The sequence below is a fragment of the Mirounga leonina genome, unplaced genomic scaffold (genome assembly GCF_011800145.1).
Source record: "Mirounga leonina isolate KUSES-001 unplaced genomic scaffold, KU_Mleo_1.0 Mir_129, whole genome shotgun sequence".
Taxonomy (NCBI): Eukaryota; Metazoa; Chordata; class Mammalia; order Carnivora; family Phocidae; genus Mirounga; species Mirounga leonina.
Genome location: NW_023270323.1, coordinates 22,939,415 through 23,011,503, shown reverse-complemented (window position 1 = coordinate 23,011,503; position 72,089 = coordinate 22,939,415). Strand labels below are relative to the sequence as shown.

The 72,089-nt window shown below is 40.6% G+C and overlaps 2 protein-coding genes across 2 annotated transcripts in view; both read left to right on the top strand.

The window, feature by feature from the left end:
- AFM (afamin) overlaps window positions 1–12,625 on the top strand; it is a 21,782-nt gene extending 9,157 nt beyond the window's left edge. Inside the window, exons 8-15 of the mRNA XM_035004395.1 lie at window positions 469–683; window positions 4,603–4,735; window positions 7,109–7,206; window positions 8,236–8,368; window positions 9,050–9,273; window positions 10,092–10,224; window positions 11,599–11,660; window positions 12,283–12,625. Coding sequence (XP_034860286.1) covers window positions 469–683; window positions 4,603–4,735; window positions 7,109–7,206; window positions 8,236–8,368; window positions 9,050–9,273; window positions 10,092–10,224; window positions 11,599–11,634 — 972 coding nt within the window. The 3' untranslated portion in view covers window positions 11,635–11,660; window positions 12,283–12,625. The remainder of the gene's footprint in view (window positions 1–468; window positions 684–4,602; window positions 4,736–7,108; window positions 7,207–8,235; window positions 8,369–9,049; window positions 9,274–10,091; window positions 10,225–11,598; window positions 11,661–12,282) is intronic.
- Window positions 12,626–27,089: 14,464 nt separating this feature from the next.
- Window positions 27,090–70,355, top strand: LOC118010853 (alpha-fetoprotein-like). The gene is made up of 15 exons (XM_035005567.1): window positions 27,090–27,174; window positions 28,317–28,368; window positions 28,508–28,649; window positions 30,205–30,416; window positions 35,460–35,592; window positions 38,842–38,939; window positions 39,974–40,103; window positions 45,057–45,271; window positions 46,914–47,046; window positions 48,673–48,770; window positions 51,391–51,529; window positions 54,024–54,250; window positions 62,703–62,835; window positions 69,505–69,541; window positions 70,324–70,355. The coding sequence occupies exons 1-15, from the start codon at window positions 27,090–27,092 to the stop codon at window positions 70,353–70,355; spliced, it is 1,866 nt and encodes a 621-aa protein (XP_034861458.1).
- The last annotated feature ends 1,734 nt before the right edge of the window (window positions 70,356–72,089 follow it).

Below are 72,089 nucleotides of genomic sequence, written 5' to 3'. Positions count from 1 at the left end.
ATGAGGCTTTTTTAGTGACTTTTAATCAGTTTTACTTTCTAAAATTCACAGCAAAACTGTATGTTAATTAACTTGATTTTTAGAATATGAAGATATATACATTTTATTTCAAGCAGTGGACAACAGATATCCCCAAGAATTATTTTGTCCTTAATCGGTCTCCAATTAAAAGCAATATCACTTACTATTTCTTTATTGTTTGGTTATGGAAATGTGGGTTTTATAATAATTTCAAAATTTTCATAATTTTAGCATTTGAAATCAGAAATAAAACTTGCCTTCATGTGAAAACTTCATGTGTATTACATTAAGACAAAACTTAAATATTGTGATCAAATTATCTGATGAAGCAATTCCAGATGTGAGGAACATGGTTGGTTGTGTATACACAACCATTTCATTATGAAGGAAAACCCAGCCCTGAAGAAATGATGAAAATAAAGTAATTTTCATTCTTCTGTCCTACAGAGCAAGGTTATGAGCCATATTTGTTCCAAACAAGATTCCATCTCCAGCAAAATCAAAGAGTGCTGTGAAAAGAAAATGCCAGAGCGTGGCGAGTGCATCATTTCCTCGAATAAAGATGACAGACCAAAGGACTTAGCTCTAAGAGAAGTGAAATTTACTGAGAGAGAAAATGTGTGTGAAGAACGAGATGCTAATCAAACGATCTTCATGGCTGAGTAACATAAGTCTATACTGAAATTTATAAGGCAAACAGAAACTTATGATTTGACCTATTTTGGCTAATTTGGGTAGAAAGAATGGGAACCATTTAAATCATTGGGAATCACATAATTTAAAAAAATCATGGCTACCGATCATGGTGTTTTCACCTGATTTTAAGAAGATGCAACCATGTGACTCTGGGGATGGCTAACAGTTATTGAGTACTTGATACGTGCCAGACGGTGGACCCAATACTTGGTGTAGATGATCTGCTTTAATTCTGACAACAGTCGTGAACCAGCACGATTCCCCCCACTGTTTCAGATCAGTAAATGGAGGTACAGAGCAGCTAAATCACTTGTTGAAGGTTCACAGCTAAAAGCTGGCCGAGTGAGGATTGGACTGGAGGAGGTCTGGCCTAGGAAGTTGTGGGCTGGATTGCCATGCACTGCCACCCCACAGCTGTTCAAGGGAATCTAGTGGACTTGGAGCCAAAGGGACTAGATTGGAGTCCCGGCTGGGTCACTAGAACAAGTTAACCTCTCTGTGTTTCACATCATCATACATAAAATTCATATAAGAATATCCATTCATTCCAAGTTTATTGGTAATGAAACACAATCCAGGCACTATGAGAGGTTAAACAGAGCTCTTACCCGCAATAAGCTTTCATCAGCAGGGAATGCCACGGGGCAAGAAACAGACTTATTGATAAATGAATGCAAAGCAGAGCTTTTACCCACAGTAAACTTTCATCAACAGGGAGTGCCACGGGGCAAGAGACAGACTTGTCAATAAATGAATGCACAGCATGTTCTTTTATTTCCGATAGCACTATGGAATCCATAATGTAGAGACAGAGGAGGAAGTGGCCAACTGTACTTGGGAAACTTGGAAAGGCTTGACAGGGAAGAGGTAGTTAAAGACATTTTGGTAATCTAGACAGAAGAGGTAGATCACGGATGGAAGTATAAAACCCCCTGGTGTGTTTGTGGCTTTGTGTAGGGTATTCTCAGTGAGAGACGGTAGTGAGAAGTATATGCGGTCAGATCACGCAGACATGCTAAGTAACAAGATGCCACTGAAGGGCTTTCACTGAAGAATAAGGAAGGACAAAATCACTTTTGTTTTTTAGAAACTTCATCTGGAATGAATCCCAGTTTGGGGCTTAGGTGGTTGGGTAAGTAGCTTTCAGATTCAATGAGACGGGAAGTATGGGTTGAAGGTTTTGTGGGAAAGAGAATATGTTTGGATCTGACCACACTGCCTTTGAGGTACACATGAAGTAACAATTGGGAAGGTCATGAGATAGTTTTTTTTTTTTTATTTGAGTATAGTTGACACACAATGTTACATTAGTTTCAGGTGCAAAACATAATGATTTGACAAGTTTATACATTATACTAGGCTCATCACCAAGTGTAGCTGCCATTTGATCCCATATGTCACTACTACAATACCATTCACTATATTCCCTATGCTGTGCCCTTTATTCTTGTGACTTATTCATTCCAGAACTGGAAGCCTGTATTTCCCACTCCCCTTCACCCATTTTGCCCATCCCCCAACTCCAGCAGCCATCAGTTTGTTCTGTGTATTTATAGGTCTAATTCTGCTTTTTGCTTATTCATTTGTTTGTAGTCTTTTTTTTTTTAGATTCCACTTATGAGTGGAATCGTATGGTATTTGTCTTTCTCAGTGTGACTTATTTCATTTGGCCTAATACGCTCTAGGTCCATCCATGTGGTCTCAAGTATCATGAGACAATTTTGTATGTGAACCCGGAGCTCTGGAAGACAGAGAAATTAGTGAAAACTTACCAAATGTTAAGTGCTTCTCATCTACTAACCAATTTAGTTTTCAAAACAACCCTCTAAGGTTAGGAGATGGAAGCACAGAAGTTAAGTAACTTGTTCCCAAGTCACACAGATGATATGTGGTGGAGCCAGGATTCAAATGAGAGCTGTCAGGCACCAGACTCTTGCTCTTAGAACCAAACCACTGTGTTTTATTGCTTCTTATGAGTTGTGGGTATTAACTCAAATTAAACTGAACAAAATGTTAGAGGTAGTGTGTTTCACTTCTACCTGACACATGTGCTCGTCAAATGGAAGCAATTTTTATCATCATCATCATGTTACAACATAGCGTTTGAGGAGAAACCACAGAGCAACACTGAGCATGCTGAGTCAGAAACGGAGTTTTAAGGTTCGGTCTTTCCAGGTGTGAACATTTGACACAAGATCTCAATAGATCTTCCAGGCTAGGGTAGGCTTCTAGGAATTTTTGTTTACAGCTTTTTGGTGGGGTGTGTTTTTTTTTTTTTTAGGTGTGATTTTATTCCTGTAGAAAGGTCCATGGCTTATCAGATATTAAGAGCCCTTGATTCTCTGAAGGGTAAATGCAGTTGCATTAGGGTCTGGGAATATATCCCACAAATAGGATTGAGAAGGCAGGTGGAGAAGCAGGAGAGACAATGTCAAAAAAACCCCCCCAAGAATCAAAGACTTCGAACCAAAAAGGGATGCAGAGTTCCCTGGAATTGAGAAACTTTTGTGAGGTGTTGCTCCCATCAAACATAGAAGGCCACTTTAACTTATTTTGAATGGATAGATAAGGTTTTTTTTTTTAAAGATTTTATTATTTATTTGAGAGAGAAAATGAGATAGAGAGCATGAGAGGGGGGAGGGTCAGAGGGAGAAGCAGGCTCCCCGCTGAGCAGGGAGCCCGATGTGGGACTCGATCCCGGGACTCCAGGATCATGACCTGAGCTGAAGGCAGTCGCTTAACCAACTGAGCCACACAGGTGCCCCGATAAGATTTTTTTTTTAAAGATTTTAGTTATTTATTTGAGAGAGAGAGAGAGAGCATGAGAGGAGGGAGGGGCAGAGGCAGAGGAAGAAACAGTCTCCCAGCTGAGAAGGGAGCCCCACGTGGGGCTCGATCCCACGACTGGGATCATGGCCTGAGCCGAAGGCAGACGCTCAACTGACTGAGCCATCCAGGTGCCCCAATAAGATTTTATTATGAAAACGATTGTAAAGAGCACAGCTGGGTGCTAAGAGGAGATACTACTCTCCTGCAAAGAGAGTCAACTTGGTTTAGAAAAGAATGAATTAGGCATCCTACCAGACCAGGGTTCTCATGTTACACTTCCATTAATATAGCAAGGCGCTTCCCTGGTCTGAGACTTCCTTTCTTCAGCTGTAGAGTAGTACTGATCTTGAGGACTAAGTGAAGTTAAAGGAGAAAAGTGTTTCCAGAGGCTAGGAACCATTTCTTTATCTCTTATGCCCAGAGCTTGATCCAGTGCTAGCACCTACTAAGGGCTTAATAAGTGTTAGCCTCTTCCCTCTCACTTCCCCATTTCTCCCCATATCACTCCGCCTGTACCCTTGGAGCCTCTCACCGAGGCCGTAGAAACCACTGCCAATGACTTAGAGCTCCAGGGGTGGGGACTCCTATATTTGACAAGTGATGGGATGACGTCATGGCTTCCCAGTCTCTCACCAAGATGGCCCTGGAGCGGGGAGCAAGCCATATTTCCACCATCTCCAGTTGGAGGTTTGAATGCCGTTTCCAACAGAATTAGACTCACTATGTATTTTCTAAAGTATTGGTGGCATGATATACTATTTCTGATGTTTTACGCATCAAATCATCCTAATAATTAACTCGGAATTACTAATCATTCTATCCTCTCAAGTAAAAGCACTGTTGGTTTAAAACATACTACGGAAGAAAACCTTTGTAAATTGATGTCCTGTAGTCAAAATATCCTCTGAAATCACTCCCTGAGCAAAACTGGAGGAGGAAGTTAGCATCTGAAAGCAGAGTCAGTGTTACAAGATCTGACTAGCTTAAGAGATAGCAGGATTTGATATTTTGTTCTTTCTCTAAGGTCTAATGTATGAAACATTTTACACATCACAGGTTTCTGTATGAACACTCAAGGAGACATCCGGAACTGTCTATACCGGAGCTTTTAAGAATTGCTGGAGTGTATGGAGATCTTCTGAAAGAGTGTTGCCACGCAGAAAACCCTCCAGACTGTTACCGCCATGCAGTAGGTTCCAGCGTTCCTGGCTCACAGAACTGGCCCAAACAAAGCCTAACAACAAACCTTTCATAGCTGACATCAAAGTTTTACTCTAGTCTAGGGAGTAGGAAATGTGATTGACCCATCTGAGTGTACTTAAATTCGGTGCGGGCTAATCATTGGGAAGACTGATACTATGTTAGGTTTCTGTACAATGTTTTTTTTTTTTTAAAGATTTTATTTATTTATTTGAGACAGAGAGAATGAGAGACAGAGAGCATGAGAGGGAGGAGGGTCAGAGGGAGAAGCAGACCCCCGCGGAGCAGGGAGCCCGATGCGGGACTCGATCCCAGGACTCCAGGATCATGACCTGAGCCGAAGGCAGTCGCTTAACCAACTGAGCCACCCAGGCGCCCTCTGTACAATGTTTTGAACTACTAATTCTGTGTGTTGATGCAAAAAAAAAATCTTCCCATTCAATATTTTACATTTAGATCTTTATTTATGTATTCTGCATTTTATTGAGCCGTATGGGATTTTTTATGATTGTAAAAGTAATAACTGATTATCAAAGATAATTAGGAAAGTACCAAAAGTTATAAAGATAAAAATGAAAGGTTGATACTATCACTGAGAAATAGCTATAATTAACATTTTCTTTCATCTTTTCTATTCATATATGCATATATGAGTGTTTAAAAATAAGATTGGAATAATACTTTCTTAAGAAATTTTTTGATATATATTTTAAAAGATTTTATTTATTTATTTGAGAGAGAGAGAGAGAGAGAGAGACAGAGAGCAGAGGGAGAGGGAGAGAAAGAATCCTCAAGCAGACTCCCCACTGAGCTGGGAGCTTGACGTGGGACTTGATCCCAGGACCCTGCGATCATGACTTGAGCTGAAATTCAGAGCCAGCTGCTTAACTGACTGAGCCACCCAGGGCACCCCTGGGTCTATTTTTTAGTTACTATCATAGAAAACTTTTTATGTCATTAAACAGACTTCAAAACACTTTATTTTAAATGATGAGATCTCATCATCATGATTTATTTAACTGTTCTACTATGTGTTGGACATTGTGAACATTTAGTTAGGTTTTAAATTTTATAAGCAACCCTGAAGTGAGTATCTCATTTCATTCATCTCTATTAGTATTTATGACTATTTTCCTAAGATATATTATCTGAAGAGAAATTATTAGGTCAAAGTATATAGACTTAAAAAAAAAGCACAACACTTGATACAAAATGCCCAAGTTACTTTCTAGAAAGTTTTATCAGCACACAGTCCTACAACAGTGCTTGAAAATACTCGCTTCACCCCTGCCTTTGCCATCATTGTGCATGGAAATTAACTACTAGATTTATATGTAAAAAATAGCGACTGTGTTTTAAGCATTTATTTGATTTTTAGGTGAAGTTAGGCTTTTCCCATGTGATTTTAGCTATTGTAATTATAAATTTCTTGTGAATAAGTTGTTTATGCCCATTATCCATTTTCCTCTTGAAATTAGAGTGTTTTAGTGTCAATTCATAAGCATTCCTTATGTAGTAGGGAAATTAATTATTTGGCATTTCTGATTTGTTTCTCATTCATTTGATATGTGGTGCTTTGGCTTTATCTAAAAAATTGCTTCCACTTACCATAAAAAGCCAGTTGATACCCATTCATATTTGATCAATGAAGTCAGAGGATTTGACTTTCAGTCTAATTCTGCCACACTCTGTTCCTGACCCTTAAATGAATCATAGTGCTAGAAAATTCTTTCTTCATATGGAGGCACAGTATGCCCCACACATCCATTCACTGGTGTGTAGTTTTATCTCTGATGACCACTCAGTAGATAGCTATCCAATTTTATGCTGAGGAGATAGAGTTTGTCAAATATTTGAAGACACTTGTTGGATGTTTTAAGTTCCAATTCTAAATGATGAAAAATAAGACATAAAGTAAAAATAAATGTGATTAAAAAGGTACTGTAGCAATACTGACTAGCGGGGTCATTCTAGCAAGGCATTTGACTTCATAAGACTGATTTCCTTTATGTAAAAATGAAAGACTACTCTGGCCTCATGAAAGTGATAAGCAAATATGATCATTGTCAACATAAGATTTGAATTATTCTTTGTAAGCTGGAAAGCTCTAAAAAATGTACAGGATGATAATGAAAAATTTGGACTTTCAAATTTTAGTAAAAGCCATCTCTATATTTATAGCTGAAAAGATTTAAATTCTTACACACTCATATAAAGAAAACTACTCTCAACTTAGTGAGAAATATATGGTAATGATAATTTCAAAATACTATACAAACAAAAGCTACTTGACAAGTTGACATGAAGCTTATGATTAAATTTTAGATAAAATGTTCATAAATATGATTGTTCTTATTTTTAGGAATACAAATTCAATGAAACAACTGAGAAAAGCCTCAAGATAGTACAACGAGAGTGTGAACATTTCCAGAATTTGGGGAAAGATGACTTGAAATACTAGTAAGTTGCTTGCACAAGTTGGTTAACACTTGTGACCGGGATAAGTAAGATAAAGAGTGCCACATAGTGTCAAAAATTCAGCTCAGTCTTTCAGTTATGGCAAATCCATAAACTGGGAAAGAATAAAAACACAAAAGTCAAGAATGTGCATTAAGCTGTCGTATTAAGCTTTTACCAGGAATGAGGCTAGAAATGAAAGAAATACAGGATTCCAGAAAATTGATCCTCTAATGCTTTAGTTTTCACTTGGACTTGCTTTTGTCAATCCCGAAGCCAGACTCTCTGGATTCTGCCTTTGAGAAGGCAGGGGATAGAGCAAACTTCAGGTTGTTGCAATTTCTCAAGGAAAAGATAGTTTGCCCAGATTTTGAACCACTCTACCGAGTTTATAGAAATAATTTTGGATTTAATACTTTAATATTTATTTTTTTTGCTCTTGCAAACATTCATGAATAATACACAGTTTATTCTGGATTTTCTTGATTAATTACCAGGGTAATATAGTGTGTGTTTAAACCAAACATCTTTAAATCAAAACACAGTTTAAAAAATATGATTTCACTGTTTCTACAACCTGGCTATTGGCTGAGAACTCAAACTCAGCCCATTAAAGATACTAGTTCTCTTCATCTCAGATTATCCTTTTCCAACATGTATCTATTAATTAAATTCTCCCTTTAAAATATTTATTAACTGCAAGGGATTTCAAGCAGGATTTTACATACTAGCCAAAGTATTTGCTGCTGGGGAGTTCCTATACCCCCAGGTAAGACAGGCTGAGCAAATCTGAGAATTTCTGAGATTACCATGAAATTAGGAGGAGGCCAAAAATGCAGAATCTAGGAGGCAGGGTGTGGGAAAAATAGGGAGTGAAGAGACAGTTCTCTACCATTTTATGAGAAAGGCGAGGTTCACGTTGTCCTTACCTTGGTTGTCCTTAGCCTGGAAGAGTTAGGGTTTCAAGCAGTTAGACAAGGGAAAATGGGTATCTGTTTTTGTTTAGAACCAAACAGACAAATGTTCTTTCAGCTACCTTATCAAACTCACAAAGATAGCCCCCCAGCTCTCCACTGAAGAACTGACGTTTCTTGGCAAGGAAATGGTGACAGCTTTGGCCACCTGTTGCACACTGAGTGAAGAGTTTGCCTGCGTTGATAATTTGGTGAGCATGGCCCACGTACCTAACTAGTCCTAAAAAAAAAAAAAAAAAAAAAAAGACATCTGCTGTACTCATTGATCTACAGCAATAAGGCAGTTATATGCCTTTCTTCATTGTTTTCAACATTGTTAAGGAATGTCAAAGTTTCTGGGGGGGCTCACTGCATCACAATCCTAAGAAGCAAAAGAGAATGTCTTAAATATTTTCTTGATGTTTTCCAAATCATCTTTCTTACTTTTTTTTTTTTTTTTGAGAGCGAGAGAGAGCTGGAGGAGGAGCAAAAGGAGAGGGAGAAGCAGACTGAGCATGGAACCTGATGCAGGGCTTTATCTTATGACCCTGAGGTCATGACCTGAGCTGAAGTCAAGAGTGGGACGCTCAACCGACTGAGCCACCCAGGCTCCCCTCTTATTTCTTATTACTAATTTGTTATTTGTAAATTGTGAGGGCAAATGGCAGGAATAAGGATATTGTTTCAGAATGATATAAGAAACTTTGTAATTTCAAGGAAAGTTACAAATTCAATCTTGCCCCACCAGGTCAGTAAGAGAATTGATACTTCCTGCCCAATCACAACTTGGATGTATCTTTTTAGGACTGGAACAATCTGTTTCTCTAACCATATTTCAAAAACTCTATTCAAGTTTTAAAGTCATATCTGAATTCCAACTTTCATTGGGACAGATGGATTTAGTTCTTGGAGAGTTGTGTGGAATAAATGAAAATCGGGACATCAACCCAGATGTGGACCACTGTTGTAAAACCAACTTTGCCTTCAGAAGGCCCTGCTTTGAGGGCTTGGAAGCTGACAAAACATACGTGCCTCCATCTACACCTCCAGATTTATTTACCTTTCACACAGACTTATGTCAGGCTCATAATGAGGAGCTCCAAAAAAAGAAAGACAGGTATAAACATTCTCTTCCATTCATCTTTTTCTTCAGCCTGAAGGCACATAATTAATGAGAAGGTGTATCGTGATGCATATGTGATTTTGGTGTTCTAATCCTGTTACTTCCATCAAATTGTCCAGTCTCTCCAATCCAGAAAAACACCAGGGCCTATTTATTGCTGTTGCTTATAAGTCAAAACCTAGCCAGTCTTTTCTTTTGCTAGGCGTGGATACACTGTGATTTGGAAAGGTGACTTAGGGCAGCTAGCAAAAAGGCTCACAGGCAGGTTCATAATGAACTGGACTTTCCTGAGGGAATGTCCTAGATATTTGCCCTGAGAATCTTGCTTAATGTTTGAAAAAATAAGAGGCCTAAAAGGGACAAGAATTTTACTTTTGTCTTCTCAGGCAATGTTATAAATGCTAAAGAATAAGACTTTTGGGGGGCACTTAGGTAGTGTCTATGTCAAGTGGAGTGGAAACAGCATTCAGCTACTAAGAAAAAGGAAACAGAGGTTGTTTTGAAAATGAATTTTCTAGAAAGACCAAAAGAAATCTACAATAATCTACAGTACTACACAGGGGAAGACCTAATATATGTTCACATTTTTTTATATCATTTTTGTTTTTAACTACATAACTCTCTGTGAAATCCATCCCACAAGTTGAACAGGAAAGCTTCGGGAGACCCCTTCAAAGTGGAATATTTTAACTTTGTATACTTTCCCCAACCAAGTGCCCCCCAAGACATGTGATATTGTGACAAGCGTTTTGGAGAAGAGGAGCTTAAGGAAGAAGTTTTAATTAATTCTATTTGGCATCTCTGGGTCACAGGTTTCTTGTCAATCTGGTGAAGCAAAGGCCTGAACTTACAGACAAGGTGCTGAAGTCATTGCTTACAGACTTCACGGATGTGGTGGTGAAGTGTTGCAAAGCTGAGGGGCCTGAAGCCTGCTTTAATGAAGAGGTAGTTCTATTTCTTTTCCGCTGAAAATTCAGCTGGTATTCCTGGTCACACAAAATATAACAGAACTCCCAGTAGGACCCTGCTTCCTCCCCGTAATGTCTCTGAGGCCTCTGAGAGCCCCATGAGCTGGATGTCACCAGCAGATGTCTCTGTGGAAGGACCTAGGCACTGTCTCCTTAGTAACAACACGGTGTAAGAAAAAGATGTCAGGAGAACCCGGGTTCTAATTCCAGTCTTCTTGGTCATATAACTTAAACTGAACTGTACTACACCATCTGTAAATGAGGATGGCGATACTTATCCTTGAATTATACTTTTGGTCCATACTCTCCTGGTTTAATCCCTCATTAGTTTAATAAAACAAATAGCCAAACTGATTTGCAAAGGAAATCATAATCAGCTCCAAAGGGAGGGGAGCAGGAAGGGTATTAGTCTGTGAAGTCTCTCAGGGGGTGGCTGTCTCACCTTCATGGCCTTATAGCAGCATGTGTGTGTGAAGTGAGGAGTTGGCCGGGGGAGGGCCGTGCGTGTAGTGAGGGGGAAGAGAGGACACGTGCTCCCTGAGTGTTCTCACTCCACAGTGACTGGATTCTCTTGCCAGCTTGTGGTGGTCCAGGTACGTGTGAACGCCAGCCTCAATGGATGGCTGCTTGGAAGTGCTCTTCACTGATTTCCAGCTTCCTTTCTTACCATTTCTTTCCCAGCAACTCTCACTCCACCCCAGACTCACACTTAGCACACACACACAAACTTGTGCCTCTCATATCCTTCCTGCCTGGTCACAGACATGCACACTCACACACAGCCTTCATTCTGGTTGACAGCCTTCTATTTTTTCCAAGGGAGTGCTTAGTCTGTGGGAATTTTGTGTGTGTGTGTGTGGTTCAAATTATTAGCTTTTACAACATATATTTAAAGTAATTCGAGGGGCGCCAGGGTGGCTCAGTCGTTAAGTGTCTGCCTTCGGCTCAGGTCATGATCCCAGGATCCTGGGATCAAGCCCTGCATCAGGCTCCCTGCTCAGCGGGAAGCCTGCTTCTCCCTCTCCCACTCCCCCTACTTGTGTTCCCTCTCTCGCTGTGCCTGTCAAATAAATAAACGCAATATTTTAAAAAATAAAGTAATTTGAGGTTATTAACCCATATCTAGCATTTCTCTGAGTGAGTGTGTACATCGAGGCCATGGAAAGGGAAGGATGAAGTCACTGGCAGTTCATAAAAGGCACTTGAAGAAAGGATGTTCAAGGTCTTCCTGTACAAGATGGGACTGCTGTAATTTTTCTTCCCAAAATTCAAGGCAACATGAGTCTCCAAATTTAAAAAATCATGTCTTAAATTTTTCTATGTGTTTTTCTTTCTTTTTTCCCCCTCTCAGGGCCCCAAAGTGACAGCCAAAAGCCAGGCAGCTTGAGAAATATAAAGTAAAACCCACCAAAGGTAATCCCTGCTATCTGAGCCAAATGCCAAATGTATGTGTAGCTTGTGTGGTCACCTGGCCTTTTCCCTTCTGCTGCTTCAGTGTCTGTTTCTGGTTCATTTCACGTGCCTTGTACCCCACAGGTCCATCTTGGTCCTCTCACGTCTCTCTGGGTCTCTACCACTCTGTGTGGCGTGTTTGTGGTAGCACTTCTCTGCTGTTCAAGCAGCTTTCTGGGGAGCTGAAAGGTACCCAGTCCTCTGCCTCTTTGCTACCGCCTTCAGCTGTCTGGACCAGAATGGAGAGGCAGTGGAAATCTGTGAATACTGATGGGGAGATGGGCAGACAGGCCTGTCCTGAGAGTCTTGCCATAGCAGCATGTTCATAAATGAAAAGCTATATGTTTGTGATTTCACAAAGCTGCATAAAGGATGCTCTCTCCTCTGCAGTTTAGGTAAGACACACAAACTTTAGGAACAAAATGATGTTCAGCATCTGGACTGCCACAGGGAGTAGGTTTGGATCTACAAGAAGCACCACATCCTTACCACTCACAGTTTTCTATATATGTGTCTTCCCATCACCCAAGTTATACGATTTCACAATCTTGTGTTGCATAAGATACTATTTTTTTCTTCCCAGGTTGTGGGGAAAAGAGAGGAACACCAGCTTACCTGCTTCCTATCTGGCCTGCGGTGGATTTTATTTTCTGAGAAGAACGCAGTGAAAAGATTCTCCTGTAAGCTTTACCTGAAACCGTGTTATTGTAGAGAACAATAAACAAGATCATAAAGTTATTTCTCGAGGACTGATGTCATGTGTCAACTTGATAACAAAATCGATCCATCAGGATGCATTCATTCCATCAGCATCGTCAGCTCCTTGGAAAATGTACCCCACTCCAGGGAGCGGTTTTTTAATGGTTTATTAAAAAGATTTATTTTGCTTCCAATTCTGAAGCAGCAATGGCGTGGGCAGAATCCTCACAGATGCTTGTTCTTGCTGCTACTGGAAAGGACATGGGGAGCTGAGGCCAGGCAGCCCTCCTGCTACTACAGGTCCTAGCATTACCTGCTGCCACTCAATGTGTTCAATGTACGAAACATCGTCTGAAGGACTTTCGTGCATTATCTCATGGAACCCTAACAGCTCTAAAAGTAGATACCTTATCTTAAAAAGATTTGTTTATTTCTTAGAGAGAGAGAGAGAGAGAATGAGCACAAGTGGGAGGGGAAGAGGGAGAGGAAGAAAGGGAATCCTCAAGCAGACTCCTCGCTGAGCACAGAGCCCAACGTGGGGCTTGACCCCCTGACCCTGAGATTACAGCCCGAGTCAAAACCAAAAGTCGGTTGCTTAGCTGACTGCACCACCCGGGCACCCTTGAAGTAGATATCATTTTAATTCCCATTTTGCAAACAGGGAACTTGAGTCTTGGGGTGATAAAGTCATCTGTTCAATGTCATACAACTGGTAATTGGCAGAACCAAGGTTTGCATTTGAGTCCTCTAATCCCAGAACAGTATTCTTGACTTCTGTACACCCTACTTCCTAGGTGTGGCCATATTGGATGACTTATAAAATCCGTCATTCATAGAGTGGGAGGAGCACCTGAGGCATCAGAGACAATGGCTCCTTTCTCTTACTATTCCAAGCTGTAATTGCTGTTAATGTCGGAGATGTAAGTGCTTGTCAGTGATGGCTAAGGAGAGGGAGTTGGGGGAAGGGGGGGACCTGGGAAGCCAGGAAATGAAGGTTGGTCATGGGCTCATGGCCTGATTATCCTGTTTTCTAAACTTTTAAAGTTCTTAGTGTTTCAATGTCTGAAATGGAAGATGATGGCCATTTAGGAGATGATACACGAGAATAGTCACAGAGTTCTGTTGGCATAGCATTTATGATGTAGTTTTTGGGATTTTTATTTATTTCATCAACAAATATTTATTATTAGGCTTCTACTGTGTGTCAGACATTGTGCATCCAAACATGAGCCGATTGGAGATGGTTCCCCATGGCAGGGGAGGAGGAGAGTAAACAAGCATATGATGTCATAGGGTTAGAAAAAGTTCTGCTGCTATGGGAGCACATTGAACAGGCACTCAATCTAAGCTGAAGATGTAGGGGGAATCGTGGGGGGGGGCATCAAATTCTTGCTGCCATTAACTTGCTGTATGGCCTCAGACAAATTCCCTACAATCCAAGACCTCCATTTCTTTGTATAACATGAGAGAATAATCTCCACATCACAAAGGCTTTAGAGGAATGTGTTAAATTACTATATAAAGTACCCAATACCATGGCCAACAGATAATAGATATTGATTTCGTGAAGTTATTTTGTCCTTTTGCCATTTTCCAAACACTTCCATTTATTAATGAGGAGAACAGGAAGAAAGTTTCCACTTATATAATGGGTAATTAGTTTAGCAAACAGAAGTGAATCAGAGCCCAGTTAGCTAATTCAGTTTGGTACCTAATAGTGGATTCTGCTATGTGTCCAATACTGTGCTAGACACAGCAGATATGAAACCAGAGACCCAGGAACCTGCTGGGTTAAAATTAAAGCAGTCCCATATTGTACAGGGAGACAATGAACACCTTTTAATTTTTTAAGATTTTATTTATTTACTTGAAAAGAGCAAGAGAGAGCGTGCGCGCACGCGAGAGAGCACAGAGGGTGAGGCAGAAGCAGACTCCCTGCTGAACAGGGAGCCTAATGCGGGATTCGATCCCAGGACCCTGAGATCATGGCCTGAGCTGTAGGCAGTTGCTTAACTGACTGAACCACCCAGGCACCCAACACCCTTCAAGTGCCTTTTATGAACTGTCAGTGACTTCATCCCTCCCTTTTCATGGCCTCAATGTACACACTCACTCAGGTAAATGCTAGACATTGATGAATAGCCTCTAATCACAAGACTCTATAATCACAGAGGAAATTGCCATACAACTCTCTACTGATGTGCCATACTAATAAAAAACAGGTAACCAGTGTGATGTGAGGAAAGGAGGGGGAGGAATGGTTTATTAAAAAGATTTATTTTGCCTAGGGAAGAGAGGATTTGGAATGAGGGCACATCACACATACTCTGTATTGCTCAGACAGAACTCAAACTAATGACTAGAACATACCAGAATTTAGTAGATGAAGAATTTTCTAGTACCAGCGATGATTCTAAGTGGGGTAGGCCTCATGGTACAATAATGTGTGCCAAGACTACACATGCATGACCAATCCCCACCCGGGTTTTCTGTGGGATCTAGGGATCCAGTCCTGGTCTTTCTAAGGTTCCTTCAAACTCTGTTTCTATGACTCAGATAGGAATTAGATGTGTGGTGAAATAATATTTATTAAAAATCATCACTGTGTCTTGTACATCTTCCATTTTTTATCTTAAAGGTCAGTGTAAACATCTCACTCTCACAGGGAACAAATTCTGTGCTGTCTTTTGAGTCTTATCAGAAAACTCATCCCCTTGCCTTTGTTTAAATAATCCTCACTACTTGTTTTTCCTCTGGTCTGAAATTCCACCTTTAGTCATTGATAAAGGACTTAACATCCTTTTATGTTTTCAAGAATCTCTTACTCTGGGATGAGAGTTCAAGTAGCATGTAAATTTTGTCCTTTTTTTTTTTTTTTAATAAAAACGAGGAATTAGTTTAGCACACGTGCAATGGCTGCTTTTTTTTTTTTTTTTTTTTTTTTTTTTAAGTGTCAGCTCCAATCAATTAATAGTGGCTCTCTTGTGGCATTGAGTGGGGAATGATTGTAAGGCTGAGTCAAGGTCCAGAGAGAAAGAGGGCAGTGATCACTTAGTCATGCCTGCAGTGGGTGACAGTCTGGCAGCTCTCATCCAAAGGACGGGCCATCCCTAAAATAATAGGTCCGGTTCTAATTGTTCTGGGAGGCTCAGAGTAAGATCTCAGGGACACAGCTCTAAGAATGCACAAGAGAAGAGGTGCTGAGCATTAGCACTGTTTAGAGGATCCTGAAAATGATGATGAAAAGCTGCCAAAGATAATTTTTCCTTTGTTGATCCTAGTTTTCCATCACACCTCATCCATATTCTTTATCATTAGCCAATGTGTCCCAAACCTAAATAAGAACAGAATTGTCATTATTTTTCAGGAAGATATATCTTTCTCACTAGTAATATAAATATAAATATATATATATAAATATATATATATATTTTTTCCCTAGGAAACCAGAAATAAGAATATATGCATAGCACAATCAAGTGATGGACTGCCAGCCTTAAATATTACCTGGTCCAAATCCTCCGTATAGAAATAAGGAAACTCTGGATGCGAATTGTTAAAGTAGTAACCAGTGATCTCCCATTCCCAAAACTTTTGGGACTTTACAATTTTCTTAGACTTTTTATTTAATCAGTAAGTACCTCTTTCCTCCCCTAGACCCCCACACTGGGTGTTAGGTAAAGGTGACAATAGCTCAAGAATGTTGACACCTCCGTTTTCAGCACTAGCTCTTGGGTGGTATGGGCTCCAAAGTCAGACAAACCTGAATTTCTACCTGTGAGTCCATGAACAAATTCCATGATCCTGAGTCTGTAGTTGTTATTGAGCATTTTTTAATTAAGTTTTTTATTTTAATTCCAGTATAGGGAACATACAGTATTGTATTAGTTTCAGGTATACAATACAGTGATTCAACAATTCCATACATCACCCAGGGCTCATCATGAAAGTGTACTCTTAATCCCCTTCACTTATTTCACCCATCTCCCACCCACCTCACCTCTGGTAACTATCAGTTTGTTCTCTGGAACCTGTTTCTTGGTTTGTCTCTCCTCTTTTTTTCCCCTTCGTTTGTTTTGTTTCTTAAATCCCTCATGAGTGAAATCATACAGTATTTGTATTTCTCTGACTGACTTACTTTGCTTAGCATTATACTCTCTAGCTCCATCCATATAGCAAAATTTCATTCTTTTTTTATGGCTGAATAATATTCTATTGTATATATACACCATTTTTCTTTATCCATTCATCAGTTGATGGACACTCAGGCATAATTTGGCTATTGTAAATAATGCTGCAATAAACAGAGGGATGCATTTATCCCCCTGAATTAGTGTTTCTGTATTTTTTGGATAAACACCCAGTTGTGTGATTACTGGATCACAGTGTAGTTCTATTTTTAATTTTTTGAGGAACCTCCATACCATTGTCTACAGTGGTTGTACCAGTTTGCATTCCCACCAACAGTGTATGAGTTTGTTTTTCTCCACATTCTTGCCATTACATGTTGTTTCTTGTGTTTTTGACTTTAACCATTCTGACATGTGTGAGATGAGATCTCATTATAGTTTTGATTTTCATTTCCCTGACGATAAGTGATATTGTGCATCATTACATGTGTCTGTTGGCCAGATGTCTTCTTTAGAGAAATGTCTGTTTATGTCTTCTGCCCATTTTTTAATTGGACTATTTGTTTTTTGGGTTGTTGAGTTGTATCAGTTCTTTATATATTTTGGATACTAACCCTTTCTCAGATATGTCATTTGCAAATGTCTTCTCCCATTCAGTATGTTTCCTTTCAGTTTTGTTGATTGTTTCCTTCACTGTGCAGAAGCTTTTTATTTTGATGTAGTCCCAGTAGTTTATTTTTGCTTTTATTTCCCTTGCCTCAGGAGACACATCTAGAAAAATGTTGCTATGGCCAATGTCAGAGAACTTACTGCCTGTGCTCTTTTCTAGGATTTTTATGGTTTCAGATCTCACTTTTGGGTCTTTAATCCATTTTGAGTTTATTTTTGTGTATAGTGTAAGAGAGTGGTCTAGTTTCATTCTTTTGCATGTAGCTGTCCAGTTTTCCCAACACCATTTGTTGAAGAGACTCCTTTTCCCATTGCATATGCTTTCCTCCTTTGTAGAAGATCAACTGACCACATAATTGTGGGTTTATTTCTGGGTTTTCTATTATGTTTCATTGATCTATGTGTCTATTTTTGTGCCAGTTCCATACTGTCTTGATTACTACAGCTTTGTAGTATAGCTTGAAATCAGGACTTGTGATACCTCCAGGTTTGTTTTTCTTTTTCAAGATTGGTTTGACTATTCGGGGTCTTTTATGGTTTCATACGAATTTTAGGCTTGTTTAGGCTGTTTAATAGGGATTGAATTAAATATATAGATTGCTTTAGGTAGTATAGACATTTTAACAATATTTGCTCTTCTAATCCATGAGCATGGAACATCTTTCCACTTCTTTGTGTCATCTTCCATTTGTTTCATCAATGTTTTATAGTTTTCAGAGTACAGGTCTTTTACCTCGTTGATTAAGTTTACTCTAGGTATTTTATTATTTTTGGTGCAGTTGTAAATAAGATTGTTTTCTTAATTTATCTTTCTTCTGTTTCATTATTAATGTACAGAAATTCAATAGAATTCTATACATTGATTTTGCATCCTGTGACTTTATGGAATTCATTTGTCAGTTCTATAGTTTTTTGGTATAGTCTTTAGGGTTTTCTATATATAGTAGCATGTCATCTGCAAATAGTGAAAATTTAACTTCTTTCTTACCAATTTGGGACCAGGTCCTCTCCTGCCAAGTTTCCTCCAGTCTGGTGGGAACAGCGGAATGGGGCCAGCCCTAGGCAACCAGGGTGGGAGACTGCTGAAAATTACGCAGGGCGCGCCTTCTCTGTTATGATCCCTCCTACCGTCACCACCCCTCCGTTGCCCCCAAACCGGTGGCAACAATGGGCCAGTGTGGTTGGGTTTCCTGGTGAGGGAACCAAATGTTATGGCACCTGGACTGGATCGCCCGACAGAAGAAACAAGCGGCACTCAGAGATCTTGGAGGATAGGAAGTTTATTTAACACCTGTGGGCTCAGAGAAGAGTGATCTCCAAAGGTCTGAGCCCTGAGCACAAACAAAGGAGGCAATTTATACACTTCTCCTTCTGCACACTGGCACTTTTGGCGCGTTGGTGTGTGCGCGAAGTGGGGCAGGGAGAAGAACCCAGATTGGTGCACGCGGGAAGCAGAGCAGAGAGAAGAACCTGGAAGAGCCCTAGGGCAAGGACTGGGACTCTCTCTTGCTGGCTTGGTTGGCCATCTTAGGACACAGATTTTCCTTATCAATACCAAAACCAGAGAAAGACACCACAAAAAAAGAGAACTATAGGCCAATATCTCTGATGAACATAGATACCAAAATCATCAACAAAATACTAGCAAACCAAATCAAACAATACATTTAAAAAATCATACACCAAATCAAGTGGGATTTATTCCCAGGACACCAGAGTGGTTCAATATTTGCAAATCAATCAACATGATACATCACATTAACAAGAGAAAGGATAAAAAACCATATGATCATTTCAATAGATGCAGAAAAAGCATTTGACAAAGTAGAGGATCCATTCATGATAAAATCCCTCAACAAAGTAGGTTTATAGGGAACATACCTCATTATAATAAAGGCCTTATATGAAAAACCCACAGTGAACACAATATTCAATGGGGAAAAACTGAGAGCTTTTCCCCTAAGGTCAGGGACAAGACAAGGATGTCCACTCTCACCACTTTTATTCAACACAGTACTGGAAGTCCTAGCCACAGCCATCAGATAACAAAAAGAAATCTGATGTCGGATTCCAGTAAGGCCTGGGGCCCCAGGACCCAGACAGGCCCACCCCCATTGGGGTGGAAGGGGAGCCTGATCACCTCCCAGAGACCTCTTAGAGGTCTCACAGGTAGGGATTCCCAGGGAGGGAACATAATAACTTCTGGAGTGTGAATGTGTGCGTGGATGTGCAGTCCGACCTGGCTTGCTCAAGCTGACTGATTCTGTGACTCCACGGGCGGGCACCCTTAAGGTCCCCAGAAGCCTACAGAGTCTGAGTGGGCCCGTCTGTGATTCCATGGTGAACGGCATACGGTATATGGCAGCATCAGAATAGTTTCCGATTGTAAGTCACAACGCTGAGACCGCTACGGCTAAGCCTCACCTAAGCTCCTTCGGGACATGGTCAGATGGGTATCTGATTGGTCCCCTCATATCAGGAGGCACCCCCCCTCCCCGATCTGTCTCTGTGCCACCGCACACAGGGACATCACCATGGGGTCAGGGCAGAGTAAACCTACAGTTCTAGAGACCATGATCAAAAATTTCAAGAAGGGGTTTTTGGGAGACTATCGAGTCAGGATGAACCCTGGCAAATTGAGAACCCTATGTGAATTGGAATGGCCCACCTTTGATGTCGGGTGGCCTTCAGAAGGGACATTGGATGGATCGAGTATGGCGAGTTGTTAACAGGAGAACCAGGACACCCTGACCAGTTTCCATACATTGACTTCTGGCTAGGAATTGCTCAGACCCTTCCCCCAGGGTGCGATTCGCTTGCAATAGGCAGGGACAGGCCAGGGTCTTAATCACCTCATCCAAGTGACCTAAAGAAAATCAACAAAAGCCTCAGTCTCCACAAATTCTAGCCGGAGATCCTGAGGACAAACCGAACTTGCCCCCACCATACATACCCTCAAGATCATCTATACCAGGCCCTTTAGCTCCAGACCCTCCCCCGTCCTAGGTCTCACTGGCACTCCCAGGCTCAAAGGATCCACTTTCTCCAGGACCAGCAGCCAGGCTGCACCCCAGGCCAGGGGCAAGTGCCCTCCAAATGCTGGTAGGAGATACGCGGGAACCCGAGGGGGACAATGAAGATGGGTCGGTCCAACCCGGCCGTTTCCATAATATATTATCAACCCTTCTCCACCACTGAACTCCTCAACCGTAAACATCCTACTCTGAGAAACCACAGGCCATGGTAGACAGGATATACACTCCATTTGACCCCGAGGCACAGGAAAGCCAACAGATGGTAAACACCTCCTTCATGGCTCAGGGTGCTCCAGACATCAGAAAAAAACTTCAGAAACTAGAGGGCTTTGACAGGGTGAACATCATCCAACTAATAGAGATGGCCAATAAGGTCTACATGAACAGGGAGGTTGCAGCCGAACAGGAAGCTGACAAAAAGATGAAAAAGCAAGTCAGCCTCCTTGCCGCTGCCCTGAAAGAAAAGGACAACACAAAGGGGAGACCCCAACCACCAAAAGGGGGGAAGCCCAGAGCCCCTTGGCAAGGGATCAATGTGCCTACTGTAAAGAGAAAGGGCATTGGAAAAACAAATGTCCAGCCGCTACAAGGAAGAACCCCAAGAGGAGGACCTCATAGGCCTTGCGGGAATGGACTCAGACTGAGGCGGACTGGGCTCTTTCCTCCTTGGCCCCCATGAGCCCACGGTCAGAATGAAGGTGGGGGTCAACCAGTGACTTTTATGGTTGAGCACTCTGTTGTCATCTCCCCAGTGGCCCCTTTCAGCAAAAGGACTGCGACCATCCTTAGGGCCACTGGGACGCGAGCGATACAACAGCCCTTTTGCCAGGCTCACCAGTGTGAACTCGGGGGCCACAAGGTCTGACATGAATTCCTTTATCTGTCTGATTGCCCCATCCCTCTCGGGAGCTGGGCCGAGACGTACTCTCCAAACTTAGGGCTCAGATAACCTTTGAGCCCACTGGACACACTAGCCTCCAACTGAACCCAAGGCAAGAGGAGATGGGGTCTCTGAAAAGGTCTGGCCAAATTGCCTAAGCCCAGTCATGTGTGAAATGCTTCAGAACACTTGATGGAGACAAAGTGGAACAATCAAAATTGAGATCATGAGACAGGCCTGAGGGTCTGGAATTTGTGGAGGTCATAGGACCTGGGGGTCAAGTCGGCCTTCTCCAACAAGGCAAGATCTCCTGCTGTTTAGGTTCTTAAGCTTTACAGAGCACCTTTCCCTGTCGTCTCTGGGTGGTGGGAGGTTGGGGCGAGCATCCCCCAGGGATGGGACAGGTCTCAGGTAGGGAGAGGCAGGGGACACTGGCTCTTCTGGAGAGGACTGGGGCAAGGAAGTCAAGGAAGGAACCCTACTAAAATGAAAACAGAGAAGAGGTCAGATCAAAAACCAAGCTACTACACTGTACAAAGGCAGATTCCGGTTGTCTGTCTGGGGTAGGGTTGTCATTGGCGATTTAAACAAGATACCCCAGGCGATACAGATCCTGCTGGTCCACTGGCTGCACTCTGAACAGCAAGGCTTAGACATTGTTTCCAAACCTCCTTTATAAGAGTCACCTGGGAGGACCTTGTTAAAAAGGCAACTATTTGGGGGATGGGGTAGCCAGGTGATGGGTATTACAGAGGGCACATGTTGTGATGAGCACTGGGTGTAATACTATCTGGCCTATGCAAACCCACTGAATCAAAATGGGTGGGATGAGGGTAATATCCCAGAAGCTGTGTGTTTAAAAAGCAACCCCCAGGGGCACCTAAATGGCTCAGGAAAAAAAAAAGTGTGAATGACCTCCTCCTCACCAGTGGCACCTAAGAAGACTGCACCAAAGGCACCAAGGCCCTCCTACAGCTCCTGTCAGACTCGGGATATCAGGCCTCATGGAAGAAGGCAGAAATCTGCCAGCAACAGGTCCGATACCTTGGTTTTCTCCTCATCCAAGGGAAAAGAGAACTAGGGCCATAGAGGAAAAGGATCATCATCTCCGTGCCACAGCCCCAGACAAAAAGGGGCCTACGAGAATTCCTGGGGGCTGCAGGATTCTGCAGCATCTGGATCCCTGGGTTCTCGGCAATAGCAAGACCCCTTTATGATCTCTTAGGGGGACCAGATCGAGAACACCCTGCCTGAACTGAAAAGGGAAAAATAGCTCTCAGGGTACTCACCCAGACTGTTGGACCCTGGCAACGGCCAGTTGCTTACCTGTCAAAGAAGCTAGATCCCGTAGCAGCGGGATGGCCACCATGCCTCAGGGCGCTGGCAGCCACAGTCCTACTCGTCAAGGAGGCGGACAAACTTACCCTGGGGCAAGAACTTAACTTCAAGGTCCCTCATGCATTTGTGTCCCTCATGAATGCACAGGGACACTGCTTCCTTTCCAACTCTTGGCTAGCACAATACCCAGGGCTCTTCTGTGAAAACCCGCGGGTCACCCTCGAAACAGTAAGGACATTAAATCCAGCAACCTTTCTCCCCACGGAAGAGGGGGAACAAGACATGACCGCTCCGAGGTGACTGATGAAGTCTACATGAGCTGTCCAGATCTGCGGGATCAAGCCATAAAGAATCCAGAGCTCATGCTTTTCAGTGATGGCAGCAGTTACCTACAAGAGGGTGTCTGGAAAGCGGGTTATGCCATAACCACAACCACTGAAGTCCTAGAAGCTAAGGCATTACCACCTGGATGGTCAGCTCTAAGGGCTGAATTATATACCTTAGTCCGAGCCCTCACCCTCAGTGAAGGCAAGTGAGTCAACATCTATACTGATTCTCTGTATGCCTTTGCTACTGTACATACACATGGAGCCATCTACAAGGAAAGGGACCTCCTAACCACAGCAGGAAAAGCTATCAAGAACAAGGAGGAGATACTGAGACTCCTCGAAGCCATCTGGCTTCCAGAGGAAGTAGCAATCCTGCACTGTAAGGGACACCAGAAAGGAGACGATCCCATAGCACGGGGAAATCGTCTGGCAGATAAGGCAGCCAAGACCACAGCCAGTGAGGACATGGACAGAGCCCCTTCCCTCCCCATGGCCCTAACACCACTGGAAGAAGTCTCTCCGCCCAGTTACACTAAAAAGGAAAAGGAATGCGCCATGGCTGAGTGGGCCACCCTTACTGAAAAGGGATGGTGGATGATGCTAGATGGGCTCATCTTTGTTCCAACAGCAACTGGAGGGCATCTAGTCAAGGAACACCATCGACTCACTCATCTGGGAAAAACCGCATTAGAGGCCCTTCTCAAGAAGCACTACTACAGCTGCCAACACTATGCCGAGCAACGAGTGAACGATGTGTAACATGCTAAAAATAATGCTTGGTCTGCACCACAGCCCCCTCCAGGTGTCCAGAGGATGGGAGCAACCCCCTTTGAAGATCTAGAGGTAGACTTCACAGATGTGCAGCTGAGCAGGGGGTTCAGATATCTCCTAGTAATAGTATGCACATACTCTGGGTGGGTCAAAGCCTTCCAGACCAGGACGGAGCAAAGCCGGGAAGTAGCTAAAGTCCCCTTGCGGGAGATCATGCCCCGGTTTGGCATGCCATTAACAACCCGTAATGACAATGGACCCGCATTTGTGGCAGACATTGTACAGGTCTTGACCAAATCTCTCAACATCACCTGGAGACTCCACACCGCTTACCGGCCCCAAAGTTCAGGGAAAGTAGAGTGAATGAATCTCATCCTCAAGGGAACCTTAGGAAAGTTTTGTGAGGAGACTAACCTCCCATGGCCTAATCTGCTACCCCTAGCTCTCCTGCGTGCTTGCTGCACGCCCAGGTCATCAGGTTTCTCCCCATTTGAATTAATATATGGATGACCTCCCCTGTGCTTGGGAAGCCTTCCAGGAAATGTACATCAGGTTGGAGATAAAGGGATAAAGGAGCAGCTTCAGGCCCTGGGGGCCACCCTAAATAAATGACAAAAATACACCTTTGAGAGGGCCCCAATCTCCTTAGGGTCTCAGGTATACTTCCAGACAGGGGACTCAGTTTGGGTCAAAGACTGGAAGAAAGAAGAAAGCTTATCATTCGGACGAGGAGCTGTGCCAGTGGAGGGTCCGGCCAGACTTCACGAACCCACTCTGGCTTCACCTTCGATGTGACCCCACCGACTGATGGACACCTGCTCACCATGGTCCCTGGCTCTCATCGGCGTGATTTCCCTCATCTTGGGAGTTGGACTCTACACTGTTGCCCCTCCTGACTGGACTTTCCCCCAAAGGCTTCTACCTAAGGTCATAGATCCTACTTTTACTGGCCCTCTGCTGTCTACTCCTGAGCACATTTCACCATGGTTTTCCTGGCCCTAGTCAGTCCTGGTCTTCTACTACCTGGTGTGCTGTTAAGTTTATGATTAAGTCCATGTTTGTCCCAAGACTTGCAGTCAACCCTCAGAGTCAAACAGAATGATGCCCTCTAAACTAGGTGTTTAAAGGGGCATCAAAAGGAGGAATGATAAGGAAAATCTGTGTCCTAAGATGGCCGACCGAGCCAGCGAGAGAGTCCCAGTCCTTGCCCCAGGGCTTTTCCAGGTTCTTCTCCCTGCTCTGCTTCCTGCACACACCAATCTGGGTTCTTCTCCCTGCCCTGCTTCGCACACGCTCCAAAAGTGCCAAGTATGTGGAAGTAGAAGAGTATAAATTTGTCCCCTTTGTGCTCGGGGCTCAGACCTTTGGAGACCACTCTTCTCTGAGCCCGCCAGCATTAAATAAACCTCCTATCCTCCAAGATCTCCAAATGCCCCTTGGTTCTTCTGTCGGGTGATCCAGTCCAGGTTCTGTAACAGTATCAGGGTAGTGCTGGCCTCATAAAATGATTTTGGAAGTTTTCCTTCCTCTTCTATTTTTTGGAGTAGTTTGAGGAGAATATGACTAAGGAGCAGTTGTGGCTAGGTAGGAAGAAATAGGCTCACCAAAAATCCCAGAAATGCTGAGGCACAGTGAAATCAGAGATAAGGGAACAAACCAGACCACCCTGCCCTGGGCGTCAGAGGTGGGGTCTTTTTATGGCAGTCACACTGTGACCAACAAAGAATAACCAGACCCCAAAGTAGAAGTAAGCTCTTAAAGATGTTATCACCAGTCCTTACTCAAACCAAGACGTCACAAGAATGTTAAGGTAATGTTTAGATAAAAGAATGTCAGTGGAGGCCCACATTGGCAACCCTGTCAGGACCCCTCCCACTCCTGAGAGTTTTTTCTGTATCCTTACTTAAAACTCTATTGCTTTGCTCACTCTCCTTTGTCCATGAGATTAATTCTTGTACTCTGTGAAACAAGAACCTAGCTCTCCTGCTTCAAATAGGTATTAACTCTTCTCTAAATGTTTGGTAGAATTTGCCTGTGAAGCCATCTGTCCCTAGACTTCTGTTTGTTGGGAGGTTTTGGTTACTGATTCAATTTCATTGCTGGTAACTGGTCTGCTTAAATTTTCTGTTTCTTCCTGTTTCCAACATGGTAGGGTGATCCAAGTGCTTCAGGTCTGCCTACTTTCTGAAGTCCCAGGCTACTGTAACAAACACAACTCCCAGTTGTCTCTCATTGAGGATACCATGGTCAGCATGCTGGAATCAGCCCTTGCAAGGTGTCCAGATTTGTCAAGGCTTCCAGATGTCTCTTAGTGAAGGATATTCCCATAGCCCAACAAGCTACGTCCTTGCAAAGCAGTCCAGACTCCTCCACCTGTACCCTATAGACAGGCTGCGTGGTGTGTTCCCAAGCCTCTCCAGAACTTGAGGCTCCCAAGTGCTGCTTTTGGCTGGCTTCTCAGTCCTGTGGGCAGGCCCTGACCTGGCAAGGCAAATCCAGGTCCTCTGGGTCTGCCTCAGATATAAGCCTCAAGAGCTGCGTGCACTTGGAAGTGATTCCTGGTTGCCTGTCCTGGGTCATTGAAAAAGTTCATTCCTTGAATTGAGAGATGAAAAGGCCCAATTTCATGATCAACTCCCATTTCTCATAGAGCACCTTCAGCACCAGGGTGTGCTTCATCTGCACATTTGCATCCTGATGATGTCTTCGCTGGTCCGGCAGCTCCACATCATCCTCATGTCTGCCTTTGAGTTTCATGATGCTCTCAATCTCATACAGCTACTGGGCCAAGAGGCTGCCCATGCACTTGTCTCGGTTCACCCTTGCCAGTGCTGTCAGCAGCTTTATGGCCTTTCGACAGACTGCACAATGTGTTCCTTGTCTTTTCCAGAACTCAAGTCTTCCAGGTGCCACTTTTAGGTGGCTACCTAGTATGGTGGGCAGGCCTATATGATCCTGAATCTTAATTTCTTATTCAAGAAATAAGAATATTGTTGTCTAAAAATAGTCATATAAAGCACCAGCCTCACAATAAACACTCAGTAAGTTAGGTCCCATTTCCTTGGGTTTGCTCCCAAGGCCTATGCACACCCCCCCCACCCCCAGGGACTTGAAAATGTGCCCAGCACTGGAACCAGGGCTTTAGCCATTTATTTGAATTTGTGGTAGTACATGTTTACCTTCCCTCCTGCCACTTCAGAACTTTGTTCGTGTCAACAGGCATTCCCAGGAAATGAGATCTGTACCAAAGGTGCTTATTGATTACTACAAGGCCTACATGGTATAATCTTGAAAAAAAAAAACAAGTAGATTGACATGACTCATTTTAAAATCCAGTATTCATTAATGAATGCCATCCATTAGCAATATTTCTCCATTGTCATGAATTTCTTCAATTTTATCAGGGTCGTACTGGCCTAGAAAAAATATTCACCAGGAAAAGGTTAATTATTAATAGTAATTCCTTGAAAAGAGTATAAAAAGGATTCTTCATTTCTTTCAGATGATAGAGCACCTTCTTTAAAGGTTCATCTGGAACAATGAAGACTCTTAGACCCATATGTTTTCTTGTTTTCTTCAGCTACGTTCAATGTCAAACTCTTCAGAGAAGTTTACTAGCTGCAGGTAGGGATCCTATTTACAATCTATACATCCCATGTGCCAGGACATAAGGCATGATGACTACTAAAATATCTACTAAAATATAAGGAAAGGCTTATCTTCCTCAGGGCTCATCATTGTCAACAGAGTCATTGGAAATTGCTAGAAATTAATTTGTGGAAGGGATGCAGAAAGAGAGCTAATATATTGAGGCAACACACACAGGAAGATCTCGTTTTAGCCTTACTTCCACTCTAGGTGAGGGAAAGATACATTTCAAACTTGTGTTTGAAATTGGGTAAATGATTTTGGATAAAGCAACTGTGTTTATAGTAGCAGGAATAATATTATGAGCTACATTCTTCAGTACCTATTCTGTGCTAGGTGCTGTGCTCGGCGCTACACACGTATGTTTCCATTTAATCCTAACAACTATCCAATGTGGTAGAGTTTATTTATTTTTTCTAGGTAGAGAAACAGAAACTTTGAGAGCTTAAGCTATTTTCCCAAGGCCACATTCAGTATCAGAGCTAGAAATTGAACTCAGAGTAACTGACTCCAAAGCCTTTCCCCGTATTAGAGATGATAATAGTTTCTTTATTTAACAGAAAGAGGCTCAGCTCTTTGGAAGCTGTTAGTATAAGAAGATATTGTTTTCAATAGATAACGTGTGTGTGTGTGTGTGTGTGTGTGTGGTGAGTGGAGGTGTTAAAAAAAATAAAGTTGATGAGTAAATCCAAAATGGGTGAGATATTGTCTTTGCCAAATGACGCCTGGCAAAGTGCTAATGTTTATACATCTGCTCCCAATGTTAAACTTTAATTTTCTTAGTATCCCTTGGATATGCTAGTAACTTCTAATATAAAGAGTTAAATAACCAAATCATGTTAATTAATTCAGGTGTGTCAACACAAGTACATGCAACTTATCTGTGGGCTAATGACAGATGTTAAGTACACAATATATTTGAATAGAAATAAGTCATTCACAGAATGTAGTTTAAACACAAGTGAAGATATAGTCTGGTAAAATTTGTTTTAATTTTTGGTGGCAAATAAAAAAGATCTGAAAATTTATAAGTGAATAAATACGGATTACAGAATTATAAAGGGAGATTTCAATTTTGAAAATATCCTCTTATGCAAACAAAATCTCATTTTTTTCAGCCTTGCGCCACATTAATAGCCCAAATTATCTGCAGGAGAACTTAAGAGACATGTGAGTTTTGTTATCAACATTCTCCCCTCTGAAATTTGAAATCACAATAATTTTGGAATGGGGAGGGGGCAGTGATCTAACAATGATGGAGGAAAAGTTCGATTTTATCTTTAACACTCTCACAAGTGTTATGTTTCAGCGCCAGGATTATGGTTGCTCAGTTTCTTCAGAAATTAACTTATGAAGAAGTACAAACCATAGTTGAAGAGTTGGTAGATCTTGCGGAGAAGTGCAAGATCCTCAAGGCACATGAGTCACCGTCAGAATGCTCTCACCAATTGGTAGGTGAATCATGTTTTCCTTTCTCTCTCTTATTTAAACTAAAATTCCAACCAAAAGGTGTTGTTATGAAGTGGAATGTTGAAGAATTAAGTAGGGGATTTTAAGGCAACAATATGTATATCAATCACACTCAAAATACAACCTTTATAGGTTTTTAAGCCTACAGTTCTTCATTTCATCTCTGGGAGATCAGACTCAGAGAACCAAATGCTCAAGAGAATGAATTATAATGTAGAGGCCAATTTGTTCATTTTGGCTGGTTGCTCCGCCTCTCCCACTGGAATACTATTATCTGACATCATCATATAAATGTTCCTGGGAAATCAAAGTACTAATTTTAAAAAGTTTTTAAGAGTATATGAAAAGGAAGAAAGAAGTGAATATTATTGTGGGCTCTTTTTCCTAGTTAGTAGAAAATCTCGGGGATTACTATTGTCTCATAAAGTGTGTCTATCTTATGATGAGCAAATTCTTGATGAACACTAACATATTTGTACAATCTACATATGTTTTGGATCACTTGTCTCGTGCCAAATATTTTGAACTACAAATTAACAGTTTTCTTCTCTATTGGTAATTTTTTTTTTTTATTATTCCATCTTCTTGGGGCTAAAACCTATCTCTTACTAGACTCTTAGTAGACATAGAAAAACCATCAGTCTAATTAGAAACACATTTTATTTATTTTATCTTATTTTTTTAGAGGATCTATTTATTTATTTTAGAGAGAGAGTTGGGGAAGGGGAAGAGATAGAGGGAGACAGAATCCTCTAGAAGATTCCCTGCTGAGCGTGGAGTCCTATGTGGGGCTCGATCCCAGGACTCTGAGATCATGACCTGAGCCAAAATCCAGAGTCAGCTACTTAATTGACTGCACCACCCAGGCATCCCTACAAAGACACTGGAAATGAAGTGCTTCTGCCAGTCACTAGTCTCACTTATTTTATAGTGACTCCTTCTTATTTCTACTTCAAAAGATGGCCTTTTTTCCCCACCTTTATTCCCTAAATCTGGATATGTATGTTGTTTGCAGTTTACAGCATCCCACACATTTACTGCCACTCAAAGGTATTTGAAAACTAACTGAATTATTACATTTTCATTTGAACATTTGACACTGAATACACACTGCCTCGGAGTTCAATTCTTAAAATAACTTCCCATGGAAACCAAACTAAAAACAATTAGGAAGCAGGGGAAGCAAATGACATTTATTTCTTGGTGGATAGTTACAAAAATTACCCTGATTTCATTAGGCTCTGGAATTTTGGCTTATGTTTAATACCTCTTAACAACTGTATGAAAATGAATTTGAAATCACAATTATTTTGGAAAGGAGAGAGTGATAAGTTCCATTTGGTCCATGTCTAGCATGTGGGAATTTAGACTTAAAAACCTAAAAAACTTTTGCTCAAAAGAGCTATGTCCAGGGATTATTAAATACAGAGTGTAAGATCATATGCTCAGTGGCCTTTTCTTGATAATAATTCTTTAACTTTCCTAGGAATGTAGATCACACATGCTTCCCCTTTAAATTATTATTTCCTCCTGCAGATGACTACCTTCCTAGAGCACATTTGTAATAACCAAGGAAAGGCTGACAAACAGAAGTTTTCTGACTGTTGCAATATAAATAACAAAGCAAGACTCAAGTGCTTCCTATTATACAAAAAAGATGATGCAGATTACAGTGACATATTCCAAATTCCAAATCCTGAGCAGATCTGTGAGATGGACAAAGTGAATCAAGTGTCAGTGAAGGAGAGGTAAGTCATTTCTCCTTGCCATACTCTCTGAAGAAGAGTGTTTTCCAATTTTGAAGACTGATCTTTTATATAAATATGGGCCTCCGAGAACACAATCCTTTATTACATGAATTAAGGTAAAAATTTGACCTACAATGTATATTTTTCTCCCTCAGAATGACAATTACAATCTCAGTAAACCTGACAGGGCATGAAAATGTCTGTTTGTAGAAACATTAAAAATGACTAGGACAAAAAAATTTTAAAAATAATTTTTACGAGGGCAATATAAAGGACCCATTTCCTTAATGGTTAGATTAGTCAGACCAGTAGCAAATGATGTTGAAAGGCACAGCAAGTAGGCAGAGCATAATAAACGGAGTACTGGGGACAGAGAGCAGGTAATAGGTCTGACAAGGGGCTGGCATTTGGGAGATTCATCAAGGGATAGCAGAGAGGGTATCTGATGGGCATGGAGAGAGCCTGTCATTGGGAACCTAAGAATAAGTGACAATTGCAGATTAGACAGAGATGAGTTTTCTACTCATAAAATCTGATTCTATAATTCCCACCTGGAGTGGACAGCATTATAGCAAATGGGTAGGCAAGCTCCTATTTTGTTTTCTAGTGAGCATAGAGGTCTATTTGTAAAGGGGTGTGAGCAAGTGGCTTGGAAACCAATGCCTAGAGAGGTAGAAATGATAAGAGAAACAAAAAACTTTAGTTCTCAAGGAATGCAATTCTAGCCATCTTATCAAGACAGGCTCAGACAACGGGAATAAGGCAATGACCTGATTGCTGGTTCTAGAGGGTAAGGAGGATGGTAGTGATTTGATTTCAGATTTTAGACATGAAACTTCAGACCAGAGATGAATGAGCAGACAGGGTGACTTGATGTTGAATAATGTAAACTCCTTTAATTCACCCATGTGGGGGCAGAATTGCCCCCGACATTACTGAGCCTTCAAAAAGAAATTAATTGGCCCTAGCCACTTAGGTAGAAAGGACTGGGGTGCCTGGTGGTTAGTCGGTTAAGTGTCCAACTCTTGGTTTCAGCTCAGGTCATGATCTCAGGGTCTCGAGATCGAGCCCTGCCTCGGGCTCTGCGGTCAGGGTGGAGTCTGCTTAAGACTCTGCCCCTCCCCACTGCTTGCATGCGTGTGTGTGCATGCGTGCTCTCTCTCAAATAAATAAATAAATCTTAAAAAAGAAAGGGGGAAAAGAAAGGACTAAGGGATGAGGACTGGGCAGGTTCCAACTTGTCTGACATCAGGGGCAACCAAATGGGAACCAAAATAGGACCCAGCTACCTATTTACTATCGTGCTTCCACTCTAAGAGAGAATTATAAAATCAAGTTTGGGTTGAATATTCAGAGATTACAAAATCTAACCAATACTCATGCAGTGAATCTAATCTCTTCTTGAATATTTACAATGAAGTCAATATTAAGGAATTATTTTAAATGCTAATCTTAACTTATGTGCAGACAACTATAATTATTCAAGGAAAAATAATTTTCTAATTATTTGTCTCATACTTATAAAGCAACAACTTCATTTAATTCTCAACCAAGGAAACAGTAACATACATCAGAGCTGGCTGGAAAAGTCAGCTCTTTCAGATTTTTCACAATATAGCGTAGTCTACAAATACACAAAACCATAGTTATTGTGCCTTTGGATTATCTAAGGAATTTTCAATAGCAGTTTTAATTATTGTAAGCTTCTATGGTAAGTCTGACGATAGAACCTGACTTCCAATCAAGCTTGACCCTATGTTACCTTACAATAGGGACATTCCATTTTTTAAATGGCTCTAATTATTAGAAAGCTTTTCCTTATACTAAGTTAAACTTTGGAGATTTGAAATTAGATTGGCTCATATTGAGTATCTTCTAAGGGAACTGTTACTGTAGCACAAAAATAAACCCTTAATTCAGCATACACAATAAAGAGCAGAGGTATTGAATGGCTTTGGTGAAATTTCATATTGACCAAAAATTTTGCCTTATGTTGGGAGGCATGTGTATGTTGATAATATCAGTTCTGCTTGTCTGTCCTGTTTCTACAAGTTGGGCTTGAGAAACTCTGCTGATAGAAGCCTATTGACTAAACTTCCAGGGGTTTGGGGCCCCTTGGGGAGAATGAGGAGGGTTTTTTGGGGGGAAGTGCAGACAGACTTTTTTAAGTCTTGCTAATGAATAATGTTCAGTTCAATTATTTGGCCTATTTTTCTCCCTCCATGGTTTGTGGATGATTTTTTTTCTTTTATACGTTTTTAAAAAGCAAAAGTAATAATCCCAGGATAAGTTAACTTTAGTTTGGTAGCAAATAATCTCTAATTTTCAGCATCTCAATATAATAAAAGGTGTTTTGTTTTTGTTTTTTTTCCCACTCATGCTATCTGTCCAATGTAGATTGGTAGGAGGTCTGCTTATCATAGTCACTTAGGGACCTAGGTTGACAAAGACACCATCTCAACACTTGCTCCTTTGATTGCTATGGCAAGGGAAGGGGATGATAGTAAATCATGCATTGCTTCTTAAGCTTGTTTAGAAGCAACACTCATCATTTCTTCTCACACATCATTAACCAGCAAGTCCCATTGTCATACGTCACCTCAGAGGGGGTGGGAATGCACAATCCTACCATTTGCCTGAAAGGAGGGGATATGGAAATTTCTGATGGTTACCACCTCGGCCATCCACCCACAAGAAAGATTTTGTACTTTTAACCAAAAGGAAATGTTACCACAGGATTGCTACACACCAGTTGTTAGATAAGGTCTCTGTTGATGTTTGGTTAGTGCTTCAGGTCTCCTGCGAATCTCTTGTCTTCTGTTATGGCACCACTCTTCCCTATCTGGTCAGAGAGCAGCAAGAAATAGTCTTCTGATGAAGTCACATATGGATATAGTCCCTGACCCCAGAAACTCTAGCCACCTTCTTGGGTGGGATTTTGTCTTTTAGACTCTGTAGCACTCAGGAATTTCTATTAAAATATGTTAAGCATTTCCTTGGCTATTTGTCATGAGATATAATTGCTTTTTCAATCATTCCAGGGAAGGCAACAGTAGAAATTTTTCATTTGACTTCAGCGGTTTCTGCAGCTGTATTCTTCTCTGGGATCCCCAAAGGACTTGAAGTTAGATTCCAAAGGAGCAGGCATACAGATTTATGTATTATCCAAGGAACTTGGGGTGGGGGCAAGTTAAAACATGAACCAAGTCCCTATTCTTTCTATCACTTCCTCCATTATCCTTTCCTTTCAATGTTGAAAACCTGGTTTTCTGGTGTCACCATTTTTCTGGTGATATTGGCCTACTTTACAGATATTACATCATAAACTTGCATTAAGGATAGTACTATAATAATCAGGATGGACTAAGCTGTGCTGTGGTCACAAGGAAATCCTAAATTTATAAATAAATCCTAAAATCCTAAATATTGGCTGGATTCAGTAAAGATTTATTTCTTTTTCATATCACAGTCTAAATTGGGTGGTTCTCTTTGGCTCTCTCTGGCTCCTAGTTGAATCCTGGGCATGATTTTTTTTTTTTTTTCAGGCCTGACAGTAGGCAATTATGGATCACAGGCCTCAGAGGGGCAAGCTGCCCTTCCCACACCGGACTGGGACAAAACACATTTCAGTCTCTGAAGGAGCTGTAGTCACGGGCTGGGTTCCTTCCTCCCCCCATACCAGCCATGTTTTTGTGCATAGTTTCATTCCTAGCCCAGCCCTGCTGTGACTTCCTCACTGGGGGGATGGAGGGAGAAACTTGGACAGACTTCGGTGCACTTTGGCTCAGCACTCAGGGCTTTCCCACTCCCAGTCCTTTTCCCTCCCCTTCCCCCCTGCCCCAGGGTCCTTAAAACCACAGGAGCCTTTTGTTTGGGAATCCCGCAGGAGAAAGCCATCCCCAAGTCTGTGGTGCTCTACCTGATCCTCGGCTGGTAATGGTATGGGATCATGGAGGGAAAGTGGACAGGGGGAGAGGTTGGGGAGTCAGCCCTTTCTCCAGTTCAACCTCTTGCTCAAACTATCCCAATAAATGATTAAAGTCTTGAGTGTTACTTTTATTTTGTTTTAGTTGGCTACTCTGACACTTGGCAGCTCATCTCTCTCTAACTTGCCTCAGCTCCTGAGAATTCTCCAAGGGGTAACTCGGGAATGCAAGATGTTTCCATCTCTTTATTATCTGAAGCATGTGTTTCCCAGGTCACTGTGAAACAGAAAAAGAGAGCAGAGAACTGTGCTGAGACATTAACAGCCACACCTCAAAGTGGTGTGGAGCATATTCATTCATATTTCATCATCCAGAACTCAGTTACATGTTCTCAACCTAACTGCAAGGGAGCCTGGAAAAGGAGTCTCCCTGTGCGCACAGGAAAAGAAAATGGATTTGTGTGAGCATTGAGCCAGTTTTTGCCTGTAATGTCATCTTGTTGAATATTTTTGCATGTGTGTCTGTGGGGTCTTTTGAGCAAGCTTTGCAAAAATAGGAGGAGATATGTATTACAACTGAAAGGCAGAGGTGATGCCCCAGCTCTTCGAGGGTGAGGAATGAATGAACTAGAGAGGGAAATAAAGACAGGGGACTTAGTAACAAATCAAAATATTGAGGGGCATATCTTGGAGGACAATGGCCTTAACTTTCCTAGTCTAGAAAGAACTTCTGGATGATCTTGAGAGACTCCTCCCCCATCACTAATAGATTCTAAATTTAATCCTCCTGCACCAGCTGTACAATCTGGCATTTACAATTCAGTTTGGACTACTGAACTTTCTATCTTATACTTCTTATATAAAAATGACAAGTTTTAGTTACTTTTTCTTTCCCCACCAGCCTGGAAGTTACAGTTGGTCATTTCATGAGCATTCAGTGAATGTCTGACTAACTGTCCAGAGTGACGTGAACATGTGATGTGTTTATGTATCATTCTACCTCATCTCTTTCACCATGAAATTCTAGAAGTTCAGGTCAACAAAACTAGATGAAGAAACAGTGTTGGCACATGTTCTTGAATTCTAAATAACACAACCTCATATTTTCCAAATTACAGGTACATTTATGAAACGTCTCAAAAGCATCCATTCTTGTATGGACCCACTATTCTGACCATGTCTGCTTGCTATGAAACAGCTATTCAGTCATGTTGCCAAGAAGAAAATAAAACTGAATGCTTCCAGATAAAGGTAAAATATTCATATGTCAACTGTTATTTAGAGCCTTGCTCTGCAAAGTGTGGACTGTGGACCAGCAGCATATGCATCACCGGGCAGCTCATTGGAAATGCAGAATCTGAAGCTCTTCTCCAGATTACTAAATAAGACTTCATTGTAATAAGATACTGAGGCAATTCATATTGTTATTACAATTTGAAAAGTATGGTTTAGCATAGACATTACTTCATCATAAGTATTTAATATTCAAGTTACTATTGTTGCATATCAAAACACCCCAAAATTTATTGACTCAAGCCAACAACAGTTATATTATTATCTCTCATGATTTTTGTGGGTCAGGAGTTCAGGAAGGGCTCATCTGGGCAGTTCTGGCTCATGATCTTTCTTGTGGTAGAACTCTGGGGAGCTGAAGCACCTGGGGGCTAGCTCAACATCGCTTTCTTCTCATAGAGTCTCAGGGTCTCTCCACGTGGTCTCTCTGCCTTGGCTAGTTTGGGATTGCCCACAGCATGGTAGCCTCAGGGCAGCTGGATTGCTTACATATAGCCAAAGTCTTCAAGAATGCATATTCTAGTGGCTAAAGCAGAAGTTGTATGGCCTTTTTATGAGCTAGCCTCAGAAGTTACTTCTGTCATACACTATTGGTTGAAACACCATAAAACCTCACCGGTTTAAAAAGGAGAGTATATAGGGCACCTGGGTAGCTCAGTTGGTTAAGCGACTGCCTTTGGCTCAGGTCATGATCCTGGAGTCCCTGGATCGAGTCCCACATCTCGCTCCCTGCTCGGCAGGGAGTCTGCTTCTCCCTCTGACCCTAACCCCTCTCATGTGCTCTCTCTCATACTCTCTCTCTCAAATAAATAAATAAAATCTTAAAAAAAACAACAGGAGAGTATCTATACTGTACCTCTTGATGGGAAGATTGTCAAGGTCTCACTGTAAGAAGAGCCCGGGATAGAAGATATCGCTGCAGCCATCATTGGAAAATACAATCTATCACACTTAATTTTAACCATGTGGCTTTTCTCTTTCATTGAAGAGATGTAAATCAGTGATTAGTTCTAAGATAAAAGTACTTTTCACGCATCTCCTTAAAGGTTTCAAATATCAACATAAAATGACCATCTTTACTAGAGAGGGCACCAGATGGATTTTCCAAAGGTTGTACTGAAATGAGTAGTAGTTTGATAGTCATTTTGATGAATTCAAGACTAAATGCAGTGCCACTTTATTCTTACTCTTTTCTTTGATCTTCTCAGTGCAAATTTATCTCATATTCCTCAAAACCCCTATTTCTCTATTCCTCTCAACCTATTTTTCCTATCGAGCTCCTCATCATCTACCTTAGATAAGAAATTAAATAATGTGTCTAGAGAGTTTCTGGCACATGCTCAGTACTCAATAATTATTGCTATTATCATTAAAGATATTATCATTATCATAGAGAGCTTTAATATATTACCTCCCTCTCTATTTGTCCCCTAGTGTCTTTTTCAGAAGTCAATTCTGAGTTCCTAAGCAGGACAGTCTTTTTCTCCTTTTAGGTTTGTATTAATGAAAAACAGAAAAACAAATGATCATGCAGACTTATATCTCATTACTTCACATTTCTAAAGAATGAACTTTTTTGTGGAGGTTAAGCTTTTTTTTTAAAGTAACTTGTGCTTACTCTTTTAAGTTTTCTTAATCTTAACACTTCTCAGTGGAGAATTTTCCTTAATGTATAACATGCCCCTATAAAGTTAGCCAAGAGTTCTTCCCTCTTCTACCCCACTTTATGATCTTTACAGTATTGCTGCTTCCAGGATATCCATTCCTAGTGGTTCTTGCTTATTCCTCAGAGAAAATGACATAACCAAGTGTATAAAAATTGTGTTTATGATTAGAGAATGTGGTTTATGAGTTAAGTCTTCAGAGACTCTTGAAGAAGTAGACAAGCTTGTTTATACTAGATTTTAAATGAGTATACTACAACAAAATAAAGATTAAAGCAGTAATTACATTTATAATTAATTATAAAATATAATTAGTTAAATTTAATAATAATTACTAAATTAAATTATAATTATTGTGCTAGTTTTATGGTTTGAATATTGCCTTTGTATATATTTTTTAACTTGTTCTTAAAAATAGCACTGTAAGGTATAGTTAGCCAAAGTAAAAATAATCTATGGTCATTATAATGTTTTAAGTGAAAATATAGAGCTGTTCTGAAATGTTAAAATATTACTAATATTCCCAGCACACAGAGATACCAATTTTAGTGTATTTCCTTTTATTCATTTTTCTATTCACAGATTTTATTTTGTACATTGTTGTGATCACACTGAATATCTAGTTTTGATTCGAGATTTAAATATATCTACTTTTTATTAGAAGTATACATTTTGTCAAAATTAATGTGCCATTATTTATTTATTTATTTGTTTGTTTGTTTATTTATTTATTTATTTTAAAGATTTTGTTTATTTATTTGACAGAGAGAGACACAGCGAGAGAGGGAACACAAGCAGGGGGAGTGGGAGAGGGAGAAGCAGGCTTCCCGCCGAGCAGGGAGCCCGATGCGGGGCTTGATCCCAGGACCCTGGGACCATGACCCGAGCCGAAGGCAGACGCTTAACGACTGAGCCACCCAGGCGCCCCTGTGCCATTATTTATTTTACCATCACTCTGCTGTTGAGACATTTTATTTGTCTCTAAAATGTTGCCATTGTAACAAAACATGCATGTTCTTCTTTTTTAATAGTTGTGTTTTTTTTTTTATGTAGAAGAATTTATTTGCGATAGTTTCCAAAGTAAAAATCCTGGTTTAAAAATTATGAACATATTTGGGGAGGGGCTTCATTAATGTATATTGCCAAACTGGAGCATATATTCTAGATAAGCAGGAGACATGTCCAAGATGACAGAGCTAGTAACTTGATAAAAACAAAATACAACTGTAAGACATTATTGAAATTTATTCTTGTGGCTCTCTGGATTTTTGGTTGCTCAATTTCATGTCTTCTTTTTATTCCAAATGTTTGAGGTTCTAGAACAAGTGATCTCTGGGAAGTAAGATGCTATTTTATAAAACAAACAAACCAACAAACAAACCACATTGTGCTTTTGCATTTGGTCTCTTTTAAATAAGACAATAAGGACTTTCTAATTTTGAGGAGATAAACAACTTTTACTTTTCTTTCTTGTTTACTAACGACAAGAGGGACTTTTGCTGTTACAGACACATTTCTTTGATGAGTGTTTTTCTACTTACAGCTAGAACCCATCAGAAAATACGTTAGAGAAATATCTTTGAGGCATCACCATTTATGTGAAATTGGGATTAAATTCAACCACAAAGTAGCCAAAGCAGTGTAAGTTACTGATTGACATATGTGAACTCTGTTGCTGTTGGATCACCCCATTTGATCAAACTCATTTGACAATCGTTTTTTTTTTCATTTAATAATGTCTCTCAATGCAAACCTGGTTCCTTTCTCTACAGCTATGCTACTTGCCTATTCAATAGGGCACATAGAGCTGGGCTTGAAACTACACAATCCTCATCTCTATCCACTGTCTCCTGCCTCAGTTTCTTCCATCTGCTCAGACCCCTTATCTCTGCCTTAGTGCACAAAAGATTCTATACATGAAGATGCAGGCTCTTAATTGTTCCACAGGCTCTTAATTGTTCTGCCTGATAAAACCTGGCAGACAAAATGTATTCTTTTCTCTGGGAAGATAGGAAAGATTTTCGCTCTAGTGTCATGCAGAACAGAAAAATCTAGTGGTGTTTTGTGGGTGGGGATGGAAGAGTGTGGGGTGAGGAGAATTTGATCTTACTCAGTGCGCCTCTTTCCTGGCCCAGATTGTATTTCTGTCCAAGTTTACCTGTGAAGGGATGTATCCTTCCTTATATCACCTTCTTGCCTAATCTGGGACAGCATTGGGCTGGATGGAAGCTTAGTTCTCTTTATAAGGCAGGCCCATTTTCCCGATTGCCAGAGACATTTTGGGGATGTTGCTCAGTTGTCAACGGGAGAAGCAAGGGAGACCCAAGACTCTTAGAATTATTGTCTTTATGATGAAGAATTTTACTTGGAAAGTCAGGTCAGATAAATTTCCAAATTATCCGTCTAAGCAACTCAGCTTCTTAAGTGATCATTTCAATGATGAAAATGACTATATTTTGCATGATTATGAATTGAATGGTGTTTGTTTTGTGATTTAGATCTTTGTGTGGCTCTGAGTGCTATCGTGGAAGAAATGGAAGGCATTTAAAATATACTCTCTTCCTCCTACATTTGCAAATGTGTTTCTATTATTTTGGTTACTCAATGAACTAGAACTAATTTTAGAAGGGATTGAATTCAAAATACGGTTTAAGATGTACTTATTTTTCTTTCAGGGAATTGGTTCTGCTGACTAAAAAACAACCCAAAGCTGACTTTTCTGAAATTGCCAGGCTGGCCGTGGATACTAAAAATCTGCATCAGACGTGCTGTGAAGGAGATGTAGTAGCATGTGTACTTGGCAGGGTGAGAGCCTCTCCTTTCTTAAAACTCACCTCAGTCTTGAAAATCTTGCAATTCTTTTTTTTTTTAAGATTTTATTTATATGAGAGAGAGAGAGAGAGAGAGAGAAGCACAAGCAGGGGGAGGGGCAGAGGGAGGAGCAGACTCCCCGCTGAGCAGAGAGCTCAAGATGGGGCTCAATCCTGGGACCCTGAGATCAAGACCTGAGTTGGGGGCAGATGTTTAACCGACTAAGCCACCCAGGTGCCCCAAAACTTGCAATTCTTAAACAAAGGTGACCATGGTACGTCGTGAATCTAAAACAAAATAATGAGCATTTCTCAATCTTACCAGTAGAATTACCAGTCGTGTCTCCCCTCTTGTCTTGTCCCAGCTCAGGCAATGATTTTTTCTTCCTCCCTCCCCCACTTCTTTTCTCCCTCCACTCCTCCTTCCCTCCCTTTCTTCCTTACTTATCTTGTCTTTCTTCACTTTATTCTGTTATTCTTTAATTTTTAGAGCTGACCTCTAATTTCCTTCCAAACTGAGTTTATATTTTGTTCACCTTTGAATCCCAAGCAAGTCCAGGAATTGCAACCCAGAGCCCCAGGCCACATCAGCCTGGAAGAAAAAAGAAACATCAAGAAAAAGATGTGGGCCTGAGGTTTGGGGGCACGAACTGCCCCTCATCCAAGTATAAAGTCTCTAAATCCCAGAGAAGGAAAAATTGTAACTGTCAAAAACCTGATGAGGCTTTGGTAAATCAGAGGTTACAAGTCATGTTGCTATTCATTCTGCAAGTTAGAAAATTAAATAATGTTTCATCATGATAAATAAAATGCAGCAACAAAGAAGGACTAGTATCATAATTTCATGGGGATGTCCATGACTCTTATGGACAGGAGCCCCCACCTTCAACTATTTTAGTCCCATTCCATGAAAGATTAAGGGATATGAGTAACTACAGGAATTAAAATAGAAAGGCATTGCATAGACACTCAGTAGCATCCCTCGGAGTCTATGTCCTCAACCATTTACGTTGCTGGAACAGAATTGGGGTCAGACCACAGCTCTTCTTTGGTACCTATTGTGGTTGTTAAGTCCATGTCATATTCAGCCCGACCACTGGGAAGGGTGGCCGTGGTCACCGCCCCTTTCATCCTGGAGATACACAATATAATGTTGTTCTTGAACTTCTCTCTGTATGGCAGGAATCCCAACTAGTGCTGGAAGAAACACTCCCCTGCATACTTAGAAGGAGTCCTGGCTTTTCAGGACAGACTACTAGAATGTTATTTATGTGAAGATTAGGTGAACTTGGGGGGAAGAGTAAAGAGAAAGTGGGGGCCTGACAGACTCAGTCATAATTAAAACAAAACAAAACAAAATCTCTAATATCCTTTAGCACATAAACAATACCTGTGCCAAACCAGCAACTCCATTTATAACTCTACACCTTGTCAGGAATGCCAGAACAATTGTTAACGATTTCATTGTATTAGCTAATATTCGCAAGCAATATAAAATAACTATAAATGGGGGTGCCTGGGTGGCTCAGTCGGTTAAGCGTCTGCCTTCGGCTCAGGTCATGATCCCGGGGTCCTGGGATCGAGCCCCGTTTAGGGCGCCCTGCTCAGTGGGAGGCCTTCTTCTTCCTCTCCCACTCCCACTGCTTGTAGTCCCTCTCTCGCTGTCTCTCTCTCTCTGTCAAATAAATAAATAAAAACTCTTTAAAAAATAAAATAAAATAATAACTATAAATGGTTCTAGCATTCCTATCTTGGTCCAGACTTTCATAGAAACAGGTTTAAAGTTACTGACTTGAGAAAGGTATTGTGTATGTGTTAAGAGATTTTTCATTCTTATTTTAGAGATTGGTTTTTTCTTTTTTTCAAAGATTTTATTTATTTATTTGAGAGAGAGTGTGCACATAAGCAAGGTTCGGGGGAGGGGAGAAGCTCAAGCAGACTCTGCGCTGAGCACGGAGACCAACAAGGGGCTTGATCTCACGACTCTGAGATGATGAACTGAGCCGAAATCAAGAGTCCCATGCTTAACAAATTGAGCCACCCAGGCATCCCAAGGTTGTTCTGTTTTTAATTAGGATGGATTCGTAACATTAGTAAATGTTCTTTTGTTTTCTTAGGATCATCATTTGATTTCCACTTAACTTATTCATTGGTGAATCATATTAAAAGATTTCTTAATTTTTAACCATCTTTAGATTGTTTACATCCATCTCATTTTGCTATATTTTGGATTTTATATATACATAATTTTCAAATTTCTGTATTTGCATTTACATGAACTTGATCTAGAACTTTCAGGTTTTGGTATTCAGTTATGTTACCTTCCAAAAATTGCACTGTTTTCCCTTTCAAAATCTCTGAAATAATGTAACAATATTGAGAATGACCTGTTTTGTGAAGGTTTGCAAGAACTTGTCCATGAAACTGGAGCAGGGATTGAGACAGAAACCGGTGTGACAGTCCTCATCATGATAAATGCACCCTTTCTACTGTTTATTTTTCATATTGATTTAATGATCTTATTATTAGAGTATTTCTCCGAATGCTTTTTGGAATGGTGTATGGATTATATACCTTTGAATTATAAGTTCTAGAAAGTTTCTTATACTTATCGGTGCTTATATCATTCCCTGATGCTTCACAATATCACACCCAACTCAAAAAGCACATAACCTTTATAATAGATGTTAATTTTTAATATTAGGTGATATGAATTAATAGGGCTTATAAGTCTATTATATCACGCAGTCAACATAATTAAATTTTACGTTGTAAGGTTCTCTCTCTTTCTTTGACTTCAAGGCACTATTGACCAACATTCTGGGGTTGTATAATAATTGCTATAGTCCAAACTTTAAAAAAATAATTTCTGCATGCAGCCGCTAATTCTAAGCATTTCACTTTTATTCAGCAAACACTTTTATAGTACTTAACCTGGGCCAGGCTCCTTTCTTTGTTCCTAATAATTATTAATCCGTTTAGTTCCCACAAGCTTAGGAAGTATTACTTTAACCCCCATGTTATAGATGAGGAAAACTGAGGCATCGAGAAGCAAAGTAGCTTGCCTAGGTCACAAAGTTGGGAAGTAGCAAAGTCAAGATTAGAACTCAGGAAGTTTGACTTCAGAGCCAAAGCTGTCAAGCACTGCAATGATTTATTTTTCCAGTGATGACTGCAAAGGTGTGTCTAGAAGGTGGTGGGATAGGTGGTGGGAGAAGTTTTTTGAGTTGGAACCTCTGTGTTCTCACAATTTCTTTCATCAATTTTCTTCTCCTCTTCTGCTACCCTTTAAAAATTGGTATTCCCAGTAGATCTGTTCTTGGTCTTTTCCTTTTTTATTTTACACATGTAGTCCGAGATGACTGGCCTTCGGTTTCAGGAGTAGAATTCAGTGGTTCATCACTTACATACAACACCCAGTGCTCATCACAAGTGCCTGCCTTAATGCCCATCACCCTTCTAGCCCATCCCCTGCCCACCTCCCCTCTGGCAACCGTCAGTTTGTTCTCTATCATGAAGAGTTTTTTTCCCCCCTATGTTCATCTGTTTCATTTCTTAAATTCCACATGTGAGTGAAATCATATGGTATTTGTCTTTCTCTGACTGACTTATTTTGCTTAGCATAATACCCTCTAGCTCCACCCATGTCATTGCAAATGTCAAGATTTCATTCTTTTGATGGCTGAGTAACCTTCCATTATATATATATACCACCTCTTCTTTATCTATTCATCAGTGGACACTGGGCTGCTTCCACAGTTTGGCTATAGTGAATGCTGCTGCTGTGAACATTGGGGGGTGCATATGTCCCTTTGAATTAGTATTTTGTATTCTTTGGGTAAATACCTGGTAGTGCACTTGCTGGATTGTAGGGTAGTTCTATTTTGAACTTTTTGAGGAATTTCTGCCCTGTTTTCCAGAGTAAGCCCCATCATTTCTCAACTACATTTTCTCAATAACCCCCAAAGATCCTACATATCATTTCCCCAAATATGTCATATAATCTCACTTCCAGGATTTTTTATATATAAAGATGAATAATTTGGGAATGTTCTTCCTCTTCCTTAGTTTCCAAGTAACTTTTATTTGTCCTTCAGGACTCATGTTGTTTAAGATCTTCACTCTGACCTCCACCCAGTCTGGATTGCCAATCTTTTTTCTTCCAAAGGGTCACATATGCACTTCTCCTACAACTTCTGTTATACTGTGTTATGATTGTTGTTTAATTATTTGACTCTCTAGTTAGACTGTGAGTTTCTTAAGTGCAGAGATTAATTTATTCATATCCACATGTACATAATTATTTGTGTGTGTAGGTAAATATGTTAAATATGTAAGCATAATAGTAATATTATAGCAGTATATGTGGTAAATGACAGAGACAAAATGTTTTCTAAACTGGAATCCTAAAACAATAACATTGATAACAAGACAATAAAACTCTCCTTTGTATCTTGTGGGGCCAACCATGGAAACAATACTCTAGTCGGCCTCCCCTTAAATTCCTTAAGAGATGTGAAAAGAGGGGCGCCTGGGTGGCTCAGTCGTTAAGCGTCTGCCTTCGGCTCAGGTCATGATCCCCGGGTCCTGGGATCGAGTCCCACATCGGGCTCCCTGCTCAGCGGGAAGCCTGCTTCTCCCTCTCCCACTCCCCCTGCTTGTGTTCCCTCTCTCGCTGTGTCTCTCTCTGTCAAATAAATAAATAAAATCTTAAAAAAAAAAAAAAAAGAGATGTGAAAAGAGCTTGTGACACTTGAGTGAGGTCAAATAGAGAAGACTTCCTTATTAGAACGAGTCACTATACATGACCTTTTGGGTCTCTCAGTTTGCCAAGGATAAAGCAATAGAAGATGCCAAGTTCTTCTCTGGTTTTCTAGTAATAACAATAAAAATAAATAAGTTCAGAATGAAGTCATCAAAAACAACTGCTCCTTTTGATGTTTTATAGAGCCAGCTTATGACCTATACTTGTTCCAAGCAGTCGGTCCTCTCCAGCAAAATCAGCCCATGCTGTGCGCTGCCGGTGCCATTCCAAGGGGAATGCGTTATCAACTCAGAAAATGACGATGAACCTGATCTTCCATCTTTGCCACTCAGCAGATTTACAGAAGACCGATTTGTATGCGCACAGTTCTCCAACAAGCCAGATGATTTCCTGCAAGAGTAATACAGGTTTTTGTAAAATCTTCGTAACGGAGTACTATATTTATGGACTTTTTGGGAAGGGTTGTAGACTTGAATGATGACAGAGGCTAACCCATGATGTAAATGAGTGACTCAAATTGTTCAAGAGGAGATGCTTGGTGGAGTCAAAAGTGGCAGCTACTTATTCAGCTCCAGCCACTTGTTAGCATATGGGAATGTAGGCTTGGGGTAGTTGGGTCTTCTATTTTATTTTATTTTATTTTATTTTTATTTAAATTCAATTAATTAACATATAGCATATTACTAGTTTCAGAGGTAGAGGTCAATGATTCATCAGTCTTATATAACACCCCGTGTTCATCACATCACATGCCCTCCTTAATGTCCATCACCCAGTTACTGCATCCTCCTACCCCCTTCCCCTCCAGCAACCCTGCATTTTGAAAGAAGCTGGAAGCTGCTTGATTTTTAAGTGTTGACAACTAATACAGAATTTTTTAAAACACAGTGAGGGTCAAGTATTTGCAAACTTTGCTCTAAGGTACTCATCCCTAAGGAATGGCTTCAGATTGGTATACCTGGTGAGCTCTTCTATTTTAATTAATTTAATACCTACTACCAAAGCCATGGTGTGGCATTTAAAGATTAGAGAGATGGAATATTAACATCTCAGGTGTCCATTCCGAAATGCATATTAATTTGTGCAAGACAAACTGATTTCTGTATGTAATATTAAAATAATATTGCTGTGTGATTGAAGTATTTCCAAAGTCACTTTGTGAAGCATTATTTGGAGCAATTAAACTCCAACAATGCATACGAATTTGAGTTTTCTTCAAAGCTCTTTGTAGAATGACTTGAGCTATATTTCTGAAATTACATTTGATATGGCTTATAAAAGTAAATGTCACTGCCGGAACCCACTCATTCCTAAACTTGCATTTGGTACTGGAAAAGTCGATAGGCACAACTTCCTATTGGAAATCACATTAAGCTATGAGTTGGGAGACCAGATTTCCAAAGACTAGCTTTGTCATGCATAAACTTTGGAATGTAGGTCAAGCCACTTAATTTCCTTAGGCTCTTGCGTTCCAGCTACTTAACTAAGGGGTTGGATAAGATCACTTCAAAGGTGCTTGTGATTCCTTCGTAAACATTCTAGGGTCCAGATTTCTCTTTCTTGTAACCCAGAAGAATGTATAGATTATGCTTGGACCACTCCAGCTTGAAAACTTAGCTGGAAAAGAGGGGAAGATGATGATTTAATACCTAGCTAGCACTTTCTATCAAAAAAAAAATTCTAATACTTATAAAATCTAGCCTCAAAGATGATTGAGAAAAGTGCTCCCATCCAAATACTGGAAATTAATTTCTCATAAAAGTAAGTAGTGACCCTGAGCCAGAAACTATCAGCTTATCAGATTGTTTTGGTTTCAAGTTCTGAATCTGACACCACTCCTGTGTGACTTTGGAAAAATCACGTAATTTTATTGATTCTGTTTCTTTATCTCAAAATGTAGTCAATTAAACCTCCCTGCCATCCTCCCAAAGTTTCCAAATGCCTAAAATCAGTGAAAATATTGAATATTTTTCATAATCATAATTAGGTTTTGAAGGAAAACTCATGGCTTCTGAATTTTACTGTTTCATATGGATACAGGTTTCTTTATGAATATTCAAGAAGACATTCAGAATTGGCACTTCCTGTGATTTTAAGAGTGGATACGGTATATCAAAATTTATTGGCAAAATGCTGCAAATTAGAAAATCCTCTGGAATGCTATAGCCATGGGGTAAATGCCTTTTTCTTTTTTAGCTTGTTACTCATAGGTGATTACCGACATAGGAAAAATTCCTGGGCTGTTGGTAGCGCCATATTTTGTAAAAGGATTGTGCGCCTTCTTGCTAATTGCCAACACTGCACAACAAATATGACTTTCATCTAAACCAAAGGCCCCATCATCATACTATAGCAGGTCCCTAGGTGAGTCACTGTCTTATAGATTCTGTGCTTCATGAAACGTTCTCTGTACCATCTTCCCTTTTAATGAGTGTCTGCTGGGACCCGTAGCAGATGGCATGAAAGCACAGCATATTAGGGTATGAGAAGATGGACTATTTCCACTAAGTAGTCCTGGAAACTGTCCCTGTTTCAGGCCAGAAATCATACTGTTCACAGGCAACAGCTCTGTTTGTGCATCTGACATGAAAAAAGCAGGTGACCTTACATATGTGACTAGATGATCACTTATCCATGGATTACCAGGAACCAGGTTGGTTCTGGCTTATGTTATTCTAAGCAATGGCTTACATATTTACAGAGGGTGGGGTAGTGGTAGAGTATTGAAGGCATCTCTTGTCCTGTCTGGGCTCAAGCAGGTATATCTATCACATTTCTGTTCCCAGAGAGAAGGATCAATGAAGGTAATTTATTCCCCTGTGGGTGAGCACCCTTTTTACAGCATCCCCAGTAGACCTCCACAATAATCATTATGAAAATAGCACCTTACAGGAGCATGGATGTTTAGAGTTCACAAAGCAACTTTACAACCAGTGTCCTATTTGATCCTCACACCAGCCCAGGAACATAGGTAATGCCAGAATTATTAACTGCATTTTGTAGATGAAAGTATTGAGTTGTAGAAGGTTTAAAAGACTTGCCCAACTTCACACAGGCAGTAAGGACAAGGCTAAGGGTTAAATCCAGGCAAACAGTTTGCAAATCTGGTAAAATTTTCACTGTAACAAACACTGCTCAGTAAGATCAGGTACACTGGGTCAGATTAGTTAGGATGATAACCTGTCCTCCTACTGAAGAACTAAGCCTGAAAGGTCACTTGTATTTTCCCACTGGAATTTTATGTGCACAGTTGAAGAACTCTTTGAACTAGCAGTTAGTTCCGAGATTTCCATTTGATTCACTTCACTATGTATTTGTGGAGTGCTTTACCATATTAAAGGCTGCTGCATGTTTTTATTAAACTGTGACTTCTTAACACGTATCTGTATTTCTATGCCTATATCTGTATCTCTGTATTTGTGCTGTTAATGAAAAAGGCTGTATTATGAAATATAACCAACACTCTCTGACCAATCCAACTTAGAACTGTAAACTACCTTTAAAGATCTCTTTGGCTCGATGAATGATTTGCCTTATGCTTGTATAATACACCATATCAACCCACAAATGAATTTATATCATCAGAAACTAAATATCAATCTTGTTGTACCACTTCTTTTCTCCATAAAGTACATGGCCATTCCTGTTTTACCAGAACGTGTTTTTCAAGATTTGCAAGCTCACTAAGTAAATAAAGCCCTTGGCTTAGGAAAACAGTTACATTAAACTATCAGGGTTTTGCAATCTTACCTCAAGATATATTGTTACAGTGATAACACTGATTATCTTTATTTTCCAGCAAGAGATGTTCCAAAGAGTGGATCGTGAAAGCCGTGAGCGTGTAAAACATCACTGTGATTTACACGAGAAATTAGGAGATGCTAAATTCCATGACTGGTAGGCTTCCAAGATATTGTCCAGATTTGTGCTTGTTAGTGAGTTTGTGTTAACTCCTGATGCTGAGAGCTGCTAAGATTCTACAACCAAACTTGAAAGCTCAGAGGCCAAGGAAAAAATGAGTTCAAAATTAACCTAGCTATCTTTGTCTTGATAATACAGATGTCCACATAGCCTTAGGTGTTTCTACATGGCTTTCCAAGCCAGTTTCCAGATTCCGGCCAATATCCAGAAGTTAGGGAACCAAGCAGGCCCTGGCTGCTTTCCTGCTGTCTCTTTGGGGTCTTCTCCCTCCCACCTAGACATTTAGTTAGGGCTTTGCCTGCAGTGGTAGGATCCTTTTGTCAGTTTCAAGTCTGGTCATATAGTAAATTTAGTACTTTCACCATGGAGGGTAGAGATGAATAGATACCTTAGCTATTTGCCAGAGAGAATACATAAGCCTCTTGTGTGCAGAGAGACGATATTTCAAAGATCACTATGTCAAAAACCAAAAGCCAATTTTTAGTAATCTTTAGGGTCTTACTGTAATAGTCTATTTAGTAGAGTGTTGAGGAACAAATCAGTTTGATATAGTGTCCCATAAATTCAACTTGAAATTGATGTCGTTTTAAGACTCTACTTACATCACATTTGCTACTGTCCCATTAGCCAAAGTAAGTCATATGGCCAAGCTGAGTCAAGGGGTAGAGAAATAGACTCAACCTCTTGATTGGAGGATCTGCAAAATATTGTGTCCATTTAAAAAACATATATATATCATACCACGTGACTTGATTTGGCTAATGAAATGTGAAAACTTTGGGGGCAGAAGCTTTAACAACCAGTGCATATTTTTCTATTTTCTCCTTTCCTTCTGACACAATATCCAGATACATTTGAGATGGTAGCTGATCTATCTGCCTTGGTTCCAGATAAGCAAAACCACCAGGCCAAATTGCACTGGACATATGGCTTGAATAAGAAATAAACCTTTGTTTCTTTTTTTTTTTAAAGATTTTATTTACTTATTTGACAGAGACACAGTAAGAGAGGGAACACAAGCAGGGGGAGTGGGAGAGGGAGAAGCAGGCTCCCTGCTGAGCAGAGAGCCCGATGTGGGGCTCAATCCCAGCACCCTGGGATCATGACCAGAGCCAAAGGCAGACGCTTAATGACTGAGCCACCCATGCGCCCCAAGAAAAAAACCTTTGTGGCTTGAAACCATGCAACAAAGTTGCATTTTTTGTTATTACAAAACCTAGTCTATCCAAACTAATACAAAAATTGTGCAGGAATTAAAGTGATATCTTAAAGGAATAAATAAATAAATAAATACATATATACATACATAAATAAAATTAATATCCAGAATAATGGATCCAGAAAAAAACTATTCTTTCAGAAAGAATATTTGGCTTATTACTTCTATATTGTGTTCATTTGCTAATGTCTAGTTTAAGGATTAGATCTGTGGTTCTCAAAATTTAGAGTGTATCAAAATTACTTGGAGTACTCGTTAAAACGCAGCCCCATCCCCAGAGTTTCTCATTCTGTAAGTCTGAGATGAGGCCTGAGAATTTGCATTCCTAACAAGTCCCCAGGGCTGCTGATAACTGCTGGTCCATGAGTCACACACTAGAACCACCAGATTAGGTTGCCTGCTCACTGGATGTTACAGCTAAATTCTTTCCCCAGCTCCATTATAATATAAAAGCAATGATTGATTCTGATTTTTTGTTGTCTTCAAATCCAGGTCAGTAGAGTCTTTCTCCTTAAAATCTTCCTCATATCCCTCTATTCCCACCACCACTATCCTAGTTGAGTCTATCATTGTCTCTCACCTGGATTTCTGGAATGGCCTTCAACTACTACTTCCCTCATGTTGCTTCTTGCCCACCTTCATTCATTCTTTATATGGCAACTGTAGTTATCCTAAAAACGAAGCAAATCTGATTCTGTAACTAAGCTTTCTTCCTCTTTCTGTCTCCAATCCCCAATTATCACCCCCAAACTCCACAAAACAAAACCACAATCACATTCAATGTCTCCCCTCCCACTTTCACTCCCCTTCACCAGGTTCATTTTTTGTTATTGTTAGATCTCAGCCCACCTGCCATTTCCTCCAGGAGGCATGCCTGACCTTCCTGAGATGGGATTAGATGCCATTCTCTGTGCAGCTACAGCGCTCTAAATTCCTGTCACTACATTGAGTGTTCCGGCTATCTCACCCATTAGGATGTGAGCCCTGTGAAATTAGGGCCTGTTTGCTGATTGTTGCTGCCCCCTTATTACACTGTAGACACCAACACAGGCTGTAAGAGCCTGTGTATACATTTATTTCAGAAGCTGTTTATTAAGTCTGATTTTGCAGCCATCCAAATTAGCTCTCACAGTATCCTTGATAAGTACCCCCCCCCCAAGCAAAGGATCAGGGTGGAGTAATGTGTGAGGTGTGAAGAGAATTCTAGGTATATTGAATAAGTTCTTGGGTCATTGGAATAAGGACTAAAAAGAATTAAACTTTGTTTAATGTTTCATTCAACCTAAGCTAGAGATTGTCAAATACTGAGGAAACTCTAGAATTCTTCATTTTAGGCACATGGTCATTGCCAGGAATAAGAGGAAATTATTCTTTCAGGCTCATAATCCTTTATACTAAGAAAACCCCACAACTATCTGCTCAAGAGTTGGTTATGTTCACAAAGAACATGGCAGCCGCTGCCACCAAATGTTGCCCACTGAGAGATGAGCAACAATTTGCCTGCATGGAGGACTCGGTAAGTCCGTCTTGACTTCATGTTTGCCTGTTCTTGAAGTCCTAATCTCTAGCCTCCAGCAATCAATCTCAAGTTTGTGGACACATCATGAATTGTCAATGGAGTTTAATATTTCTATCCCCAGGAGACCTTCTTTTAGGCCAGCTCATGCCAATTGTCTCGATTAGCAGCAGAGGTAAGACTGTTACTTCTCTAATGGTGGTGATGTCAGATTCAACAAGTCTTTACCTGGATCATACTCCACAGTCTAACTCTTGGATTTTCAAGCCAACAAAATTGACTTTGTCAACAACTTCAAAGAAAATGCTGATTTTAGACTAAGTCATCCTAATCAAATGTATAGGAAAAAACAAAACAAAACCAAAAAATAGTCACCACACCTCTGACACCAGATGTTTTTCCACACAAGAAGCAATTTTCTGTGACACCAGCTGGGTGTCCTACAATTTAACTCATTCTGACAAGTCTATCTGGAGATGACGTCAGATTCCACAGGTTAAGGGCTCAGTCCTACAAGACTGCTCCCATCCCACTTCAGATAACATTTGCAAGTCCAGGTTGTCCCCTGTGATTTTGACTAACCAGCTATAAATCTAAGGTTCCCAGGATCTCCTTCTCAGGTTTGATTAATTTGTTAGAGCAGCTCATAGAACTAAGAGGAATACTTACTTAAGTTCACCAGATAGGTAAAATATTTGATAAAGGAAAATGAGAACTTCCAAATGAAGAGATACTTAGGGTGAGGTCTGGGAGCATCCTGACTGCAGAAGCTTCTGTTCCTGTGGAATTGGGATGTGTCACCTTCTTAATATATGGATGGGTTCACACACTTGGGAGCTTTCCAACGCCCAAACTGTTGGGATTTTAAAAAGCTTCCTTATGTACACATGATCAATTATTAATTCATTTCCAGCCCATCTCCCCTCTCTGGAGAATGGGGGGTGGGGTGGGGCTGAAAATTCCAAGCTTCTAATCATGGCTTGGTCTTTCTGGGACCCAGCCCCCATCCAGGAGCCCACCCAGAGTCACCTCATTAGAACAAAAGATGCTCTTAATTCCCTTATCACTTAGGAATTTACAAGGGCTTCAGAAGACCTTTGTCAGGAACTGGGGTCAAAGATCAAATATTTATATTGTCTATTATCTCACATCAAACTCACAAGTGTTAAATTTATTAGACAGAACACCACCACTGTGTTCATTTACAATGAGAAATGTCTTTCCAACGGCATCAATAATTGGGCCTAATAACTAGAGTACACTTTTTCCTGAATCAAAATACTTAGGAAGCTGAAAGAGAATATGGGTAGTTGTGCAAATGGAATCAGAAGAAGGGAAGGGATGGTCTTAAGGGATATTCTTCCAGGCTATCCTGAGAAATGAGAAATTATGTCTCCCTCACAATGGAGAACATCCCTCCAGGGACCTGTATGCTCATGTCTCCAAGATGTAGTCTCCAGGTCTCTCTCAAGTGGTATTATTTTAACACTACTGAATTCTTATTTGGTGACAGTTTTCTCTGCCCTAAATGTTCTTGATAAAACATGTCCTTTATGCTAAATTGGTCTTTCTTGTGATAAAACATAATTTTTTTGATTGAAGATATAAAAAATTTTATTATCTAGCACTGTCTAACTTTTATTTTATTATAAATTTTTGTTATCTAGTCATGCCTTCCTTGGAGAACTCTTTCAATTAGACTTACATGTTTCTAAAGCCTTATTTTTAGGTGATCTCTTTGGTTACATTTGAAATGGATAAACTCATACATGAAATGTTGATGCTTACTGGCTTCAATTACTTCATTCCCAAATACGTAAATGATTGGGAATTTGGGGAGTCATACTTGGAAAGGCATACAGGTGGGCTTGTAGACAACATCAGGATAAGAATCAGACACACAAGGAGCAAAGCAAGGTGACATTTCTAGAAGAGGACAAAGAAATGAAGGTGATAACTGAACTAGGATCCAAAGATTTATTTCATCATTCATTCATTCATTCATTCATTCAATAAATATTCATAGAGCATTTACCATACGCCAAGTTCTGTGGTGTTTACAGATGTCCAGTTTTAGAAAATAGAAACAAATTGGATTTGAGCTTCTTAAGTAAGAACTCCACTTATCAATTATACTTCTGAGTCAAATTAGCAGTGGTGTTGACTTGAGGCTTGATTTTAATTTAAAAGAGCATAAGAAACTCCTATCTTAAGTCAACACTGGTCTACAAATTGGACTGGGAAGGAACCTGGAGGTGGAGTCCAAGTGAACTCAACTTGAGGATGAGGGGAAGAGGGAGGACAAATCTGGGAACCAGGCTGCATCTGACACTCCTGCTTTTTCCCAAACAGTGAAATCCAGGCTGAACTAGAAGAAACCAGAATTTGAGAATCTTTATGAGTCTTGTTTTCTATGGAGTAAAACAAAACAAAACAAAACACAAAAAAATGACCTAAACCTTATGGCTCTTATTTTAATTCTCTTCTGGGAAAGGCAAAACTAATTCTTGGAGGTTTATGCAGAAGACATGAGGCAGAGCCTATCAATGCTGGTGTGGGCCACTGCTGTGATGCCTCCTATGCCTTCAGGAAGCCATGCTTTGATGATCTGCAAGTCAATGGAACTTATATTTCTCCACCTTTATCCTGTGACCAAGTCATCAACCTTAAAGAGAACTTGTGCAAAGCTCAGGAGGAGGAATTCCAAACTGAAAAGCAAAAGTAAGAATACTTGTTTAATTTGTCCTTTAATTTGTTCTGCCCACAAGGGAGCAGGTATAGAGAACTGTAAACTGGGCTCAGATATAAATATTGCATAATGAATGGATCAGCTAAATGTTATGTTAGAGGTCAAGTAGAATGGAGGATATTCCTGCAGTTTTGCAATATGGCTATCATGGTTGCTACCCCAATTAGATCAGCTAATGAGATGGAAGTCTATGATCAGAAAATATTGACAGAGAAGTACATTAATTTATTTTTCCTAAAATGGGAAATTTGGAACATTTGTACGTGTGTGTGTATGATATATACATATGTAATGCATTGAAAACATTTATAAATTAGAAAATTTTATGAATATAAGTTATTACTTTGCAAAGTGCAATTTGGATTTGGTTGCTCTTTCCAATACTGAAGCCTATTGGTGAGAAATGTTACCAATAGAATACAATGTCTATACGTTCGAGCAAAGTTTCCCAACATGTGTTCTATGTAGAAAGGGCTTCTGGATGAAGTCAGCAATAGAGTCTGTGGGTTGACTGGATGAGTCTGTTGACCTGGGCCAGCCTCAGCTATTCTCAGCTGGGCTTGCTCAAGAGTGTATGGTCAGCTGCTAAGTCAGCTGGGAGCTGGCTGGCCAAGGCTGGCCTTGGCTAGGACGGTTTGTCTCTGCTGCACGTGGTCTTCTGTCCTCTGGCAGATTAACCTAGGCTTCTTCACATGGTAGCTGGGAGAAGGTGGATGTGTGGAGGTCTCGCGAGGCCCAGGTTTGGAACCATGCAATGCCACTGATGCTGTAAGGGAGGTCATAGGGCCAGCCCAGATTAAAGTAGGGTATGGAAATAGACTTCATTTCTTGATAGAAAGAGTTGGAACATCACATTGTAAAGGACATGGATACAGATAAAGATGGATAATTGGTCCATTTTTGTAATCAATCTGCTGCCTGTGGATCATTAATACAGTTGTTGAAACTACAGAAAATGATAAATGTCAAGATAATAGTGGAAAGAGAGGTGATACACTGGGTCTGAAGTCATCAAAAATGAGGGAAAATGGCCAGACTTTCTATATGAGGCAGGAATAAGTATCGATGAGGGATGTTAGAATTTGATAATGTGAACTTCAAAGGAGCTATGGCTTTTCAAAGAGGATAAAGAAGGGATATCCTGGAAGTAAAAGAGACCTAGATACTAAGGTAGGAGTTCAAGCAAAACAGCCTCCCCTTGAAAGGTCCTGGGGGAAGCTGTATCCTCTGGGGAGCCTCATGTTTTCTGATAGAGCAAGACAGAGAAGTTCAGAAGAGAAGCTGTGGATAGAGGGACGTTTTCTTGAGAAAGCCTCAAGTGACAAAGGAGACAGAGGACCAGGAGAATAGGAGATGGGTCAGATTAGGGGTGTAGAAACCTCAGCATGGTGACAAGTGACCTGGGAGACTCAGATTTCTGAGTGTGACTGAGGCTGAGGTGACTGAGGTGTCACCGGCTTGGCTTTGGAAGTAGTGCATCAGCACACATAACTTTAGAGCAGCCGATTTGCCCTTTGCCACTGAGAGCATAAGGTGATTAAGATCTCACAGGTGGTTGGCATTTTCCCCAGTTCTCCCCACTCCTGCGTAGATGGATTGAATGGAACAGTTATTGTCAGCTCTTAGAAAAGAGACTTCTTGTTTGCTGCTGTAGACAAAGAATTTCCTTTCTTAGCAGCATCAATCATCCATCTCTTCACTCCCATTCCACTCCTGAGCCTGGAGGCAAGATACTCCCATGGTCCAGGCATTTTCCCCTAGAATGAATTCGGCTTCTGGTGAGTGTGCTGTTAGAGGCCCCGTTTGGAGATGACCAAAGGTGACCATTCTAGGAAAAGCCAAAGGGTGAAATTCTGGTTTCCCTGAATCAGCAGCATGCATTGATAGCACTCCAACCCCCCAACGGTGGGGCAGTTCCCTTCTAGTGCCCCTGCTCCTGTCCTCAGGAGAAAGCAAGTGAGCCCTAGTCCTCATTATTCCTTCTCCCCCAAGATCATTAGAAGTGGTAGCTTCCTGTATTTCTAATTCATTTATTTACTCTAAGACATGCACTTGCAGGGTCTAAATATTCCGAGTCCAACAATATATCTTGCCAAGTGAGGCAAAGTTTTTGTTGCTTCCAGAATGACACATACTCCCGGGCAGCAAGCACAGGCTGTTGCTTGCTCTGTTTTATCACAGCACTTGCAATTCTTAAGCCAGCTGACCCTTGGAATCCTTCCTGCAGTTGTCAAGGTGAGCCAGTCCTAAACTAGACTTTAACACTTCCCAGGAAACCCCCGAAAACCATTGTTAACATTTAGTCAGCCATTCTTTTGTTCGCTCAGGCTGGATGTGGGAATGTAGGAGAATGAGGTCTCTTCTAGTGTGCACATTTGCCTTCTCTTGAGGAAGTTCTCTGGGTATAGATAGGCACCGCTTTATGTATGGCATCTCACCAAATCCTTACCATAAATTTATAAGGTAGATAATATTATATGCCATTTTAATTGTAAGGTAATTGAGGCTCAGAAGGCAAGAAGACTTGGTATGAGATCATGCAACAGGTAAATAGGTCGTTGAGCTGGAAAATTCACCCAAGCTATCTGGCTCAAAGCACATATGCTTTAACTACCAACATATAGCTTTTAGTGTGCCCTAATCAAGGAATTATAATACTGGTTATAATTTTAAAACACTGAACTCTTGGGGCGCCTGGGTGGCTCAGTTGGTTAAGTGTCCAACTCCTGATTTCAGCTCAGGTCGAGATTTCAGGGTTTTGAGTGCATGGAGCCTGCTTAAGATCCTCTCTCTAACTCTTCCTCTGCCCCTCCCCTTCTACTCACACCTGCGCTTTCTCTCTCTCCCTCTTAAAATAAAATAAAATAAAATAAAACACTGAGCTCTTAGATAAGGGCTAGATAATAAAAAGTATGAAATATTAGGAATCATCCTTGTTCTAGTGAATTCACTGTGTTCTCTGTATGGAGAAAACAGTAGCATGGAAACAGTTAACGTAGAGATTTCTGGAATATTCTGTGAGAATCCATGTTAAGAGTCAAGGGTCAAATTGGAAAAAAAACAAAAAACCTCTTACTTTCTGGGATAGTGGCAAGGGCTCTCTATGGCTTTCTTACATTTATAATTCGGGCTGACCATCACAGCATAAACGCAAAAACAAGAAAACAAAAAAACCGGTGAAGGGGCTTTGGGAGGGGAAAGAATAATTGAGCAAGGTAGAAGAGAAGGTAGAAATTGAGATCATGTAATAAGATAGAGATAGTCAAAGGGAAATAGAAGTTCAAAGTAAAAAAAATTTAAAGTCCAATTAAAAAAAATATTGAGTTGAAATGCGAAGATTTAAGAAAGTATATAAAGACTAGAATGTGCTTTAAATTAAATGGTGGGTAAATTTAATGAAAATGAAAAACTGAAAACAAGTTGATGGTACTGAATTAGAAATAGGATTTAAGATGTAAAAAGGTAAATTAAAAATTTTAAGCTAAAAAATAGAATTAAGGGAACTATTTTTAAATAACAGTGGTCAGGTTGGTAGGCAGGGAGATCAGGGTGGGAGAGGGAGGAAGTGGGCAGGAGAGGTAATTCAACTGCAAGCAGATTACAAGTGTTTGACAGTTTTTGTGGGGAGGGAGTCAAGCTTCTAAGTGTCACAGAGTCCCCAGTTGTAGAAATGACCGCCTTTATGTCTGGAGTTCCAAGGAGGGATAACACGACCTCCTGATATCCCTGCTCTGTATTTCATTCCCAGACCTTCCATCTTCTCATAATGGGAGACTTTTTCCCCCTTGCCTATTCCAGTACAATTTGGATGTTTCTCCTGGTTTAAATAAACAGCTGTTGGCTGATGTTCTGGAAACCCAGCAGTCTTGCTCGTCTTCCTCCTACTGGTTCCTCTGGGGAAGTGTATTTGGAAATCAGCCCACCCAGCAGGGGAAAGAGGAAAGCATAGTGGAGTGGTTCAGTGTGACTTGGGAGGGGCCAAGCCATGAAGGCACTTGGATCCCACAGCTTGAAAGTGAGAGAAGAAGAGGGTATAGACAAGGGAGCTTTCCTGCCTCTCCCATTAGGTTTCTCTGTTACTGTTGAATCTACAGCTCAGATCCTCAGGGAAATTGTAAAGATGCTCATCAATCATTTGCTGAATGAATAAATGAATACATAGGAGAAGAGCTGTGAATATGTACCATTTATTGTGAGAATCAAGGAAGAAGGAGACCATGGTTGGAAACAACCGATAATTTGAAATGGAAGCAAGATGTGCTGTTATTATTATAATTATTCATCATTACTATTACCTTTGCCATTATTTATTGCCTAGACTATGCCAGTTACTGTACTCAGCCCTTTAATACGTTACTTTGGGTCCTTACAAATGCCTTGGAATGTAAGTGTTCACATTTTCTCTTTATAGATAAAGGTCAGAGAGGTTAAGAACTTCACTCACCATCACACTTACTTCGAACCGAAGTAAGTTTGACTTCAAAGTTTGTGCCCTTTTTATGACAAAAGAAGGAAAGAGAAGTCCAGATTTTGCATGAACTAGTATGAACTCTGTCTCCTTCCTATACTAGCTCCTGTCCTTTGGGTGCTGAACCCCCTAAGCCAGATCATAGAAGCCCCAGTTGCAAGTTTGGAGATGGGGTATTTCCACAGTGTAGGCTCCCGTGACAGGTAGTTTCTATTACCTGGGCCTTCAGCAAGCCTATGCTTTCAAGGATTGGTCAGTGAATCTCCACATCATTTTGTAGGAAAATACATTCTAAGACAAATTGCACCAAACGCCAATGGAAAATAGCCTGTATTTCTCACTTTTACTAATTAGTTTCCTAAACACTGATAATGATTATTCAAAGGTAGTGGAAACTAGTTTGATGATATATGTAACCATACAGACTTGAATTATACAGAGATACTTAAAAACAAGTACGGCGTTTTCTTTCAAGTGAGATCAAGTTTAGGTCTAATTAGAAGATTAACTATGTACAGAAGAGTTGGAGAGAAAAAATAATGTTTATACTATTCTATTTCTTTTTAAAATATTGATTTCTGTTGCTATTAAAGTAATGCATAATCATTGCAGAAAATTTAGAAAATACAGAGAGAAGAAAATCATTAACACTTTTATTGCAACACTGCAGAAGTGCCCATTATAAACATATGTGTAGTATAAGAATATATAATGTCACATATGCATACAAGCGCATGCTCCCACAATTGCCCTTTGTCCATCAGTCTATGGTTCTAATATTTAATGAGTTTTGCACAATCTTGCGACTAGCTGCTTATACAAAATTTCAGTTCCAAGCAATTATCCCTAGAGTCCGTGCTTAGGGGAGAGCTGAGGAAACTCCCTTGACCCTCAGGAATTCTCCAAGCATGCTCTCCCTGGCACCACTCCTGGGCCCCTGGGGACCGTCCTGCCCTCCAGGTACTGCTGTCTCCTGCTCAGCTGCAGATGGGGTCCCTAGAAATGACAAAGCTGTGTTCTGTTTTGTCGTGAAAAGAAAATTGCCCCTTTCCCCTGACCCCCAGGATTATTACCCACTTGCCGCGGGCCCCAGGGCAGTGCTGTGTATCCAGGGTCGGCAGGACTTCGGTGAAAGTTCTCTTACAGCACTTTTTCGAATAGGAATCCTGATCCCATGTAACTCAGAAATGAGTCTAATGAAGGCTCAGTTGGGGAACCACGAAATCATTCCCGTCTTCCACTGACCAAGCCTTTCTTACTGGGTGGCAGTCTGTGAGGCTGACTTCCGGTCTCAGGAGGAGTTCTCCCAAGTGGTTCCCAATCCTCCTGCCTTCTGGGAGGGAGGCTGACCTCACTGGTTTGCTGTATATGCCCAAAACTGTAATATTCCCAGGGGGTCTGAAATCACGGTTACAAATGCAAAATGGAGATGACATAGAGCCTTATTAAAAAGGTAACTGGGGCGCCCGGGTGGCTCAGTCGTTAAGCATCTGCCTTCGGCTCAGGTCATGATCCCAGGGTCCTGGGATCGAGCCCTGCGTCGGGCTCCCTCCTCGGAGGGAAGCCTGCCTCTCCCACTCCCGCTGCTTGTGTTCCTGCTCTCGCTACCTCTGTCTCTGTCAAATAAATAAATAAAATCCTTAAAAAAAAAAAAGAGGTAACTGACAGTATTACATGGGATAATATAAATTCTCAGCACATTGCCTGGATCATAGTAAATATGTTGGCTGTTGCCACTATTTTTGATATAGTTTTAAAAAATTATAATGTATGCATTTTGGTCACTAATTAATCTTCAAAACCACATTTTAATGGCACGGTACTATTCCACCATCTGGGTACTATAATGAATTTAACCATTCCTTATTGCTGGCCATGAAAATTGTTTTCAATTTCTAACCAGTATACATTGTGACAATGAGCATTTTTGTACATTAAGTCTTTGTTCCCATATCTGATTTCCCCCCTAGATTCCTAGGACTTAGAATTAGAGGCAAACGTGGGAGTAGTTAAAATCTCTTCGCTTCTTTCAGCTCTGTCTGCCAGCTGAGGGGCAACGATATGGGTTCCTCAAACCAGCCTCCTTTTGAGGTAGTTGCTGAAAAGAAATCATTATCGGGGTGCCTCGGTGGTTCATTTGGTTAAGCATCTGCCTTCGGATCAGGTCATGATCCCAGTGTCCTGGGATCAAGTCCCACATTGGGCTCCTTGCTTGGCAGGCTCCTGGCAGGAAACCTGCTTCTCCCTCTGCCTGCCGCTCCCCCTGTTTGTGCTCTCTCTCTGACAAATAAATAAATAAAATCTTAAAAAAAAAAAAATCATTAGCTTGTGCTTTCCTAATATTTTTAGTCCTGCTGTTGTTTTAGCTTGTCTATCCTCAAGGCAGGGTGGGGGTGTGAGGGTTGGGGGCGGTGGGAGAGGGTGGAGTCGAAATGGCAAGTTCAAAGAGGCGTGTCCAGCCGGCTACCATGTTAAGCTGGATGTCTTGTTCTGTTGTTTAATGGGATCGGCATGCTATGGGCTCTGGGTGCGGCTGTTTTTGTAGGTCCCGAGGGCACTGCTCGACTGCGCTGGTCATGAGAGCTGCAGAGGGCCAAGTTTGCTTTAGCCATGTCCTCCACTTTGCTCCCGGCGCCTGCCTTCCCTGCGGGTGACCATGCTCACTGCTGCACAGTGCCTGAGCTAGGGCCACCTGTATGCTGGGGGCGTTGCTGTTGGTCACTGCTGGGCGGCGAAAGGTGGCGGCCTCTTAGTCCAGGAGCCAAATGGCTCAGCGAGTCGCTTGGGTCAGCTGCCCACATTGAGACAGCTGGGAGAAGAGGAGGGCGTGTGTGGGGCAGGGGTGAAACTGACCACAGCGGGCACCTCCCCCCTCACCGGCTGGTCCCTCCCCTCCGTCTTCCCTCACTGATGACAGCGGGACACAGACTGTGCCGGCCCCCTGCCGAGTGAGCAGCCCACCCCAGGCAACTGGGGCTTTGGAGTTTTCTGTCTTGTGATATGATATATTTATAACATTATACTTCTAAGCCTAAAATAATTACTACCTGCAATTGTTTACTGGACCCCTGGCTTAAATTATCAGAGAAATAGCTACTTAGAGCTTTGAGATATTTTCTTTTATACCCATTCAAGGCACAAATAAGGCCACGGGGTATTATCAATTTGAATTTGAAAACGAAGAATAAGCAAGGGTTTTTGGTTAAACAGTAAAATACTGATTAAAGTGCATTTTTCCTACCCCTCATGCCATATTTTCTCTGTGGTTAAATCTGTCTTGGTCTAAAACAGTAAAAAAAAAAAAAAGAGAGAGAGAGAGAGAGGGAAAAGGTAACACTGGAAGATTTGAAATACTATTTTATTAACTAGAGAGACAGAAACCAGGTTACACTTTTGAATATTCAAAGTGGTTGAAACTACAGTTGTGGGGGAAACTCTTTGGTGAAGAAAATTGGAGATGATTATCAAACCATTATAGTTTGAAATTGGTTTATTGGCTTATCATTAATTACATATGAAAGACCCTCAACTTCAGGTGTGTTACACTTGTAATATTTATTTGGAAGTTAGTGGTTCAGAATAAATGTTCATAACAAAATATTCTGGGAAAAATGATTTAATTTACTATATCATCTATTTACCATCCAATGCAATGAAAATAGAAAACAAAAATCTTTACCCTAGTAATAATTATATAAAAATAATTAAATTTAATGTATGAATTATGTAAAAGAGGTGTCCTGGAAGGAAAGTATGTTGGGTAAAACACGAAGATGGAGATGGGCAGTGTGAAATCTGTGAACAAAGCACGGCATTTTCAGGGCTTCTAAGCATCAGAGTGGGGGCGACGAAGAGGAGTGGGTGGTGTCTAGCTTTAAATCAGTAAGGCAGGTGTGCAAGCTGATCTTCTAGAACTCAGGGTGTACTTGTATTTTTGCCACTCCTTTCTGATTCAGGCTCCTCAGCAACCTTGTGAAGCAGAAACCATATGCAACAGAGATGCAGTTCCAATCAATGATTGCAGATTTCGCCCACCTGGTGGAGAAGTGCTGCCAAGCAGAGACGAGTGAAATGTGTTTCCGAGAAGAGGTATCTCTGTCTCCTTGTTATTCTCTTAGCATGCTTAGGATTTACTGAAGTTAAAAAAAAAAATATGTTCTCCATTCCAATTGTGAGTGAATGCGGAGAAAATCACAGTCTAGATGGATTGGTGTAATCGATTATATTCGGCTTTAGGATATGTTAATATTTATGTTTACTTGAGGAAACTAGCAGTGTTAGACACAGACAGAGATGAATACCAGAGTCATGACACCAGGTGGAGTGGAGACGTTTAGGATTCGGGGTGCGAGGAGGGAGGATGGACTGAAGACTTGGGTAATTGAAGAGAAATGGTGTCCTTGCAATGTCATAAAATTTTAAAGAAATAGCAGTTTAAAAACCTGTCTGGGCAAACTGTAGTTTTGTTCTAGAAATTTCTGGGACACAGTCAGGAATAGTCACCAGATGTAGTTTGGGGCTTAACTAAGGAACCAGTGAAAAGGGTTTCATTTTCTCAGTGGCCAGAAGATCATCAGAATAGGGGTTGAAGAATAGAGAGGAGAGAACAATGACAGAACAGAGTACCTGTGCACACCCACCAAACTGACTCCCAGCAGACTGTTTTCTGGAATTCATCTAATTGCATACAGTTAACAAGTAAATGATTTTCATTTTAAGTAGGAGTTAAATTTCTAAGAATATCATGGTAGGATGTGGCACAGAAAATTCATGTAAATTCATGGAGGGGGGTGCCTGGGTGGCTCAGTCGTTAAGCGTCTGCCTGCGGCTCAGGTCATGATCCCAGGGTCCTGGGATCGAGTCCCACATCAGGCTCCCTGCTCGGCGGGGGGCCTGCTTCTCCCTCTCCCACTCCCCCTGCTTGTGTTCCCTCTCTCGCTGTGTCTCTCTCTGTCAAATAAATAAATAAAATCTTCAAAAAAAAAAAATTCATGGAGGGGACCTAGGACAAACTGCTGTCCCAGGGGCATGAATTGAGGAACAGAAACTCAGAAATAGTAGATTATAGTATCTGAGTAGAGGAATGCAAGACTGTAGGTAAAAAAATAAAGCAGCCTTTATAGTGCAAACAGACTAGGGATGGTTTGGATCAGGGTTAAGTTTAGCAGTGGCCCGGGGAAATGTTTTCGCAGGTACCAATTTTCATGAATCCTTAATTACCTTCAGTGGCTCTTTTCTACCTATTCAGCTAAACTGTACATGTGTCTATGTTAAAAATCATATGTCTATGGTCTAGTCAAGGGCAGGCAAACTACAGCCTTTGGGCTAATCGACTCCACCTCCTGTTTATATAAATAAGGTTGTATTGACACACAGTCGTGCCCATCTATTTACGTATTGTCTACGGCTGCTTTCTGTCTACAACGGCTGAATTAAGAAATTGCAGACTGAGACACAACTGTGACAGAGACTCTATGAACCGCAAAGCCCCAGCTATTGACTATCAGGCTGTTCACAGAAAAAGTTTACTGACCTCCAGACTCGCTGATACACAAAATCGAAGTAATCACCTCTGCTAGAGTCTATTTATTTATTTTAAAGCCTTTTTGCTTTTTGTAAAGCATTCAGAAAACATGTTTCCCCCTGAGTAACAACCCCATAGCCACACAGATCAACACTTTGAAGAAGGGCCTGTGCCTGCGATTTCCCAAGCGAGTTTTCTGGAAGTATTCTTGTTCCTGCATAAGAATATTATTTGCTCAAACTATTACTGGTGAATAGCATGATAGGAAGATTTCTGTGTGTTTTTCCCCACACTTTTTGCCTAACAGCAATCTTTAACTTAATGGTTGGAAAGCCCAACTATTTTCCCCTTCTCTCCCCTCCCCTCTCTACTTTCTTTAGGATTTCTCCTCCAAATTAAAGGAGAAAATAGAAGCTATCTGAAGAATATATCATGTTCATTAAAATTTGCCAGAATTACTTCTTCAGATAAAAATGCTTATTATCTGTAATTATGCACTATCTCTAAAGTTTGGTCAAGTTTACCCTTGGCTGATTATCCTAAGGCAGCGATTCTGAAATGTTAGTGTGCATCAGAATCAATTCCACAGCTTACTAAAACAAAATCAGCATTTTGCACCCACAGGGTGTCTGATTCAGTAGTTCTGGGGAGGGGTCTGCTAATCTGCATTTCTAACAAGTTCCCAGGTGCTGCTGACGCTGCTGGTTTGGGGACCACTTTAAGAATCACTCTGCTAAGGTGCAAGCGGCTAATCATACACTGTTCCCCCTTCCCTCCCCCTATTTCATATGCTCAACTCTCAGTAAGAAGCTGGCACCAAGGACAGTAGCAGAAATAACGAAACGATTGGAAAATAACATATTCATGAAAGAAAGGGAAAGAATTGGGGGATATTAAATGTAAAGATAAGAGACTGGAATATTTAAAAAATAACTTTATGGTGTATGAACAGGCTTAGCAAAAAATGTGGGAATAGATTATCAAACTGTTTTAGAATTTTATTGTCAAGAATTCGTGTCTTTGTACTTCTATGTTTAATAAAGGGTTCTAGATTTGACTATAGTGCAAAGGAATAATAACTAGATACTCCGGGAACCCCCATGGAACCAAGACCCCAGAAGTGAAGAGACTCAGCCAACTGGCAGTCTATGCATGTTCCAAGTTAGCTAGGAAAGACTAACCGCCCCAAGGACCTACAGGCATTTTCTTTGTTTTCTTTTCGGAGATTATAATAGTCGATTATGTGAACCTGTTCTGCCTGTTAAAAGAGAAAGTGGGCAGGTTTGAAGACTGTCTTACTAGCTATGGCTATTGGGAAGACAAAGCATTTTTAGACAAGATGGAAGACATATTTTAAGAAGCAAGCCAAATTCTTTGGAGAAAAAGGGTGGACCAAAGTCGATGTTGGAATGTTGGCAAGAGTACAACTGAAATATATATATAAGAGAAAAATAAGAAATTCAGCTCCACAGGGTGAATTTGGATCATCCAAAGAAAAGGCATCTCACATTCCATGAAATAATAACGTGAATTGTAGACATCAGCAGGTTCAGCAAGAAAATTCAACTCACAGAAATTCTTTCTGCCAGGTTGGTGGGGAATGATAATGATAGCCTGAGATATTTCTCTATCAACCAACAGAATATAATATAGAAGAAAGTAAACATGAATTAGCAGAAATGTGGGCAGGTTGAAATAATGCTTTGAAAATAATACATGAAATTTAACAATGGAAAAAAAGCAAGGTTCTACTGTTAGATGTGACTTGACATAGGTTCATGTGGAAAGATGTCAGTTCAGGCTTCTGTGCTTAACAATTTGATGGGTCTACTATCAGAGCTACTGCAATCTTGGATGTGTCTCCAGAGAAAAAACAAGGATCAGATGAAGCAACATGATAATCCCAACCTATGTGGATCAGATCATTCCCGGTTACCATGTTCAGTTTCTTTTTTCTTTTTTTTTTTTTTTTTAAAGATTTTATTTATTTATTTGAGAGAGAGAGAGAGCATGAGGGGGGGAGGGTCAGAGGCAGAAGCAGACTCCTCGCTGAGCAAGGAGCCCGATGCGGGACTCGATCCTGGGACTCCAGGATCATGACCTGAGCCGAAGGCAGTCGCTTAACCAACTGAGCCACCCAGGCGCCCCATATTCAGTTTCTTATACTACATTACGCACGCTTTGAAAAATTATGTAGGTAATACCTGAACACAGTAGAAGTTCAAGCAGAAGAGCAAGGTGCTTTTCCCATTCCCAAAAGGTAACCACTTTTAAGTTTGCACTTTTAGTTCCAGTGATTACCATCATCACTGTAATAGTTTCTTAAAATATTAAAATCATATAATGAATTTAGTGTACTTACGCTAACTTCAAGAACCTTAACCATAGATGCTTTCTTAATTTATTTAAAAGTATTTCTCATTCTTTTATTGGTTATATTTTATTTCTTGGCCCTTTAATACCAGTCAGCATCTAATGATTCTCCAAAAATAGTTAATGTGTCTAAACTTCCTTTGACTTCCTTGCCAGCTTTTCTTTTTAAAGCTGTATATACTATTACTTCTACATTGTCTGGGTTTATTTATCTGCATGTTAAATATAAGGTTCATATGCTTTGTTCATAAGTGGATGCTAAAAACTGGAAACCATTAAATAGTATATTTAATTGTGTGTTTACTTGGAATATAATTTACATGAGTACCATGAATGGATTGACCAATGGAATGACTTACCCTGTTAAAAGGTGTAGAGATTAAACAAAATCTATTTTCTTACCTAAGCTGCAGAAAATCATGCCACTTTTATTAGTTTTGCACATTTGGACTATGATTCCCTACTATATCCTTCTGTTTTTGAGAGTTACTAATTGTCTTTCTTTTTCTATGTTGGCAAATAAAAAGCACCTACTTTCATCACACCACTACAATGCTTCAGGTTCTCAATAATATAGTTTTTGTAAGAGAATTCTGACTTAATCTTTCAATTGGATCTAGTTATTTCTAGGATTGATTCATGGCTGTCCTGGGTAAATTGGACTATTTCTAAAATACTATTTTATGTTTTTTCTTGGATTATATTATGGTTTGCTGGGCTACATTCTTAACATATAGGTGCATATGTCTCTCTGTCTGTGTTATTTCAGAATGGGCACCTGGCAGATAAACTTTCTGGGTGCTTGCATTTTAAAATATTATTTTGTCTATTATTTGAACAGTATTTTTACTGATATGTCAATGGGAGTTCTTTAGGTGTAAATAATAGGATCAAATTCTGGCTAAGTAAAGATTAGTTTATTGAAAGCATGGTGGTGGCTACAGGAATCTTTAGGAAGTTAGAAAAACAGGCTGGGCAGCAGATAAGAACCAAAAGCAACCCAGAAATCAGTGACTTTCTGGTCTTTTACTGCTGTGGCATATCATCATTTTATTATTCTGAGCTTCTATTTTTGTACTTTGAAATATTGGTCAATATCATACTGATGACTCTCTTTTTTTTTTTCCTCAACAGTTCATCAATATCTCTTATGTTGATTTTTTTCTTTTTAGCATCAATAAGGCTTTCTTCTTTTTTAAATAATATTTTTATCATGATTGCACTGGGATATTGGAAGAGATGAGAGACAATACATTTTAAAAGGACACTGGCAAATTGTTATGTCCAGAGAGTATCTAGAACGGTAACAGGATTGAAAAACATGTCACAGGGATATGGAGAAATTGGTGATGTTTTTTCCAAAGTCTTAGGTGACATGATAGCAGTCTACCAACATGTCCAGGATGATAGGAAATCAGAGTGACTAATTTGATGTCAGTGTAAGGAAAATGTTTCCTCTGTCTTTTCCCTGCATTACATCATGAGTCCATGTTTTATATTTCAAAACCTTCCGTGGACTTTGCCTCAGGATGTAACGTTATCATCCCTTACTTCATGCAGGACATTTCTCATTATTATAGTAGTTTCTCAGATGCCTTTCTTCTACCTTACCTTTACCAGAAACGCCCCCCCCACCCCAACATTTAGTTTCATTACAAATTAGAAATTTACTGAGGAAGTATGAAATAAATAAAGCCTGGAAGGACAGATACGGAGAAATAAGACTTAGCCCACTATTGTTAGGTTCAGAGCCAATGAACAAGATTAAATATGAGGGTCTTGAGGTTAAGTTTATGGGAAAAGTTCCCACGAAGAAGGATTTAAAAAGTCATGGGTTGCCATAGAAACAAGGATACCGGGGCACCTGGGTGGCTCAGATGGTTAGGCGTCTGCCTTGAGCTCAGGTCGTAATCCCGGGGTCCTAGGATCGAGCCCCACATTAGGCTCCCAGCTCAGAGGGAAGTCTGCTTCTCCCCCTGCCTCTGCCTCTCTCTGTCTCTGTCTCTCTCTCAAATGAATAAATAAAATCTAAAAACAACAACAACAACAACAACAAAGATACCTTAAACTGGGGTGCTCTTTTTAAAAACAAATAGATTCCAGTCTCTAGATGATTTAGGTGTGGTCTGAGGGTACGAAGAAGGACTAAATTAACCGGCTTCTAACCATGTCCCACAGGGTGCTAGGAACTCTTAGGAGTGCAAATCATCTATCACCTCGATGTGTGTGTGTGTGTGGGGGGGGTACGCATGCGCTAATCTTAGCAGTGGAGTTCTAGGGGTCCCATTCCCACTTCACTAAAGGCGAGTTAACTTTTATTGATTTCTCTGGGCTTCCACAAATGACTTTTATTTGAATAAAGACTATACGGGTAAAAATTGGGGAAAACTTCTGGACTTAGCATGGAGGTCAATACCAGTATGTATGAAGGCAGTAGAGATACTCTGATCAATGTTGGTGATTTTGTTCCTCTTGAGTTCTTATACCTGGTTATATAATGCTTTAGCATGGGATTCACCTAGGGAAGTTTTAAAACGCAATGAGAGGCTGATGTTGATTATGTTTTTACCCTGCAGCTAAAGAGTCTCATATTTTTGTGAGGAAACAGCAAATTTTTATTTATTCCAAATCCGGGGTCCTGAGAGTGGGAGAGGCATTGCAGTTAGTTAAGTCCTTAAGCTCAGAGACTAGGCCATGAGAAAGTCTAAGACCTTGAGCTGTGGGCACATTAGAGCCCCTCTCAGGCATATAACAGGTAAGTCTTAAAGATTTTCTATTTGGGGACCATAGATGTTCAGATGTTTTGTTTTGTTTTGTTTCTCTTTTTCTTACAGATGTACTTATTTGCTTTTTTTTTCTAGGGGTCCAAACTGATTGAAAAGTGCCAGTCTCTCTTGGGAGGCAAATGATTCCAGAAAATAGAGTCTTTGCTGAGATCTGCCTTTTATTTTTCATGAGTAATGAAACTCATGTCTAATATCCAAAATACGAATCGACAACATCATTTTTCAGCCACTCACAATGTTACTCAAGGATCCTCGCCAGGCTACACCAAATCTCTCCTTTCCTACTTAGCAGAGAAATCTACTTCTTGTAACCCTCATACAACCAGCTTCCGTTCTTCCTTTCTCCCAGAAGCTTTCAGCTTCTCAGGAGCAGCACCAGAAATATGAAATCAAGGGGGTGTTTCAAAACCTCAGGTAGATGCAGTGGGCTGTCACATCTCGCTGGGAACTGGCTGCTGGGCTTCCAAAATGAAAAAGACCCAAGTGCAGCTTTGAAGTTTCTGTCTATACCACTGCTGGAAATGATCATTGAACTAAATGGAATGTGCTCTATAATAAGTTACCTTTATAATTGCCTTGACTTTTTTTTTTTTTTTTGAAGGTGTGGAACAGATTGAGCAGATTTTTAGTGGGTATCTCCTGTGTACGAGGCACGGTTCTAGGAGCTCGTGACATATGGGTGACCAAACAGAACAGAACAAAATCCCTATCTTCATAAAGTTTACCTTCGGGTGGAGCTTGGTGAAAACATGTCTTTCCTTCTTTTTGCCTCTTTCTTTCGCCATCAGTTAGACTCGAACTAATCAGGACTTTGCCTTGTGCCTACGGCATTGAGCGCATTATGAAATCAAGAAAATATTTAACATGCTGTTTGCCAAGAGTCTTTGAGTTACTAGCAAAGCTCCACAAGGTCAGGACTGAGGTGAGGAATAGGTCCTGTGGGCCGTACATAGTCTCCTACGTGCTAGATAAGTCTCCTTTTGCAACAGCCTGTGTCCCAAAGACACATAGTTAGACTTAACTTCCGGCTCGTTTTTGTCGCCGGCTGCCGTGCTAACTAGCATGGTGCTAGTGTTCTAAGTTTTTACCTGGGAAAAACTCATTTGGTCCTCGTCACAATCTAATGAGGCATGTACTATTATTAACCTTCCCATTCTGCAGACCAAGACACTGAGTGCAGAGAGGTTAAGTAACTTGCCCAGGTATTCACTGGTGGTTTGGAACCAGGATTCCAATCTAGACCATTCAGCTCCAGAAACTGGGCTCTTCACTAGGGCATTAGTGCTCCTTTGTCATGTCAGGGAACATCATTGTCTGGAGACTCAATGCCAGAGAAATCTCCCTGAAGCACTCGTTGCAAATTGTTGGCGGTTTTCTATTCACAGTGTTGAGGCGACAATAGCTGATTCTTTCCGTGAACAGTTGTCTCCCTTAACCATTGACTCTGCAATTAAAGCCTCAGCCTTGGAAGAATTCCTCACATGTTCATTCAGTTTCTCCTTTCCTGTCCATCTCCTTCTCTCTCTCATATCTCTTTTCTCTAATATATATGTATGTATATATATAATATATATGTTATATATATATATTATATATTTTTGGTATGTGTGCTCTCTTCTCTAAATTTTTAAATTGACCTCTGACCTCCTTAACCCATTTTTCCCATCTCTTCACCTTTTATTTTTACCCTATATATATGATGCTGACAATGGAACCCAGGGACCCTGATATTTATTAATTTGAGCTTTCAGTGATGATTTGTAACAGTAGTCTTCTCCCCAGAAATCTTGGCATAAATGACATAATGAACTTAATCGTTTGGACTTTTATTTTTCCAGATTGTTTTTGTGTATAACAAAAGCTAAGCAGTAATATTTTAGTGCTTACTAAATAAGTGAGTTATTTTGATTATAAAAAAAATTTAATCCTCATTATAGTACACTTTATTTATTTATTTATTTATTTTATTTGAGAGAGAAAGCATACACACACACAAGTGGGAGGAGGGATGGGGGGGAGAGGGAAAGGGACAAGCTGACTCCCCGCTAAAGGTGAATCCTGACACAGGGTTCAATCCCAGGACACTGAGATCATGACCTGAGCCAAAGTGAGATGCTTAACCGACAGAGCCACCCAGATGCCCCCACTTCACTTGATTTTAAAGAGTTTTTCCTCACTCCAGTGATTTCAACATGTTCATATACATTAGCAAATTAGATCCAAAGAAACGTTTAAGTTCCTATGTATTCCATACACTGCTAGGTGCTATAGAGCATAGCACGAATATACTAAAACCAGATAACTAATGAATTTATACAAGACACAATCACATAAGGAATTATAACAAAAGGCAGATTTCAAACTCTCAGTGTCACAAGAGCAGAGCTGACTGATAATGTGATGCCCGGGAGTCCAAGATCACACATTGTCACAGAGACCAGGAAAAGTCACGGAGGGAGTGACCATAGCCAAGGACTAGAAACTGGGCAGGGTTTAAACAGATAGAGATGTGGTGGGTTGTGAGGTATTTCGAGGAATGGTGAGTGATTCAGTTTGGCTGGTTTTAAGACAAAAGGTAAGTAGTTGTGGGCAGTAAGACCTAGTGGAAGATAGGGATACAACGGTGGCTGGGGGCATACTGTAGTTTAATTACAACAACA

Excerpts from the sequence above, each read along its gene's own strand:
- LOC118010853 (XM_035005567.1), top strand. The coding sequence starts at position 27,090 with ATGAAGACTCTTAGACCCATATGTTTTCTTGTTTTCTTCAGCTACGTT. Across the intron at positions 28,650-30,204 it reads CAGAATGCTCTCACCAATTG|ATGACTACCTTCCTAGAGCA; the intron begins GTAGGTGAATCA and ends TTCCTCCTGCAG. Across the intron at positions 40,104-45,056 it reads TAGCATGTGTACTTGGCAGG|AGCCAGCTTATGACCTATAC; the intron begins GTGAGAGCCTCT and ends GATGTTTTATAG.